The sequence below is a fragment of the Bufo bufo genome, chromosome 1, assembly GCF_905171765.1.
Source record: "Bufo bufo chromosome 1, aBufBuf1.1, whole genome shotgun sequence".
Classification (NCBI taxonomy): Eukaryota; Metazoa; Chordata; class Amphibia; order Anura; family Bufonidae; genus Bufo; species Bufo bufo.
This window is the reverse complement of record NC_053389.1, coordinates 426,166,408-426,238,496: the sequence shown is the minus strand read 5'-3', so window position 1 is coordinate 426,238,496 and position 72,089 is coordinate 426,166,408. Positions and strand designations below refer to the sequence as shown.

At 43.7% G+C, this 72,089-nt stretch overlaps 1 protein-coding gene across 1 annotated transcript; it reads right to left on the bottom strand.

Moving 5' to 3' along the window:
* Window positions 1-27,813: 27,813 nt before the first annotated feature.
* LOC120987054 (sulfate transporter-like) lies at window positions 27,814-64,140 on the bottom strand. Its single transcript, XM_040415695.1, has 3 exons — window positions 64,091-64,140; window positions 37,080-37,673; window positions 27,814-29,973 (listed from the first exon to the last, which is right to left on the bottom strand). The coding sequence occupies exons 1-3, from the start codon at window positions 64,097-64,099 to the stop codon at window positions 28,378-28,380; spliced, it is 2,199 nt and encodes a 732-aa protein (XP_040271629.1). The 5' UTR covers window positions 64,100-64,140; the 3' UTR covers window positions 27,814-28,377.
* Window positions 64,141-72,089: the final 7,949 nt, after the last annotated feature.

Below are 72,089 nucleotides of genomic sequence, written 5' to 3'. Positions count from 1 at the left end.
GTGTGAGGATAAGGAGGAATGCACTAATACTGCTCCATGCACTCCGGAACCACCATAGAATCCAGAGCTTCTCTGAAAGACCAAGGGTCTATCCTTTATTGCTGTCCTGTGAACATGTCACCTACCAGGAAAAGGCCAAGGCTTACAGAGGATTTTCCAGAGAAAGGTGATCCTGCAATTCCAAGTTATGCCACAGAAAGCCACCAGGAGATTGCACATGAAGTTTCTGCTGGAGTTACAGCTGCTGAGAGCACACAGTTCAGTTCAGACCTGCGGTTTGCAGCTTTTTATGGTGCGGCGGCGGCGGGTGGTGATGTTATCGGGTCCCCGTGGGGCTGTAAGGGGGACCCGATGGCATGGAAGGCAGCGCAATTCCAAGTTATGCCACAGAAAGCCACCAGGAGATTGCAGATGAAGTTTCTGCTGGAATTACAGCTGCTAAGAGCACACAGTTTAACCTGTTTAGGACATAGGGCGTACCGGTATGCCCTAATGTCCCGATCCTTAGGGACACAGGACGTACCGGTACTTCCTATGTTTTTCCGATCACCGGCGGGCGGTGATCGGAACAAGGTGCCTGCTCAAATCATTGAGCAGGCACCTTGGCTAAATGCGCGAGGGGGTCCCGTGACCCCCCCATGTCGGCGATCGCAATTCAGAGCTGCGGTTTGCGGCTTTTTATGGTGCGGCGGCGGCGGCGGGCGGTGATGCCATCGAGTCCCCGTGGGGCTGTAGGGGGGACCCAATGGCATGGAAGGCAGCGCAATACCTTCCTGAGGCATCGGCACTGCCTTCCTGTGACGAGCCTGTGAGATCCAGCCCCCTGGATCTCACAGGCCGGAAGCTGTAGAAGTAATACTCACTGTATTACTCATACAGCCAATGCATTCCAATACAGAAGTATTGGAATGCATTGTAAAGGATTAGACCCCCAAAAGTTGAAGTCGCAAAGTGGGACAAAAAATAAAGTGAAAATAAAGTTGAAAAAATAAAGTTTTCCCCCCAAAAATTAAAAGTTTCAAGTAAAAATAAACAAAAACGTATCACATGACCTAACCCCTGAGATGAACACCGTAAAAAATAAAAACTGTGCTAAATAAACAATTTTTTTGTCACCTTACATCATAAAAAGTACAACAGCAAGCGAACAAAAAGGCGTATGCCCACCAAAATAGTACCAATTTAACCGTCACCTCATCCAGCAAAAAATGAGCCCCTACCTGTGACAATCGCCCAAAAAAATAAATAAAAAATGGCTCAGAATATGGAGACACTAAAACATAATTTTTTTTGTTTTAAAAAAGCTGTTATTGTGTAAAACCTACATAAATAAAAAAAAGTATACATATTAGGTATCGCCGCGTCCGTATCGACCGGCTCTATAAAAATATCCCATGACCTAACCCCTCAGATGAACACCATAAAAAATAAAAAATAAAATCTGTGCTAAATAAACCATTTTTTGACACCTTACATCACAAAAAGTATAATAGCAAGCGATAAAAAAGTCATATGTACCCCAAAATAGTGCCAATCAAACCGTCATCTCATCCCACAAAAAGTGAGACCATACCTAAGATAATCACCCAAAAAGTGAAAAAACTATGGCTCTCAGAATATGGAGACACTTAAACATGATTTTATTTTTTGCTTCAAAAATGATATTATTGTGTAAAACTTACATAAATAAAAAAAAGTATACATATTAGGTATCGCCGCGTCCTTGACAACCTGGTCTATAAAAATACCACATGATCTAACCTGTCAGATGAATGTTGTAAATAACAAAAAATAAAAACGGTGCCAAAACAGCTATTTCTTGTTACCTTGCCTCACAAAAAGTGCAACCAAAAATCATATGTACCCTAAAATAGTACCAACAAAACTGCCACCCTATCCCATAGTTTCTAAAATGGGGTCACTTTTTTGGAGTTTCTACTCTAGGGGTGCATGAGGGGGGCTTCAAATGGGACATGGTGTCAAAAAAACAGTCCAGCAAAATCTGCCTTCCAAAAACCGTATGGCATTCCTTTCCTTCTGCGCCCTGCCGTGTGCCCGTACAGCGGTTTACGGCCACATATGGGGTGTTTCTGTAAACTACAGAATCAGAGCCATAAATATTGAGTTTGGCTTGGCTGTTAACCCTTGCTTTGTAACTGGAAAAAAATTATTAAAATGGAATATCTGCCAATAAAGTGAAATTTTGAAGTTAGTAACATAGTACATAAGGCCGAAAAAAGACATTTGTCCATCCAGTTCGGCCTGTTATCCTACAAATGAAACACAGAGAGGAAATGCACCAAACAGAAATGCTACTGACTATACTGGGAAGTCATACATGCAGGTATTAAAAGCTGAGACTTTCGCCAATATGTTCCAGTCAGGAAGATATCGGAGCCCATCAATGCACCACGTCACGGTCACTCAGCATGGCAAAGGGTCCTAGCCGCTACTCTAACTATGGTGTGAACATGGTCTGGGGGTGATATAATTCAGCACACAGCCAAGCCTCCACACAAAGGCCCAGCATGAATACTGTGGTAGTACAATGTGAATGAGGCCAGGCCGTGAGCCACACCTATGCCAGACCATGTGATGGAAGTTACCAGGTGCAACAGAGTGTCCAAACACACTCAAATCTAACAAGACAAAAACACAGAAATGAAGTGGCAATTCTGGAGGAGCTGCTCAGCCCCTGACACTGTGGCGTGTCTTTTATTGGGGGAGCAGCCCCACCGCATGTGGACCGCAATAATCGACTAACCCCAGCAAAATATGCATACAATGGAGGATGTCGACGCGGTCCACATGCACCACAAGAAGCAAACTACACAGAATGTAGCAAATAAACATATGAAACACAGAGAGGAAATGCACCAAACAGAAATGCTACTGACTATACTGGGAAGTCATACATGCAGGTATTAAAAGCTGAGACTTTCGCCAATATGTTCCAGTCAGGAAGATATCGGAGCCCATCAATGCACCACGTCACGGTCACTCAGCATGGCAAAGGGTCCTAGCCGCTACTCTAACTATGGTGTGAACATGGTCTGGGGGTGATATAATTCAGCACACAGCCAAGCCTCCACACAAAGGCCCAGCATGAATACTGTGGTAGTACAATGTGAATGAGGCCAGGCCGTGAGCCACACCTATGCCAGACCATGTGATGGAAGTTACCAGGTGCAACAGAGTGTCCAAACACACTCAAATCTAACAAGACAAAAACACAGAAATGAAGTGGCAATTCTGGAGGAGCTGCTCAGCCCCTGACACTGTGGCGTGTCTTTTATTGGGGGAGCAGCCCCACCGCATGTGGACCGCAATAATCGACTAACCCCAGCAAAATATGCATACAATGGAGGATGTCGGCGCGGTCCACATGCACCACAAGAAGCAAACTACACAGAATGTAGCAAATAAACATATGAAACACAGAGAGGAAATGCACCAAACAGAAATGCTACTGACTATACTGGGAAGTCATACATGCAGGTATTAAAAGCTGAGACTTTCGCCAATATGTTCCAGTCAGGAAGATATCGGAGCCCATCAATGCACCACGTCACGGTCACTCAGCATGGCAAAGGGTCCTAGCCGCTACTCTAACTATGGTGTGAACATGGTCTGGGGGTGATATAATTCAGCACACAGCCAAGCCTCCACACAAAGGCCCAGCATGAATACTGTGGTAGTACAATGTGAATGAGGCCAGGCCGTGAGCCACACCTATGCCAGACCATGTGATGGAAGTTACCAGGTGCAACAGAGTGTCCAAACACACCCAAATCTAACAAGACAAAAGCACAAAAATGAAGTGGCAATTCTGGAGGAGCTGCTCAGCCCCTGACACTGTGGCGTGTCTTTTATTGGGGGAGCAGCCCCACCGCATGTGGACCGCAATAATCGACTAACCCCAGCAAAATATGCATACAATGGAGGATGTCGGCGCGGTCCACATGCACCACAAGAGCAAACTACACAGAATGTAGCAAATAAACATATGAAACACAGAGAGGAAATGCACCAAACAGAAATGCTACTGACTATACTGGGAAGTCATACATGCAGGTATTAAAAGCTGAGACTTTCGCCAATATGCTCCCCCAATAAAAGACACGCCACAGTGTCAGGGGCTGAGCAGCTGCTCCAGAATTGCCACTTCATTTCTGTGTTTTTGTCTTGTTAGATTTGAGTGTGTTTGGACACTCTGTTGCACCTTCCATCACATGGTCTGGCATAGGTGTGGCTCACGGCCTGGCCTCATTCACATTGTACTACCACAGTATTCATGCTGGGCCTTTGTGTGGAGGCTTGGCTGTGTGCTGAATTATATCACCCCCAGACCATGTTCACACCATAGTTAGAGTAGCGGCTAGGACCCTTTGCCATGCTGAGTGACCGTGACGTGGTGCATTGATGGGCTCCGATATCTTCCTGACTGGAACATATTGGCGAAAGTCTCAGCTTTTAATACCTGCATGTATGACTTCCCAGTATAGTCAGTAGCATTTCTGTTTGGTGCATTTCCTCTCTGTGTTTCATATGTTTATTTGCTACATTCTGTGTAGTTTGCTTCTTGTGGTGCATGTGGACCGCGTCGACATCCTCCATTGTATGCATATTTTGCTGGGGTTAGTCGATTATTGCGGTCCACATGCGGTGGGGCTGCTCCCCCAATAAAAGACACGCCACAGTGTCAGGGGCTGAGCAGCTCCTCCAGAATTGCCACTTCATTTCTGTGTTTTTGTCCTGTTATCCTACAAGTTGATTCAGAGGAAGGCAAAAAAAACCTGTGAGGTAAAAGCCAATTTTCCTCACTTTAGGGGAATAAAAAATTCCTTCCCGACTCCAATCAGGCAATCAGAATAACTCCCTGGATCAACGACCCCTCTCTAGTAGCTATAGCCTGTAATATTATTGCGCTCTAGAAACACATCCAGGCCCCTCTTGAATTCCTTTATTGTACTCACCATCACCACCTCCTCAGGCAGAGAGTTCCATAGTCTCACTGCTCTTACCGTAAAGAATCCTCTTCTATGTTTGTGTACAAACCTTCTTTCCTCCAGACGCAGAGGATGTCCCCTCGTCATAGTCACAGTCCTGGGGATAAATAGATGATGGGATAGATCTCTGTACTGACCCCTGATATATTTATACATAGTAATTAGATCTCCCCTCAGTCGTCTTTTTTCTAACGTGAATAACCCTAATTTTGATAATCTTTCAGGGTACTGTAGTTGCCCCATTCCAGTTATTACTTTAGTTGCCCTCCTCTGGACCCTCTCCAGCTCTGCTATGTCTGCTTTGTTCACTGGAGCCCAGAACTGTACACAGTACTCCATGTGTGGTCTGACTAATGATTTGTAAAGTAGTAGGAATATGTTCTCATAACGGGCATCTATGCCCCTTTTGATGCAACCCATTATCTTATTGGCCTTGGCAGCAGCTGCCTGACACTGTTTTTTGCAGCTTAGTTTGCTGTTTATTAAAATTCCTAGATCCTTTTCCATGTCAGTGTTACCGAGTATTTTACCATTTAGTATGTACGGGTGACTTGCATTATTCCTTCCCATGTGCATAACCTTACATTTGTCAGTGTTAAACCTCATCTGCCACTTATCTGCCCAAGCCTCCAATCTATCCAGATCCCTCTGTAGTAGTATACTGTCCTCTTCAGTGTTAATTACTTTACACAGTTTAGTGTCATCTGCGAAAATTGATATTTTACTATGCAAGCCTTCTACAAGATCATGAATAAATATATTGAAGAGAATAGGGCCCAATACTGACCCCTGAGGTACTCCACTAGTGACAGTGACCCAATCTGAGTGTGTACCGTTAATAACCACCCTCTGTTTTCTATCATTGAGCCAGTTACTTACCCACTTACAGATGTTTTCTCCCAGTCCAAGCATTCTCATTTTCTATACTAATTTTTTATGTGGTACAGTGTCAAATGCTTTGGAGAAGTCCAGATATACGACATCCATTGATTCGCCGCTGTCAAGTCTAGAACTTACCTCCTCATAGAAACTGATTAAATTAGTTTGACATGACCGATCCCTCACAAAGTTGTATCTCTATTTTCCATTAATTCTTATGGAACACCTAAAAGGTTAATAAAGTTTGTAAAATCAGTTTTGAATACCTTGAGGGGTGTAGTTTCTAGAATGGGGTCACTTTTTTGGAGTTTCTACTCTAGGGGTGCATCAGGGGGGCTTCAAATGGGACATGGTGTCAAAAAACCAGTCCAGCAAAATCTGCCTTCCAAAAACCGCATGGCATTCCTTTCCTTCTGCGCCCTGCCGTGTATCCGTACAGCGGTTTACGACCACATATGGGGTGTTTCTGTAAACTACAGAATCAGAGCCATAAATGTTGAGTTTGGTTTGGCTGTTAACCCTTGCTTTGTAACTGGAAAGAAATTATTAAAATGGAAAATCTGCCATTCTCTATTTTCCATTAATTCTTGTGGAACACCTAAAGGGTTAACAAAGTTTGTAAAATCAGTTTTGAATACATTGAGGGGTGTAGTTTCTAGAATGTGGTCATTTTTGGGTGGTTTCTATTATGTAAGCTTCACAAAGTGACTTCAGATCTGAACTGGTCCTTGAAAAGTGGGTTTTTGAAAATGCCTGAAAAATTTCAAGATTTGCTTCTAAACTTCTAAGCCTTGTAACATCCCCAAAAAATAAAATGTCATTCCCAAAATGATCCAAACATGAAGTAGATATATGGGGAATGTAAAGTAATAACTATTTTTGTAGGTATTACTATGTATTATAGAAGTAGAGAAATGGAAACTTGGAAATTTGCAAATGTCTCCAAATTTTTGGCAAATTTGTTATTTTTTCATAAATAAAAATGAAATTTGTTTACTCCATTTTACCAGTGTCATGAAGTACAATATGTGCTAAAAAAAAATATCCCAGAATGGCCTGGATAAGTCAAAGCATTTTAAAGTTATCACCGCATAAAGTGACACTGGTCAGATTTGCAAAAAATGGCCTGGTCCTTAAGGTGAAATATGGCTGTGTCTTAAAGGGGTTAAGGAAGAACTTTTGCGTCCTCAAACATGGGATCCAGGAGGAAGATTTCCAGACTTTCCTGTGAGGAAAACTACCCACAGTGGAAATTACCCACTACCTTGTTTGGATTACAATTAACTTTACTATTCCTGTGGACTACAATTGACTTGTACCTGTTTCAAAGGAATACAAGTGACTTATGGACTTATTGTTTCTGTCCACAGTCAAGCACTTCAAGTAAAAGGACTCAAGCTATATTTGAGCTTACTATTATTGCACTAATTTTGCCTAATGTGTTCAAGTTATGCAACGTTTAAGTATTACATGCCCATTGTGTGTATTCTTTTCCAGGTGCCGCAATGTGACCTCATGCACTTATTGTGATAATTGCACTTAACTTTTGCACTTAACCAGATATGTAGCAACTTACTCTTGTGTGCCTTGCTTTACAGCTCCTGTTCTCTCCCCTCTTTATACAGACTGCCTATCTGGACGCTTAATACTAATGGCCTACATCTGTAATCATATATCCCCAGTACCCAGGTAGTACCAAGTGGTAAGTCCTGGCAGGTCTAGTAACTACACGGGTTACCCCACTGCTTCGGGAATGGTTAGAGGAGTTTTTGACCCCTCCTTCCCGCTTGTTATGTGTTCAGGATTGCTCCCATCCTAAGGTGTCTTCCAGGAGTTTCATGGAATTATTATACCCACCTCCTGTGACTGCCAGAAGTGAATGGAGACGCTAATACCTCACCTTCTGAGCCTTTGCCTAAGGTATGGTACCTCAAGCCTTAGTGCCATTTTGGCACCCATAGTCACCATAGTGATCGTGCTTTAAGCCTTATATTTTGACTTTGGTGCAGAGAAGGGAATACAGGATAAAGTCACCCTTTAATTTGCAAGTATTTCATTACACCATGGTGGGATTACGGAGTAACGACACCCCCATGCTTTTTTTGGTGTTTACCGAGCTCAGAACACTTCAAAGTCAGTCAGTAGTGATTGCTTAGTGCAGACCATTGGTTCACTGGTTATACCGAGAGGGAAACTGTTAGTTAGGACACCCTACCTCAGCGTAGCCGTTTCATGTTTGTCTTTGTATGTCATATGTGTAAATCATGCAGCACTTTGTACTTATTTGGGTACCCCAGTGCTGGTTCCTCTCCCTCCTAAGCATAAGCCGAGGGTGGCTTAACTCGAAGTAAGGGGGAATGTAACACCCCAGAGTTGTGTTACGAAACTCTTTTACCCCGCTACAACCTGTTAAGAGCATTTACATTGTCATCTAATGTAATTTTACATCATATCCTCAGAAATGTGCACTGAAAGCCTTGTTACATGTATATTGCTATAATTTCTTTGTTCACCAGCAGGTGGCAGCAATGTGTCAGCAAGGAGTTAATTCAGTTTAGTGTTTCTAGACTGGAATAGTTCATTCCAGTTAAGCTCCCCCCTCTGTGAGCAGAAGTGGGCTGTGCCCATATCCTGCCTCATGGGGAGGGAAGAAAGTTAAGTTAGAGTGTAACCCACCCACTGCTAGGGTTAGGATGTGCATGCTAGGAGCTTCCAGATATAGGGATTCAAGCCAGGATCTTGTCTCGGCTGAGACATTGATCATCATCCCCAGCCTGAGCCCTTCAGCCTCAGCTGGAAGAAAGCAAGCAGACACCTCCAGTTCCAGGAAGAACCATACCCTGTGAAGCTAACTGTGAGTAAAGACCAGAGACCCAGGAGAAGCCATATTCCTCCTCAGCTAGTCAGTCCCCAGACAGCAGAAGATAGAAAGTGCAGAAGCCAAATTCCTGCCCCAGTTTAGAGCTAACAAGCAGACGTCCTTTTCCTGCAAGCTCCAGGTGCATGATAGAGCAGAAGATATATTCCTGCCACACATTGCCAATACCTGATGGGACCTAAGACAAAGCTGTATCTTGCTTGGATAAAAGTTACCATCAGTAAAGACAAGTTTGAACTTTACCAAGGGTCTGGATCTCAATTACTGCTGCAAATTCCTCTATTACTCCTACTAGCACTACACTCAATTTATTGCAAGTGAGCCAGGATCTAGGAGTCAAGCCGTACCCAAGTAGGAGATACCGTTGACACAATTACTACTACCATACAGAGACATTACACCACTCTGGCATTCCTAACCTTGTACGTGAGTTACAAAATCCTTAAAGGGCCCTGTGTTAGTACCCTGCGCATGCTGCAATTGGCGTCACAAACAAACTATAGACTATTAAACCCATATCCTGACCCACTGCATAATTTGGCGTCCGTGTAACCGTACCACGGTCCGGCTCCATTGCATCTGCTGCTGAGCTTACCATCTAAAACATTATGGGCGAGGGCCTGCTGGTGACCCTCTAAAACATTAGGGGTCAGGGTCTGCTGCTGAGCTGACCCTATTAAAACATTAGGGGTGAGTGAATGCTGCTGATCTGACTATCTAAAACATTAGTGGCGAGGGTCTGCCGCTGAGCTGACCATCTAAAACATTATGGGCGAGGGCCTTCTGGTGACCCTCTAAAACATTAGGGGTGAGGGTCTTCTGCTGAGCTGACCCTCTAAAACATTAGGGGAGAGGGCCTGCTGTTGATCTGACCATCTAAAACATTAGGGGTGAGGGTCTGCTGCTGATCTGACCCTCTAAAACATTAGGGGCGAGGGCCTGCTGCTGTTCTAACCATCTAAAACATTAGGGGTGAGGGTCTTCTGCTGAGCTGACTCTCTAAAACATTATGGGCGAGGGCCTTCTGGTGACCCTCTAAAACATTAGGGGTGAGGGTCTGCTGCTGAGCTGACCCTCTAAAACATTAGGGGTGAGGGCCTGCTGTTAATCTGACCATCCAAAACATTAGGGGTGAGGGTGTGCTGCTGAGCTGACCCTCTAAAACATTAGGGGAGAGGGCCTGCTGCTGTTCTAACCATCTAAAACATTAGGGGTGAGGGTCTTCTGCTGAGCTGACCCTCTAAAACATTAGGGGCGAGGGCCAGCTGCTGATCTGACCCTCTATAACATTATGGATGAGGGCCTGCTGCTCATCTGACCATCTAAAACATTAGGGGTGAGGGTCTGCTGCTGAGCTTACCATCTAAAACATTATGGGTGATTGCCTGCTGGTGACCCTCTAAAACATTAGGGGTGAGGGTCTGCTGCTGAGCTGACCCTCTAAAACCTTAGGGGCGAGGGCCTGCTGCTGATCTGACCATCTAAAACATTAGGGGTGAGGGTCTGCTGCTGAGCTGACCCTCTAAAACATTAGTGGCGAGGTCCTGCTGCTGATCTTACCATCTAAAACATTATGGGCGAGGGCTTGCTGGTGACCCTCTAAAACATTAGGGGTGATGGTCTGCTGCTGAGCTGATCCTCTGAAACATTACGAGCGAGGACTGCCTAATAAGTATGTTGATATGATGGAGGAGGAGAAGGAGGACGAGAAAAGGAAGACTGAACCATATACCCTTTTTTGTGGGGGAAGGGGTGCATGGGAATACAGTGTATTCAATACACTATAAAAGTCACATTTAAAGTGCCTTTATGTTCAGCCGCTTTCCTCTGGTGGAGTAGAGAAGTCAGGGGCAATCTAGGCCTGGTTCATTTTGATAAGAGTCAACCTGTCAGCATTTTCAGTTGACAGGCGGATGCGCTCATCAGTTATTATGCCCCCAGCAGCACTAAATACCCTCTCTGACAAAACGCTGGCAGCAGGGCAGGCCAGCACCTCCAAGTTGTAGAGCGCTAGTTCGTGCCACGTGTCCAGCTTGGACACCCAATAGTTGTAAGGCTATCACTGAGGACGCTGACACGGTCTGCTACTTACTCCTTCACCATCTTCCAAAACTTTTCCCTCTTTGTGACACTAGGCTGCGCATCAGGGTGATGGTGCTGGCGGGGTGTCATAAAATTGTCCCAGGCCTTGGAGAGTGTTGCCCTGCCTCTGTTGGAACTGCTGTGTGTTCCCCTCGTCTTCCTTCCTCAGTTGCCCAAGGAGCTATGTACTCTGCCGCCAGCGTTGTCAGCTGGAAATTTTAGGAGCAATTTTTCCACAATGACCTTCTGGTATTGCTCCATTTTGCTAGTCCTCTCCACTACAGGCATGAGAGATGAGAGTTCTCTTTGTAGCGGAGGTCGAGAAGGGTAAACAACCAGTAATCAATGTTGGCCAAAATACGTATAACGCGAGGGTCACAGGAAAGGCAGCTTAAGATAAAGTCAGCCATGTGTGCCAGAGTCCCAACAGACAAGACTTTGCTGTCTTTATCAGGAGGATGACTCTCAATCTCCTCATTCTCTTCCTCCTCTTTGGACCATCCACGCTGAACAGATGGAATAAACCTGCTATGGGTACTACCCTCTGTAGCGGAGGCAACCGTCTCCTCCTCATCGTCATCATCATCATCCAATTCACACTGAGAAGACGAACGGAGGGTAGTCTGGCTATCACCCTGTGTACTGTCTTCCCTCATTTCCACCTCTTCCACATGCAAAGCGTCAACCTTCATTGTGAGCAGCGAGCGTTTAAGTAGACACAGAAGTGGGATGGTTATGCTGATAATAGCAGAATCGCCGCTCACTATCTGTGTTGATTCCTAAAAGTTGCGTAAAACTTCACAGAAGTCAGACATCCATGCCCACTCGTTGCTTGTGAAGAGCGAAAGCTGACTGGAAAGGCGATGACCATGTTGAAGCTGGTGTTCCACTACTGCCCTCTTCTGCTCACAAAGCCTGGCCAACATGTGGAACGTGGAGTTTCAGTGCGTGCTCACATCACACAACAGTCGGTGAGTTGGCAATTGCAAGCGCTGCTGCAGCGTTGCCAGAACGGCGGCAGCTGTAGATGACTTTCGGAAATGGACACACATGCGGCGCACCTTCACCAGTAGCTCAGGCAAATTGGGGTAGGTTTTGAGAAAGCGTTGAACCACTAAGTTCAACACGTGTGCTAGGCATGGTATGTGTGTGAGCTTGCCGAGCTCCAAAGCCGCCAGCAAGTTACAGCCATTATCAGACACAACCATGCCTGGTTGTAGGTTGAGTGGCGAGAGCCACAGCTCAGTATGGTCCCTTATACCCTGCCACAGCTATACGGCGGTGTGCTGTTTGTCACTTACTTTATGCAAATTAGTTTTAGCATGGCCTGTTGCCGCTTCCCCACTGCAGTGCTACACTGCTTCCAGCTACTGAGTGATGGCTGGCTGGTGCTGCAAAATGAGAATTCAGAGGTGGAAGTGGAGGAGGAGGAGGAGAAGGGGGGGGGGGGGGTTGCAGCCACTAATGTAGGTGGTGGCGGAAATCCTGATGGAAGTAGGGCCGCAATCCTTGGCGTCGGTAGCACCTGTGCCATCCCAGGGTACGACTCGTTCCCGGCCTCCACAACATTCACCCAGTGTGCCGTCAGGGAAATGTAGCGTCCCTGGCCAAAAGCACTTGTCCATGTGTCAGTCGTTAAGTGGACCTTTTCCAATAACTGCTTTGATCAGGGCACGGGTGATGTTACGGGACACATGCTGGTGTAAGGCGGGGACGGCACACCGGGAAAAATAGTGGCGGCTGGGGACTGAGTAACCAGGGCCAGCAATTTGGAAAGGTGCGCATTTAGTGCTTTGGCCTGTGGGTGGGTGGCTGGGTATTTGCGCTTTCATTCAAAGACCTAGGGCAGGCATGGCCAACCCGCGGCTCTCCAGCTGTTGTAAAACTACAACTCCCACCATGCCTTGCTGTAGGCTGATAGATGTAGACTGTCCGGGCATGATGGGAGTTGTAGTTTTGCAACAGCTGGAGAGCCTCAGGTTGGCCATCCCTGACCTAGGTTATGGATATCTGTACGCTGTGCTGGGACACAGAAGTGGATGTGCTAGCTGATGGTGCTTGCGAAGGTCCAGATGCAGGGTGGGAGGCATCTGGGCCTGCATCTTGGACAGGGGATTGTCCAGCACGTAACACAGGGGAAGAGGAGGCAGTGGTGTGACCCACATACACTGATTGCAGACCCAGGCATTTGGCCCATCTATTAGGGTGCTTTTATGCAATGTGGTGGATCATGCTGGTGGTGAGGTTGCTAGTGTTCACGCCACTGCTCATTTTGGTACGGCATAGGTTGCAAATGGCAATTCTTTTATCATCCGCACCTACCTCAAAAGAGCCGAACACTGACTGTGGAACACCTACCCCTTGGCAAGGGAGATTGCAAGGGAGATTGCTGCTACGGGGAACAGTTACGGGCCTGTTTGGTGTGGCCCACCTTCTCCCTTTTGCCACCCCACTGGATCTACCAGCGGTGCTGCGGATCCCTCCCCCTCTGTACTGCTGTACTCGCTCAGCTTGCCACCTTCCCAGGTTGGGTCGGTGATTTCATCGTCCACCACATCCTCTTCCACTTCCTTACTCTGGTCATCCTCCTGACTTGTTGATCTAACAAGAACCTCACTTATTGAGTGTCTCATCATCAGGGCTTTTTTTCTGGCGTTCCGCACCGGAACGGCATTCCGCCACCTTTTGACATCGCAGCCTGCCATGCTCCAGCATCGCAAGCTGCGATGTATCAGTGGGGAGGGACTGGGAGGAGGAGCTGGGGACCGGTGCGTTCACTGTGCTCCGGCCCCGCCGCTCCAGTACAGTTATAAAATGTGTAATTCAATTAATAATGATTCATGCTGCCCCCTCTGTAGTATAACATTCAATATATCCTACTCACAGGGCTACTGTTATATCGTAATGCAGGCAAATAATTTTTATTTTAGAAAACATAATATTAATACATGATCCAATATTAGTCACATCGGTGTACATAGTATAACAATCATAAACATCATTATATACAAATTCTACACATTATCCTAAGTTCACTCCTAAGATAATAGGGAATCTAAGAATCTCTCTCTCCCCCCCCCCCCCCCCATTGGCTGTCGTCCACTCCATTCAATCAAGTGTGACATAATATCAATATTAAATATCTTAAATATAGCTACGTAGTTCTGCGTGCAACTCTCCGTTTCCTTTCAATGTCCTCATATATTTTAATTTGTTGAAGGTATGAACCCCACTCCCTTGTCGAGGGCGGGGAGACAGAACCCCAATACTTGATCAATATAGCTTTCGCCACCATCAATCCCCTCATCCAAACCCGTCTGACCTGGGGCGGGACTTCCATTTCTGACCCATAATCTCCAAAGATCACTATCAAGATCCCCGAAGTTATAGTTCATTGAAGACTCCTTTTGTAGGGTAGAGAAGACCTCATCCCAATATTTTCTTATTTTACTGCAGCTCCAAAGCAAATGGACATAGTTTGCATTAACATATCCACATTTAGGGCAGCAACAATCCCGGTCTTTATTTTGGGGAAATTTTCCTTGGGTTTTAGGCGTATAGTACAATCGATGGAGGATCTTAAATTGGATTAATCTATGAGCACTGGAAACTGTTGCCTTTCTCACATTCCTATAGATAGTGGACCACTGTAGTGGGGAGCAATTCAACTCTTGCTCCCACTTACTTGGGCTTTTAAAAGGTGTTACAGTTGCCAGTGCCATTCGGAGTTTAGCATATAATCTAGATATCTTCACCTTCTCATACTTCTGAGCGTCGCAGTAATCAAAAAATATATTCTCTCGTGGAAAAATACGACCCCTATTCCTAGAGGCAGCATGAATCATTATTAATTGAATTACACATTTTATAACTGTACTGGAGCGGCAATGGGGGGTCTGTGGATGACACTGTTAAGGGGAGGGGGGTCTGTGGATGGCACTGTTATGGGGTGGGGGGGTCTGTGGATGGCACTGTTATGGGGTGGGGGGGTCTGTGGATGGCACTAGTAAGGGGGGTCTGTGGATGGCACTGTTATGGGGTGGGGGGGGTCTGTGGATGGCACTGTTATGGGGTGGGGGGGTCTATGGATGGCACTGTTATGGGGTGGGGGGGTCTATGGATGGCACTGTTATGGGGTGGGGGGGTCTGTGGATGGCACTGTTATGGGGTGGGGGGTCTGTGGATGGCACTGTTAAGGGGGGGTCTGTGGATGGCACTGTTATGGGGAGGGGGGGGGGTGGATGGTACTGTTATAGGATGGGGGGGGGGCTGTGGATGGCACTGTTATAGGATGGGGGATCTGTGAATGACATCCACAGATCCCCCATAACAGTTCCATCCACAGATCCTCCACCCCATAACAGTGCCATCCCCAGACCCCCCATTAACAGTGCCATCCCCATCTGGGGGGGTTTCTTTGCTGGGCTGGACTTTTATAGCCCCCCCAAATTTTACTTGCATCCCTGTTCTCTAAAGGGGCGGTTTTAGGGGGCGGTCCTAGGGGTGGGTAGGGGTGTGGCCAGGGGAGGGGGGGTGAGTTCCACCACCTTTTCTCTGAGAAAAAAAGCCCTGCTCATCATCATCATCCACCTCATGAAACACTTATTGCCATACCCCACCGTCATCTTTTTCTGACTGTGGATGCTCAAGATTTTAGGAATCAGTGCACAAGATCTCCTCATGTCCCTTTCAAGTGGGCTTGGTGAGAGGCCCAAATCAAGGAATGGTGCTGAAAAGAGCTCCTTGGAATATCCGAGTGTGAGATCACTTGTTTGTCAAGACTCTCCATGGTGGGAGAAAGGAGGATCAGGGTAAGGATTCTGTTGACCAGACTCTTGGCTACTGAGACTGGACTTTGTGGTAGACAGGGTGGTGCTTAACCGACTGGAAGCATTATCTGCTGCAATTCAACCGACCACCTGGTCGCACTGGTGTGACTTCAAGAGTGGTGTCCTGCGCCGACCTGCAAACTGGGACATGAAGCTAGGTATCGTGGATGAGTGTGTTTTAGCAGCACGGCCACTTCCCCGTCCCTTCCTGCTCGCCTTCAGCATATTAAATGGTATATATGCTTACAAGTTTGTCACACATACAGTAGCGCAGGTTTTGTAAGTGTATGCGCAAATAAATTAGACTGAATGTCACAGATATTTAGGATGCTTAAACGTTATACAGATGAAGTAGCGCAGATAATGTCGATGTCACCAGCAGCGAAAAAATTTGACTGAATGTCACAGATATTTAGGATGCGCAAACGTTATACAGGAGATATAGCGCAGGTAATGTCGCTGTCACCAGCAGCGAAAAAATTGTGCTGAATGTCACAGATATTTAGGATGTGCTAATGTAACACAACAGATGTAGCAGAGGTTGTGTCACTGTCAGCAGCGGCCAAACAATTGCACGCAATTTAGCGCAGGTTGCACTAATAATATATATTGCAGCCAGATAAAACAATAGTTTTAAAAGGACTTTTGGGTCTCTAACACCTTTCAACACTAAACCCTGCCTAAAAAAAAACTATTCCTGTCCCACACTATCTGTCCCTTCTGCTGCAGCTCTCCCTGACTAAGACTGAGCTAAACCACGTGTCATCGGGTACTATATAGCACCCGATGTAGCGTTCCGGCCAGCCAATTACTGTAATGCCAGTAACCAACATGATTACGGCATTACAGTGAGGGCCAGTACTTCCCCGCACGTTTATTAGCTGCGTAGCAGCCAACAAACGTGTAGGGGGAAGACTCAAGCATCGCACTTGAGCACACGCGGTGTTCGGCCAAACACCACGATGTGCCGAACATTGCAATGCTTGAGTGAAAATGGTGTTCGGCCGAGCATACTCGCCCAACACTACTGCTCATCACTAATCACTGTCTCATCCTATGACAGGTCAATTGTAGAAAGTCTTCTAATTACCATGCTACAATGGTTGGAAGCATCACATAACATGGGTTCCACTTAGATTCAACTGTTGATTTCCATAGAGGGATCATGTGTAATACCCCAGAGTGGTATTACCATTTTTGCACTCCGCTACTGTCTCTAATGGTTAACATGAATGTCATTGTTGTATTTATTTCCAGGTCCTTTGCCATTGTTGCTATTATTGTTATGCAACTATTTTGCACATGTAATATGCCTGGTTCGACAGCAGGTGGCAGCGTATATGACAGAGAGAGAGCTCTCTAGATAGAATGGAACTCACCATTCCATTCTACCTCCTTTGGGCAGAAGTGGGCCTGTCGTGGAGGGATGGCAGTTCTAGTTAATTCCAGTTTAGACTCGATAGTGGAGCTGAGAAGACATGAAAGACATAGCTGCAAGTGTAATGCCCTAGAGTGGCATTACCCCTTCTGCACCCCGCTACTTTCTTTACTGGTTAACCTCATGTCATCATGTGTATTTATTTCAGGTCCAAACACTGTGCATTTCCTATTTTGCAACTGTTATGTTCATGTGTAATGTGCCTGGTTCACCAGGTGGTGGCAAACATGGCAGCGCTACAGTTAGATAGAACAGAACTTTTCATTCCATTCTAACCCCCCCCCCCTCCTTGCAGGAAGGGTGGGACCAGTTTCTAGAGCAGTCTAGCTTACCCCCTGCTAGGGAAAGGAAGCAAGAGCTGGGCACATCGCTTGGACGTGCCCCAGCTAAGCAAAGCAAGCCAGCTAGAGCACCTTTAGCTCTGCTGGACATGGAGGCCACAGTTTAAAGCCTCAGAAGCCAGGATGAGTTTTCCCTGGACAAATCTAGAGACAGACCAGACTACAAAGTGAAGTAGAGCATAAAGAATAAAGAAGAAGCTAAGTTCTATAGTCAGCCTGTCAGTACAGCAGAGCCAGAAAGCAACAGATGTAGCAGAGAGGAGTTTGCCTGCCACAGTTTTAATGCTAAAGCCTGCTGGAACCAAGTTAAAGTCTGTAAATCATTTGGAGAAACGTTTATGCAAAGTAAAGCTGTTATTGAACTTCATCACAAGGTCTGGACTCAATTTATTCTTCATCCCCAAGTTAACTACCCCCCTTTTTTGCTGCTTTGGAAGACTACGCCTGGGGTCCAGCGTATCCAGGTAGGAGCACCGTGACACATACAAAACAGTAAGGGGCCGCCATATACCACTCGGCCATTCCTACACCTGGGTACCACTACCAACACCATTTCTTAAAGGGACTCTGTCCTGTTGTTGCTTCACTGCAACTGGCATCACAAATATTTCTTAAAGGGACCCTTTGCCGCTGTCGGACGTTGCACAAGGGAAAAAAGTTATCTGGCCATAGCAGGAGTCTTTCCAAAAGGATGTAGCTCATAGAGCCCCATGACTCCTTGCTAATTTACTTACTGAGTGTCTGGAGGGGGTCAACAACCAAAGATGCACCCCAATCCAGGGATACCAGAACCGACCGAAAGTCTAGTAACCAGACCCAAGCCGAGTTTAGCACAGCAGAGAGAGAAAACAGGGTTATCAAGTTTGCCTGCCAGTTTATGCCAAAGCCTGCTGGACCAAAGAAAAAGCCTGAATATTGTCTGGTTACAAGTTTATGCAAGTAAAGCTGTTGAACTTTATCAAGGTCTGGACTCGATTTCTTCTCCATCTCCACCATTACTATTCCCCTTTATTGCTTTGGTGCCTAACACTGGGGATCGGCTGTATCCAGGTAGGAGCACCGTGACACACATAGAGACTGTTAAGGGCCGCACCACACCGCTAAGCATTCTTATACACCTGGGACGCAATCGGCCCTGGGGGGGCAGCCCGTTGCACATGGAGCAAGAGAAAACCCTGCTGATTTTTCCTCTCCTTCTATGCTGAAATATGGAGCCTTTTAGCTATAGGTAGCAAAGCTATAAGTAAATATAAATACTGTACAAAAAAGACTCATTTAAAAGGAATAATAAACATTTATTTCCAGGTTTGTAAGCCAATCAAGCATTTTTACATATAATTCATACAAGTGTAATTTAAAATAGCATAAAACAGAAATGTTCACATGTAAACTATAGAACCAAAATAAAATTAATATGATCTCTGTGTCAAAATTATTTCTTAACATTAAAGAAATAAAGGGTAAATGAATGAAACTAAAATCTATATGCATATAATTATAATTTTTATTGTTGTATTTGCATCATTCGGTAAATATGGAAATCATATAATAAAACACTTGTGCCAGCATGCAGTCTTGATGTTAGAGCAATCACTGAAAGTGTACCTCCAAATACAAACAACCTTCCATAAATCAATTGTACATGCTAAATTAAAGGGCATCTGTCAGCAGATTTGTACCTATAAACTGGCTGACCTGGTACTGTACATGTGCACTTGGCAGCTGAAGGCATCTGTGTTAGTCCCATGGTCATACTGTATGTGCCCGCATTGCTGAGAAAAATTAGGTTTTAATATATGCAAATGAGTTCCTAGGAGCAATGGGGGAGATGTCGTTACTCCTAGAGACTCAGCTCTCTCTGCAACTGCTGCGCTCTTACTTGTATAGGAAGGAGCAGAGTTGTAATTACTCCTGCTCACTGCTGCAACTGAGACAGCGAGCAGGTAAACAGTGAAGAGAAGGCAGCACTTTCTCTTCAAACAGCTGATCGGCGGGGGTGCTGGCAGTTGGTCACTCTCTGATCTGATATTAATGACCTATCCTGAGGATAGGTCATCAATATAAAAAAGCAGACAACCCCTTTAAGCTCCTCTCCCCCTTCCTTGCTCTGTTCGACTGGTAAGATAGAAAATCTCAAATATAGGAACATTACCATCACTAGCGCTGCTAACATATACAATATGTCTTAATATAATACAAAAGAGCTTTTCTTCTCATAAAAATAATAAACTTAAGGGCTCATTCAGAGGGCCGTATACTGTCCGCAAAAATACTGAATGCTATCCGTTTTTTTGCGGATCCGCAAAAAAAAGGATAGCATTCAGTATTTTTGCGGGACCCATAGACTTCAATAGGGCCATGTCCTGATTTTTACGGAGAAGTATAAGACATGTTTCATTTGTTTTGCGGAACCGTGGAATAGAAAAGGGCCCCATAGAAGTGAATGGGTCAGAATCTTATCCGCAAAAAAACGGATCCGCATTTTTGCGGATGGCATACGGCCATCTGAATGAGCCCTTATTATGATTTAAAGGCAGTGGAGCAACAACAACTCACTGGGCTCCCCCAGCAACTTCTTCGCAACCCCCAACTGACGTGCAACACCCACTCTTGTTGCTAGATTGAGCTCTCGGACAACGCCCAGTGTCTCGGACACGTCCATTTCCCACAGTGTCACTGTACAGTATATAATATCATTGTATAATACTGTTGAGGAGGCCCTGACAATAAAATCTTTTTTTTCTTCCTCCTAAGGGGGCCCCTTGTGGGTCTGAACCCCAAAGAAGCTGCTTCCCCTGCTTTCCTTATAGCTACACCCCTGTTTGAAGGGGTTGTCTGCTATAATTTAAACTCAGGTTGTAGTCAGATCTGTGTTAATATAAAAAAAAACTAAAAATCCACTAACCTTTTAAAACAGGCATCTCAGCCGCGAGTTTGAGATGCCTGTTTTAAAACATCCTCTGTTCCAGCACTATGGTTGCCAGAAGTCCCGGCAGGACTGGAAGTGATGGAGACCCATTCTTGGTCATCAGTCCGCTGCAGTCATGCACTAATCCCAGCAGTATTATATACAAGAGCAGCATTATCACTGCTGAGGCACAGCAGGGACATACCGTTCTTGCACACGTGCCCCTGAGGTCATTGATTGGCTGCCACAGACAACTAATATTTACAAGTAAGGAGAAAGTGGATATTTAAACTGTTTTGGGTAGTAGTAGCATCATACCAAATGCCAGGGCATTCTTGTTACTTAATTATCTGGGCGAGTTTCATTTTCTTTGGTATCATGTTACTACTCATCCAAACAGTTTAGGGGTCTGCTTACGCCTTAGACAGTTGGCTGTACATTAGGTAAATACTTTGTGGGGAACTACCTGCATTATTTGAATATATACATGCCCTGTTGTAATATTCATTGTAGATCTATGTAATTGAATTTGTTTTGAATTTTAATCCTTTCTGAACCTCCACCATACATGTTCAGTCTTTAACAATGGTACCCAATGTACCAGTAACAAGCAGACATACGGGACTAATGTCTGCACTCAGCGATAGCACCAATACCAGGCATTTAGCTCCTCAGATCCTGTGGTGAAATGTGACCACGGCATCTGAGAGCTGTTCATTTCTTGCGAAAGGCAGGCCTGCTGGAGGATGCAAAGCCTTTCACAGCTATATTCCAATAAAGGCCTGCAGGTGGCAGCAATACATTGGAATATACTGAATCAATAGATTTTATGCTATTGATAAATAAATGAAAAAGTAAAAAAAAAATTTAAAACAAGTTTGAAAAATTTAAAAATAAATCTAAACTTCAAATCAACCCCCCCTTTTTCCCCAAATTTCAAATAAAAATAAACAAAAAAATAAATATCATAGGCATCACCACTTTTGAAAATGCTTTTACTATTAAAATCTAAAACTATTTATCCCATATGGCAAATAGCATAACTGAAAAAAAAAATCTAAGTGGTTGATTTGCTATTTACCGTATTTTTCGCTTTATAAGACGCACCTGATGATAAGACGCACCTAGATTTTTGAGGAGGAAAATAAGAAAAAAAAAATTTGAACCAAAAGGTGTGCTTTTGGAGGGGTTTTGAACTAATGGTGGTCTGTGGATGGCGCACTGTTATGGGGGGACCTGTGGGTGACGCACTGTTATGGGGGGACCTGTGGGTGACGCACTGTTATGGGGGGACCTGTGGGTGACGCACTGTTATGGGGGGACCTGTGGGTGACGCACTGTTATGGGGGGACCTGTCGGTGATGCACTGTTATGGGGGGACCTGTGGGTGACGCACTGTTATGGGGGGACCTGTGGGTGACGCACTGTTATGGGGGACCTTTGGGTGACGCACTGTTATGGGGGACCTTTGGGTGACGCACTACTACGGGGGATGTAGCATCATATATAGCATCTTATGTAATGGGGGTCACTATTCACACAGGGACAATATACTGTGACACATATGATACTGTGACCAGCATAAGATGATCTTATGCTGGTCACAGTATCATGTGTCACAGTATATTGTCCCTGTGTGAATAGTGACCCCCATTACACCACAGGGCACACAGTAGACTTTATATGTAAAATCTTTTAATGGCTCTGCTTTCTTCTATACCAGTACTCACTATAAAAGCAGCAGTCCGGCCAGCATGTGACGTCACTCACTCAGTCAGTCCCGCTCCTGCCAGCTTCATTAATGAAGTGGGAGGAGCATGACCGAGTGAGTGACGTCACGCGCCGGCAGGACCGCTGCTTTCATAGTGAGTACTGGTATAGAAGAAAGCAGAGTGTAATGAAGCAGTTTTCATATGTAAAGTCTATAATCTTCAAGCAGTGTCTCTGCTTTAAACTAGGGCAATCCTCTGTAGTGCAACTCACTATGAAAGCGGCAGGCAGAGCGGCAGCGTAACCTCGCGATTCTCACTCATTAATGCTCCTCCCACTTCCTTCCCATGAATGAGTGAGAATCGCGAGGTTACGCTGCCGCCCTGCCTGCCGCTTTCATAGTGAGTTGCACTACAGAGGATTGCCCTAGTTTAAAGCAGAGACACTGCTTGAAGATTATAGACTTTACATGTGATAATTACCGTGAGCGGGGCCCGATGTATTACAGTACAGTGACTGCATCGGGCCCCGCCGCGAGTGTTGCCAGCCTCCGTCCCCTCCTCCCACCCCTCTGATACATTGCGGCTTGCGATGTATCAGCGTCAGCAAAGTAAACATGGCAGTGTTCGCTTTATAAGACGCACTGCCATTTTCCCCCCACTATTGGGGGGGAAAAAGTGCGTCTTATAAAGCGAAAAATACGGTATTTGTTCACTTCCCAAAAAATTTAATAAAAAGTGATCAAAAAGTCATATGCACTCCAAAAACTAAAGATGTTCCACACAGCTCCATTGACATAACTATAAAACGTTATGGGGGTTAGAATACAGAGATAAAAAGAAAAAAATAATAATTTTTTCCCAAAGTTTGTCATTTTTTTTTGTACTAAAACACAAGGAAAACTATATAAATGTGGTATCTTTGTAATTGTACTGACCCAAAAAATGATGGGAATGGCATCAGTTTTACTGCATAGGGAATGCTTTCAAAACAAAACCCATAAAATTGTGGTGGAATTGCGTTTTTTTTTAATTCCGCTCCCACTACATTGTATGTAATAGGCTTGTCCCGCAAAAAACAACCTCCATACAACTCTGTGAACTGAAAAATAAAAAAGTTATGGCTCTTGCAGTGATGAGCGGCAGGGGCAATATTCGAATTCACGATATTTTGCAAATATTTTGGCGAATATTCGTTATATATTCGTGAATTTAAGACTTCGTGATCTCCAGTGATTATTTTCTTGGTTGCGAAAACCGGCAATCGGAAAATTTGAAATAAAAATTTGCGATACGAAAATTTGCGATCAACACTACTCCTAAAGTCAAAGATATTGCAGCCTTCTCATTGGCCCACAAGCAAGAAGCAGTGAGGGATCATGGGTACTGATGAAAAAAATCTAGAATATTCGCGATTACGAAGATATAACACTGTATTCTAGATATTCGCGAATTCTCGAAGTGCCAATATTCGCGATAAACACTAGGCTCTTGGAAGGGAGGGAGTAAAAAACTAAAAGGCAAAAACAGAAAATCACTAGGTCCTGAAGGGGTTAAGGCTACTTTCACACTTGCGGCAGAGAGATCCGGCAAGCAGTTCTGTCGTCGGATCCGATCCGGCAAAACGTATGCCAACTGATGGCATTAGTAAGACTGATCAGGATCATGATCAGTCTTAAAAATGCCTGATCAGTCAAAAAAAATGCATTGAAATGCCGGATCCGTCTTTCTGGTGTTATCGGGAAAAACGGATCCGGCATTTACTTTTTTAACCTTTTTTTTCGGTATGCGCATGCACAGACCAGAAGGACGGATCTGGCATTCCAGTATTTTGAATGTCGGATTCGACACTAATACATTCCTATGGAAAAAAATGCCGGATCCAGCATTCAGACAAGTCTTCAGTTTTTTTCGCTGGAGATAAAACGTAGCATGCTACGTTTTTCTCTTTTGCCTGATCAGTCAAAATGACTGAACTGAAGACATCCTGATGCATCCTGAACGGATTAGGCTGCGTTCACACGGGCGAGATTTCCGCGCGGGTGCAATGCGGTAGGTGAACGTGTTGCACCCGCACTGAATCCCGACCCATTCATTTCAATGGGGCTGTTCAGATGAGCGGTGATTTTCACGCATCACTTGTGCGTTGCGTGAAAATCGCAGCATGCTCTATATTCTGCGTTTTTCACGCAACGCAGGCCCCATAGAAGTGAATGGGGTTGCGTGAAAATCGCAAGCATCTGCAAGCAAGTGCAGATGTGGTGCGATTTTCACTCACGGTTGCAAGGAGATGATCGGGATGGAGACCCGATCATTATTATTTTCCTTTATAATATGGTTATAAGGGGAAATAATAGCATTCTGAATACAGAATGCATAGTAAACTAGCGCTGGAGGGGTTAAAAATAAATAAAAAATAATTTAACTCACCCTAGTCCACTTGATCGCGTAGCCCGGCATCTCCTTCTGTCTCCTTTGCTGAACAGGACCTGTGGTGACGTCACTCCGGTCATCACATGATCCATCACATGATCTTTTACCATGGTGATGGATCATGTGATGACCTGAGTGACGTCACCAAAGGTCCTTTACCTGTAATTAATGCTCACCACAGGTCCTGTTCAGCAAAGGAGACAGAAGGAGATGCCGACATTGCGATCAAGTGGACTAAGGTGAGTTAAATTATTTTTTTATTTATTTTTAACCCCTCCAGCGCTAGTTTACTATGCATTCTGTATTCAGAATGCTATTATTTTCCCTTATAACTATGTTATAAGGGAAAATAATACAATCTACAGAACACCGATCCCAAGCCCGAACTTCTGTGAAGAAGTTCGGGTTTGGGTACCAAACATGCGAGATTTTTCTCACGCGAGTGCAAAACGCATTACAATGTTTTGCACTCGCGCGGAAAAATCGCGGGTGTTCCCGCAACGCACCCACACATTTTCCCGCAACGCCCGTGTAAACCCAGCCTTACTCTCCATTCAGAATGCATGGGGATATGCCTGATCAGTTCTTTTCCGGTATAGAGCCCCTGTGACGGAACTCTATGCCGGAAAAGAAAAACGCTAGTGTGAAAGTACCCTAAACCAGAATGCGGTTTATTTTTAAACTTTATTCTGGTTTAGGACAGCATACAACCTGATCTGTCAGTGAGAATATAAGGCCATGTACCATCTGGAGAGGTTTTGGATCAGTAATTTTAGTGTGAATAAATAATTTAGGAGGCGGAGGGAGGAGCAAGGGGATTTTTTTTCTAATAAGAGTTTCTTATTATCACTTATACTATTAATTTATGTAAAGTTGTTTAGTGGGCTTTTCCATAATGAGTATTTATGAAATGTCCACACTTGCACAGTCAAATTTTTTTGTAGGACTGCCTATGAACCAGACCGCATTTGCAGTTAAAACTGGAATGGGATTTACAAGTGTATCCCAATTTGGCAAATATGCTTATCAATCAGACTTAGGAAGAATTGATAGTGGTGAAGGTCTAGCGGTAATTTATTTCCTTTTTTTTACCCATAAAGAAATTGTACAGGTGAATATCGGAAACTTTATATTCATTGCCCAGATCTATTTTCAGTTGAGAAAGCCTGCCTGCAGGATCAGACTACATAGAAGTTTATGGAAAGGAGAAAGTTGCAGATGGAGGAAATCATAGAAATAAGATAATAATGCACTTAGTAAAGTAGATGCAAGCATTATATATGGACAAAGTCCTCACTCTGATATGATAATATCTGAGACACTTAGCCAATATATTTTGATCAAAACACATCTGAGCCCGCCTACCAAGCGCCAAGGTGGTCTCAGGTCAGACGGGTCCTACGCTAAACCTACCTAAGCCATTGGGCTTCTATGTTCAGGAGCGCAGACGCCGCACATACTGTATGGTGTGCTGCTCCTAGTCACCTCCATGTGCATCAAGCAACCAATGGGAGGAGGAGCAAGCACATCTATATGTACCACCTAATCAAGGCGCTCTATTTAATTAGGTGGTACTTATAGGTGTGCTTGCTCCTCCTCCCATTGATTGCTTGATGCACATGGAGGTGACTAGGAGCAGCACACCATATGTGCGGCGTCTGCGCTCCTGAACATAGAAGCCCAATGGCTTAGGTAGGTTTAGCGTAGGACCTGTCTGACCTGAGACCACCTTGGCGCTTGGTAGGCGGGCTCAGATGTGTTTTGATCAAAATATATTGACTAAGTGTCTCAGATATTATCATATCAGAGTGAGGACTTTGTCCATATATAATGCTTGCATCTACTTTACTAAGTGCATTATTATCTTATTTCTGTGATTTTCTTTAATAATATGGCCAGTGACATCCGAAGATTTGTATATCATACCGTGCAGGATGTTTTTATCTTAGCTTTTTCTGTGATTTTTTGGTCAAAGTTGCAGATGGACATAGACTTGGAGGCTGACAAAGAGACTGCTATTGTTGAATACACAACTAAACAGCTTAGTTTTGGTGTGTATGACCTCCATTTCCAGTCGTTCTATAAAGAGTTAGGCAGGAGTATCTCCTGTTCATCCATGTCCTGTGTATCTGCAGACACGAAACCAGTTAGACTCTACTGAAAATGAGTGCACATTTGCAACAGAGGCATGGTCCGCAAGGGGTCCCTTTAAGATGAGATAAGTGTTTCGGTATGCCAGTTGCAATGAAGCAACAATGGGACGGAGTCCCTTTAAGAAATGGTGTTGGTGGTACCCCAGGTGTAGGAATGGCTGAGTGGCCTAAAATGGCCTAAAATGTCCCTTAAATGTTTTGTGCACGTGTGACGGTGCTCCCACCTGGATATGCTGGAACACCAGGCGTTGGCTCTGAAGCAGACAAAGGGGGTAGTTGAATTGTGGGCTGAAGAATAAATTGAGTCCAGACCTTGTGATGAAGTTGAAAAGAAGCTTTACTTTCAATAAACGTTTCTCCAAACGATTTACAGACTTTGTCTTGGTTCCCAGCAGGCTTTAGCATTAACTGTGGTAGGCAAACAAACTCAACTCTGCTACATCGGTTGCTCTCTGACTCTGCTGTACTGACAGGCTTAAATAGAGTCTCTGCTTCTGCAGGATGCTGCAACTTCTCTTCTCTAGTTTGACTAGATTTGTCCAGGGAACTTTTCCTCCTGGCTCTTGAGGCTCCAAGCTATGGCCTCTATATCCAGCAGAGTTGAAGGTGCTCTAGCTGGTTTGCTTTGATTGGCTGGGCACGTCCTGAAGAGATATGGCCCTGCACACCTTCACCTAGATTGGGGTAAGCTAGGACTGACTTCTAACTAACTAGTCTCCACCCTTCCTTAGAGAGAGGGGTAGAATGGAAAGAAGGGTTGCATTCTCTCTGTAGCTCTGCCATGCTTGCTGCCACCTACTGGTGAACCAGGTACATTACATGAACATATACAGTTTCATAGAAATAGGAAATGCACAATGTGGAGGACTTTGAATAAATGCATAGATGAAATGATATTAGCATACACAGATAGAAGCAGGGCATAGGAGTGGAAATGCCACTCTGGGGCGTTACACATTCACACAGCCGTATGCGTAACGAGTGCGGACCTATTCATTTTAATGGGGCTGCAAAAGATCGGGACAGCACACCATGTGCGGTCCACATCTGTTCTTCTGTTCCGCGGCTCCACAAAAAAAGATACAGCATTCGTATCGCAGTTCTGGCCATGTGCAGTCCGCTAATTGCGTAACGCACACGGGCCGGTATCCATGTTTTGCGGATCCGCAATGTAACCACACATTTTGCGGAACGCGTGCGAACACATTCATTTTAATGGGACAGTAAAAGATGCGGACAGCCCAAGGTGTGATCTTTTCTGTAGTGGCCTCGCAAAAAAGATAGATCATTTCTATAGCAGTTCCAGTCATGTGTGGTCCGCAAATTGCAGAATGCACATGGGTTGATATATGTGTTTAGTGGAACTGCAATTTGCGGACCTCTAAACACTACGGTTGTGTAAATGTGCCCTTACAGTCTACTGAGTGAAAAGACTGCCAAAAAGTTCCAGAATTAAGTCATGTATTGGTCAGAAATAGTACTATTCCTCATGTAACCACACATGGCAGCTTATTCTAAAAAAACAAAACAAAACCTGAAACTGAGTCAGTTCTGATTAAAACTTGTGTATGTTTAAATATTAAAATATAAAAGTGATCTTCTCATGTCATAGAGGTTTGTAAGTTCTCTTTATATCAGTTCAGAAAATAAGCAAAAATATTAACGCTTGCTACAAGATAAGCAATTATTATTAAATACTCGCTTGCAGTAAAAGTATTTCATTGTTTTGTACCTTCATTGCCTCCTTCAGTAGTAGCTGAGAAGGAACCTTCATTATGTTTTAACCTTGTTTCCTTTTGGAACTGCCTCTCAGCGAATGTGACTGCGTCATGAACACTGTGAAATGCATGTTCACCAATACAGTTATTGGCTCCGCTAAAAAAGTCACCTCTGCGAAGTAGCTGGCGGACTGAAGGATTGCAGTTTGCTAGAAACACCCGAATACCAATCTCCCCATAGTCATTGCGGATCTCTTTGAGCACAGAGAGCCCTACACTATCAACAAACTGCATAGCACTACAGTCAATTATAAGCGAATGCATATTAATTTCTGGGATGGGTGTATCAGTAGATTTGTGGGGTTTACATTCTATTTTAATTATATTCAGCTTTGAAAAAAAACTACATTTCGCTTGTGTATTGGTGTTATCCTCTTCCTTTTTGGCTTTTCTTTGTAAAGTTAACAGTAATGATGGGTTAACACCAGTTTTGCTATACAAGGTTGATTTAAAATAATCCTTGTTGGCATAGTACAGAGAACCGTCAAATCTATATATTTTGATATTTGGCACATTGTCCAGCTGTTTGTATTTAAGCTGATCTTCGTAAATCTCTGTTCCACTGACTTGGCCTAAAAGAGTAGCCCTTGGCCTCTGTGTACGAAATATCACACACAGCATTGAAAAGCAGACACTGACCAACAGTCCAATCTCAGAAGAAATCACAGTAGAAGCTAACATGCTGACCCACCATACGATTGTGTCCATTTTGCTAATCCTCCACATTTTTGGAGTGTCTCCAAATTTCATAATTGCACTCTTAAAATTAATAGCTGTGATAATTCCTAAAATACAGGTTTGCAGTGAGTAGAAGAGTGGCGCAAAATATAGAAGTACTAGTACCAATACTATGGCAGACACAATCCCATTGAGCTGAGTGCTGGAACCAGTAGATTCTTTAAGTAAGGTTTTGCCTAGAGCAGCACAACTTGCAAAAGAGTGAAAGAAAGATGGGATCAGATTGCACATGCCTATAGCTATCATTTCCTGGCTAGTACTGACAGTATACCCATGTTTTTTAGCGAATATTTCAGCCAGGGATACTGTCATTGCAAACCCAATTACAGCAATGGGGATTGCATCAGTTGCTACTCTTTGAATCAAACCCCACTGTGGTGCTTTTGGGGGCAGAAATCCAGTAGGAATTGTTCCACAAATTGATGTGTTATACTTGCCATTGAAATTAAAAAAATGGGAAACCAAAGTGGCCACAATGATAACAAACAGCTCAACTGGAAATGGAAATTTCATCTTAGACTTATATAGATCATTAAGGAACTTGATTGGTAGCATAACAACTGTTGCAACAGCACTTGTCACTAAGTCACAAATGTTGACGCTTTTTAAGTTTGAGAAAACATCAATCCATGTCATAATCACTGCCCCAGCACCGTCACGACGAGGAATCTTTAAGCCTAAAATATATTTCATCTGGGAGGTTATGATGGTGAGTGAAGACCCAGTAACAAAGCCGCTTAGTAAGGGTTCAGATAAATACATTGAGATAAAACCTAGGCGAAAGAATCCCAAAAGCACCTGAAAAGAAGAGAAATCAAGGATTCAGAAAAGATATTTACAATACATGTTATCTTACTTCAAGAGAAGGAAAAAAATTAAATATTTTCTCAACATTGTTTTATGTTGCATAGATAAAAATACTTTATCACGTCGAAATATAGAGATAGTTGAGTCACATTCTTATGATCACTAACTACTTTTGACATCCACAGCACATAGCTCATGAAGGAAATCATGTGAGCTGGCTTGGTGAGTATATATGGTGTACGATAGGCTGTGTGCACACATATCCCTCCTTACTTTCATGGGTAAAAAGAGTGATTTAGGAGTACAAAAAGGAAATGAACCAGGGGGCTACCAGAAATGTGTCTAAGGCTCCATTCACACATCCGCAATTCCATTCCGCATTTTGCGAAAGGGAATTGCGGACCCATTCATTTCTATGGGGCCCCGCGATGTGCGGCCCGGATCCGGAATTGCGGACCCGCACTTCCGGGCCAGCAATTCCGATCCCGAAAAAAATAGAACATGTCCTATTCTTGTCCGCAATAGCGGACAAGAATAGGCATATTCTATTAGTGCCGGCGATGTGCGGTCTGCAAAATGCGGAACGCACGTTGCCGGTTTCCGTGTTTTGCGGATTCGCAGATCCGTGGATCCGCAAAACACACACGGATGTGTGAATGGACCCTAAAACTACAGTTCAGTGCAACCTACTGTGTATGAGGCTCCGAAGCAGACGAATGATCCCTGCACCTCAAGCAAAGTTGCAGCAGCAGAAAAAGCTTACATTTTCACGGCAGTATCGGAATATGACCTCTGCTTCTTGGCAAAGGGTTGCTTTCTCTGATGAGTCATGTTTTCTACTTTATCGAATGGATGGATATAGGCATGTCATGTGAGAAAAATCAGAGAACAAACACCTTGCAACTATTGTTGGAAGAACACCATGGTATGGCCGTGACTCCTGAACCGCATGCAGTTGCCTGTGGTCTGGAGTTGTTGTCAATCACAGGTGAGGGCTGAAGTAGTTTGCCTCACCTGTGGTTGCCGCCTGGCAACCTGTCTATTAGGTGTGCCTTGTGTTTGTTTCTTGTGCACAAGGTTTTTGTATGTGTGCATGTCCCCTTTAAGTGGCTGTCTTCCCTTCCCTTGTGTGGGAAGGGTTAATTCCCTTCCTAGTGTGTGTGCACTGGGTGTGTCTGTGTGGGTGTGGCTACATGGGCTATTTAGCCTCAGTTGAGAGCAGAAGTCTGAGGGGTACTTCAGCCATGGTCTGCTGGAGTCATCCTCCTGGTTTATATTCCATCTGCCAGTGAGGGCCACCCTTGTGGTCATATGTTATGTTTCATGGTGTTACGAAGGTGTGTGTTTGGTCTTTCTGTTATTGCAGCTTATGGTCCTGGGTTTCTGAGTGAGGTGTGGTGTGTGCTGTGTCCGTTTGAGTTCTTGTGGACAGCAGCACTTATACATAGGTTCCAGGCTCTGTGTCTGTGGCAGGTAGGTGTTGTCTTGTTGCATTTACCTGCCATTGCCATAAGCTGTTCTTGTTCCCCTTTCTTTGTAGTTTGGCCAGTGAGACTCCTGTTCCTCCACATCTAGCAGGAAAAGGACGTCTTACCCTGCTCCTTGTTCCAGGGCAATCCTGAGGGCTAGCAGGAATTATTAGGTTCCGGTGTATGAGCCCTCCCACCATCAGGGTTGGCTCATATGGTTAGGAGTCAGGGTCAGATTAGGGATGCGTTAGGAGGTGACCTGCTCCCTAATTCTGTCGTCCTGGCCGAGCACCCACTACATCTTCTGACATCACACGGCTGAGGGTTTCCCCCATCCTCAGCCGTGACAGTATGACCACAAAGGCTCCTCACGTGGCGTTTACCTTCGGAAGAGGGTGCAGCATGCTTCGCCATACGTTTTCGGCGTACATGCGCGTTCTCCGGAGGGAGAGCGTTTTGGGGGTTTCGCCGCTGATGGCACGGTGAGTGGCTTTTCCCCGCCATTCCTTCACCGTTGTCTGTCTTGGTGTCCCCTTATTTTTATTCTTTTACCCTTGTTTGTGTGGTGTGCTGTGGCACGCCTTCGGAAGAGGGTGCAGCATGCATTCGCCATATCTTGTGGGGTGCATGTGCGTTCTCCGGAGTGAGAGCGTTTTGGGGATCACCGTAAATGGCGCGGTTGGTGGCTTATTCCCCGCCACCTTACCTTCCGTGTCGGTGATCCCTCGTCCCTCTCTATGTTCCTATCTCTGGTCGTCTGCTGTCAGCATTCCGTTAGTGCTCCGGCTGTGTGCTGGGTAGGAGTGTCTGTTGGCAGTGACTGGAGTGGGGACGCTAATAGAGAGTGGACGCAGTGTCAGTGCGGTCTCCCCGGGCTGTTTCTTTGCTGGCCTCCGGTTCCTGTGTGTTGCTCCGGAGCCTGGCAGTCGGCTCCTGGTTCCTGTGTGTTGCTCCAGGGGCCGACAGCAGTCCTGGGGAGACTCGCATGTTTTGATGCTGTTTCCCCTTCTCCCATCCCCTTGTTTGGTCCCTCACTAGTTTTCCCTTTTTTTTTGGTAGGGAGGCTTTGAGGGGTGGGAGTGTCACGACCATGGTATGGCCGTGACTCCTGAACCGCATGCAGTTGCCTGTGGTCTGGAGTTGTTGTCAATCACAGGTGAGGGCTGAAGTAGTTTGCCTCACCTGTGGTTGCCACTGGCAACATTAGGTTTGTGGCAGTAGAGCAGCTGGAGCTGGTTGCTAGGCTGCTCGCTGTCATTGCATGCAGTTGCACCTGGCAACCTGTCTATTAGGTGTGCCTTGTGTTTGTTTCTTGTACACAAGGTTTTTGTATGTGTGCACGTCCCCTTTAAGTGGCTGTCTTCCCTTCCCTGGTGTGGGAAGGGTTAATTCCCTTCCTAGTGTGTGTGCTCTGGGTGTGTCTATGTGGGTGTGGCTACATGGGCTTTTTAGCCTCAGTTGAGAGCAGAAGTCTGAGGGGTACTTCAGCCATGGTTAGCTGGAGTCTTCCTCCTGGTTTATATTCCATCTGCCAGTGAGGGCCACCCTTGTGGTCATATGTTATGTTTCATGGTGTTACGAAGGTGTGTGTTTGGTCTTTCTGTTATTGCAGTTTATGGTCCTGGGTCCCTGAGTGAGGTGTGGTGTGTGCTGTGTCAGTTTGAGTTCTTGTGGACAGCAGCACTTATACATAGGTTCCAGGCTCTGTGTCTGTGGCAGGTAGGCGTTGTCTTGTTGCATTTACCTGCCATTGCCATAAGCTGTTCATGTTCCCCTTTCTTTGTAGTTTGGCCAGTGAGACTCATGTTCCTCCACATCTAGCAGGAACAGGTCATCTTACCCTGCTCCTTGTTCCAGGGCAATCCTGAGGGCTAGTAGGGATTATTAGGTTCCGGTGTATGAGCCCTCCCACCATCAGGGTTGGCTCATATGGTTAGGAGTCAGGGTCAGATTAGGGATGCGTTAGTAGGTGACCTGCTCCCTAATTCTGTTGTCCTGGCTGAGCACCCACTACATCTTCTGACATCACACGGCTGAGGGTTTCCCCCATCCTCAGCCGTGACAAACACAAGCTGGTGGTCACAGCAATATGGTCTGGGGAAACTTTTCTTGGTATTCTCTGTGCCCACTCATCCATGTGGAAGGCACTCTAAACTGATTTGGGTATGAATCTATCCTTGCAGATCACGTACACCTATACATGACTTTAAAACCATTTTAAAACAGGTTTCTGAATTACTATTACTATTATATAATAAATTATTATTAAAATTTAAAACCATTTTAAAACAGGTATCTGAAGTCGGCATCAGTACCAATTGGCATCTCGTTACCAAAGCCAACTTTGGAACCAAGTTTTAAAATGGTTTCCAAGTTCAAAAATCAAAACCCAAGTTATTCACGAAGTCCCGCAAGACTTTGGTGAAACTCACTTCGCCTCGCCGAAACATTTACATATTAATACTGTACGTAGATGGATCTCCATACAGCATTAAAACGAAGTTTGGAGCGAAGCTTATCCCTACCCATCAGCTTGTTTGAGTGATTGTGCACTAGCCACTTTATCTCTTCACTAGAATGATCTTCTAAGCTAATTTATAATCAAATCAAAGATCAACATTGCTGTGATCATAAATCAGCTTAGAAGATTGTTTGGGAGAGGAGAGTGTGAAGAGAGAGATTTCAGAGATCTCGACCTGTGACCACAAAATGCAGGGCAATTTGCAGGCAGCATGTTGTAGAGCAGGAGGAGCTGAGCAGATGGATATATAGCTTTATGGTAAAATATTAAGTTAAATGTGTACTCTATACATTTAAATCTATACCATTTCTGATTTCATTTTTCATGTGGGAAGAGTTATCAGTGATAGCTGTCACTCACTGATGGCTGTACATGGGGGTGGGTTATCAATAATTGATAGCATTCTCTGTGTAAGTGTGTATACATAGATAGCTGTCAGGCACTGATAGTTGTACACAGGGGCGGTGTTATCAGTGATTGATAGCATTCTCTGTGTAAGTGTGTATACATAGATAGCTGTCACTGATAGTTGTACATGGGGAGGTGTTATCAGTGATTGATAGCATTCTCTGTGTAAGTGTATATACAGAGAGAGGTGTCAGTCACTGATAGCTGTTCACATGGGAGGTGTTATCAGTGATTGATAGCATTATCTGTGTAAGCGTGTATACATAGATAGCTGTCAATCACTGATAGCTATACATGGGGATGATGTTATCAGTGATTGATAGCATTCTCTGTGTAAGTGTGTATACATAGATAGCTGTCAGTCACTGATAACTGCACACATAGGAGCTTTTATCAGTGATAGATAACATTCTGTGTGTAAATGTGTATACGGAGATAGCTATCAGTCACTGATAGTTGTACATGGGGAGGTGTAGTGTTATCAGTGATTGATAGCATTCTCTGTGTAAGTGTATATACAGAGAGAGGTGTCAGCCACTGATAGCTGTTCACATGGAAGGTGTTATCAGTGATTGATAACATTATCTGTGTAAGCGTGTATACATAGATAGCTGTCAATCACTGATAGCTATACATGGGGGTGATGTTATCAGTGATTGATAGCATTCTCTGTGTAAGTGTGTATACATAGATAGCTGTCAGGCACTGATAGTTGTACACAGGGGCGGTGTTATCAGTGATTGATAGCATTCTCTGTGTAAGTGTGTATACATAAATAGCTGTCACTGATAGTTGTACATGGGGAGGTGTTATCAGTGATAGCATTCTCTGTGTAAGTGTATATACAGAGATAGGTGTCAGTCACTGATAGCTGTTCAAATGGGAGGTGTTATCAGTGATTGATAGTATTATCTGTGTAAGCGTGTATACATAGATAGCTGTCAATCACTGATAGCTATACATGGGGGTGATGTTATCAGTGATTGATAGCATTCTCTGTGTAAGTGTGTATACATAGAGAGCTGTCAGTCACTGATAACTGCACACATAGGAGCTTTTATCAGTGATAGATAACATTCTGTGTGTAAATGTGTATACGGAGATAGCTATCAGTCACTGATAGTTGTACATGGGGAGGTGTAGTGTTATCAGTGATTGATAACATTCTCTGTGTAAGTGTGTATACATAGCTGTCAGTCACTGATAGTTGTACATGGGAGAGGTGTTATCAGTGATTGATAGCATTCTTTATGTAAGTGTGTATACAGAGATAGCTGTCAGTCATTGATAGTTGTACACAGGAGAGGTGTTATCAGTGATTTATAGCATTCTCTCTGTAAGTGTGTATACATAGATAGTTGTCAGTCACTGATAGCTGTACACAGGGGAGGTGTTATCAGTAATTGATAGCATTCTCTGTGTAAGTGTGTATACATAGATGTTAGTCACTGATAGTTGTACACAGGAGAGGTATTATCAGTGATTGATAACATTCTCTGTGTATGTGTGTATGCAGAGATAGCTGTCAGTCACTGATAGTTGTACATGGGGGAGGTGTTATCAGTGATTTAAAGCATTCTCTGTGTACGTGTGTATACAGAGATAGACACACAGTTGGGCCCTTGCTGGGACCCTCGGGATAATTACTCACAAAATAACTAGTGGTCAAATGACAAAAAAAAAAATCCATTTAGGGGTCCTAACTTCATCTACATCTTTTATTATATTCTATTTAAAACATATAACATAGAAAAGAAAAAAGTGTGTGACGTAACAGGGGACATTTTTTGTTTTACTAATAATGGCAGCAATCGTATCAGTGCTTTGTATTGTAGCACTGTGTTGTTAATAAATGCTGTTTTTTTTAAATGAGCTGTGTGTTGTTATTGTATTATATCATCGCTTCCATGTATTGACACCTTTTTGTAATATATTTGCATATTGCACACTAATTGATCTTACAATATGTAATATATGTATTGCTACTATCAGCAGCAATATACTATGGAGGTGTATACAGAGATAGCTGTCAGTCACTGATAAGTATACATTGGGGAGGTATTATCAGTGATTGATAGTTGTACATGGGGAAGGCATTATCAGTTTTTGATAGCATTCTCTGTGTAAGTGTGTATACAGAAACAACTGTCAGTCACAGATAATACTTCCTTTGTGTGTAACTGAGGTCAGAAAGTATTAATTACAAGTTTTACTGAACTGTATGTCTGCTCAGCTCCTCCTGTTCTATAGCATGCTGCCTGCAGACTGCATTGCATTTTGTGTTGACAGGCCTCTTTAACGTAATCTTATTTTCTATACTTTTAGCACAGGCTTGGAGATGTGCATAATTTCAAAGGTTACTTTTTGTCTTATTAGGCAGTCACCTACACCAAGTTTCTAGTATCTAGTCTGATAGTTTGAAATAGCTAAAAAGCAAGAAGGCATTATTAAAGACCGGCAAATAAAACTTATCATTTACATTCTCTGCTATTTATATCCAGGTGTGAGGTATTATCAGTGATTGATAGCGTTCTCTGTATACATAATTACACATATAATTCCATCCATCACTGATAAGACCTCCCATCTGAATAATGAAGTCAGAAATATAATTTAATGTATTGCCATGTTGTATTCATTATTTTGTAGTCTATTCTGTTGAACCTAAACGTATGGCATATTGGGAATCTCCATCTTACCTGGTAAAGTCCAACCATAAAAGTTAAAGACGTGGCTACCATAATCGCATAGCAGCCTCGATCACATACAGTTCCATTGCTGACAAGTGTTGAATTTAATATCATGTCACCCTCTTCAGGGAAACCTGCTGCTTTTAGGTGCTTGTTTACTGACTCGCCTATCATCAGACACAGAACCCCATATGTACCAACACAATTATGGTGAGATGTAGCCATCAAAAAGTAGATAATACAGCAAAAAAAGTTAGAGTATAAGCCATAAATGGGATCTTGGCTTGCCAACAGTGAATACGCAATGGACTGAGGAATGGTAAGAATGCCAACTATGATTCCAGACACAATGTCACCTAGTAAGTATTCCTTAATCTTATAGCGAGGAAGCCAAGTAAGCACGGGGAAAAGATCAAATAAAAATCTGCCTAATTTTCCTGGGGTACTTCTACAACAGTGTTCAGTTTTCTTCAAAATTACTTCTTTAATATTGAGTGGTGGCTTGATATGCTCTTCAAGGTCCACTGAGTTGTAAGGTAGTGACATTGAGCGCTCACTCTTGTCAGGGAACTTATCGGTGAGAGGATAATCAGAATCCATATACTATAATGAAAAAGACACATCAAGTCAAAATGACATATAGTTAATTTTACAACAGACTATGGCAATAATAATGATACATTCCAGTTAGATTTGACAATACTTGAAAATGTCAATAAATAGAATATGGTGTAATATGCTGCATCATAGTAGTGATAAATTTGATTTTCTCTTTGACGTGAAGAGGCAATCATCAAATGTTTAAGTGCCTTTTTAATACCTGTGATTTGTGCCATTGCTAGTAAATATGTGGAAACTTATTAAGAGCTGAAGATCTATTTTTAGCACTAAAAACTAATTACTAGTGAGCGAATCAAAGCATCCGAAGTGGAATTCGATCTGAAGTTTTGGAAATATTTGATTCTCCACAAATACGAATTTCCTTGCGCTTCGTGGTAACAATTTTGATTTTAAATTGGCTGCTGCATGTGTTACAAAGTTAACGTAAGAAGCCTTGGAAAAAAATATGACTCATAATGCCATACAGCCAGCCAATCCAAAGATAGCCATCCCTTGTGATGTCACAGCCCTATAAAAGCCTCATCCTGCAAGAACTGAACCATTTCACTGTCAGCTGAGTTTAGGGAGAGATGTGACAAGTGCTTATGTGCTAGGGACAGTGTTGCAAAAAGCTATTAGGAGAATATTGGATAGGGAGAGTGCAGGGACAGTGCAGGGAGATCGTAGGGAGAGTTTTTTGAGACTGTAGGGAGAGCATAGGGAGACAGCAGGGACAGTGCAGGTTGAGTGTAATCTCTGTGTGCATCTTTTTGAACTGCTGCCACATTCCCAGTTAATCTATAAGTTTATACATAGACTTACTATGCCTCAATCGCTACATTTATCTTCAACTGCTGCCACATTCTTAGTTAATCCATTACATTACTAATACAGTTACTGTACACTATGGCCAACAGACAGTTGCCTGGGCCCTCCAAAGGAACAGGCAGTGGCACAAAAATGTTGTAGCCAGAACAAGTAGCAGCAGAAAAAGGGGGGTTGGTAGCAGCCGCAGCAAGAGACCAGAGCTGCCACTGTCATCCAGCAGTCGTGTTTTGACAATACGGCTGTACTAGAATGCTTGACTAGCTTTTCAACATCATCTCAAGTGATAACAGATAACATGAATCGGTGGGTTCCTCTGACACCAAGCTTAGTTGTCATGGCCGAGGAACTGCCTCTGTGCCCTCACCTGTCCTGAACCTGCCTCTTGATTTTGCTGCTTCTTCTGGTAGCCAAATAATGATAGTTGCTGGCTCTGCTTTGCTTTTCGGCAATGATGAGCTTTGTGGGAGCAAGGTAAAGAGGGGGCATCATCATCATCAGGGGGTAAGGGTGACACCTGAGACAGCAGGGTGTAAGTGTGCCATTGAGACAGCAGGGTGAAGGCAGTGGGAGAACTGCAGCCAAACGTGGGAGGGGGTACACTGTCTGCTACTTGGGAGACTCCCTGTGAAGAACACACTAGCAGTGCATGAGTTCATAAAAGCAGTGGCAGGCAGGCATTACACAGAGGTAGAGGGAAAATACCATACTTGCCAGTGTGGGAATTTTTCACCAAGTCACTGGGAGACGTTAGTGTGGTGGTATGCAGCATGTGTGGGAAAAAGGTGAGACGTGGCCAGGGTGCTAATGTTGGCACGACGGCCCTGCTACAACACATGGAGTGTCACCATACAGTGGTGTAGGAAAACCGCGCCATTCATTTAGTCTTACAGCCTGATGCAACAACTGCTTCATCTCCTACCGGCCCGCACCCCCTCTCCAACAGTTAGGGCTCAGCAAGGTCAGCAGAAAGAAGCTGTCATTCCTTCCCATCGACTTCAATGTCCTCTATTTCTCCTGATGCTCCTCCTACTCCGCGTCAGTCATTCGTTAGAAATCGATTACTGAGGCGATAACAAAAAGTATGCGTGCACTCTTCCAATGTCACAGAAGCATGTCACTTAGCGCATTTGGACGTACAGTCACGTCCAAACTCCTTACCGGGGCTATGACACTATAAAGTGTCACAACCCCGGAGTCTCTGCTCTCCCCAAGAGCTGGAGATCACAGCCTGAAACCAAGAACTGCCAAAGATCATACACTAATACCCCCTGTGCCGCCTGATGCCCCCTCATGCCACCTTTTGCCCCCTTTATGCGCTGCTGTCTTCCCCAGTATGTCGTTCCTGAGCCGCCGCCATCAGCAGAGTGTCAGCTGTAACATACAGCTGACACTCTGCTGTGATTGCCGAGATTGGTGCTAGCACCGATTTCGGCCCTGTAAACCCCTTAGATGCTGCAGCCAGTAGTCGGCCGCGGCATCCCTGAGGTTAATAGAGGGAGGGAGCTCCCACTCTCCCCATCGGGCCGCTGCGCTGCGATGGCAGCGGCTCGATGGTTACCATGGAAACCAGACGCCTTTGTAAAAACTGAAATGTGAACTTATCTATAGTTTCCTAACAGCTTATAAACACTGATTTAAACTAAATGCTTATTAAAATGAAACAGATTTCAGTGAGGCAGACAAGAAGCAGTCTGCAGAGGCAGTGAAAACTGAAGGTTGCAGAAGACAAACTGTTGACATTTTTAATAAACACGATAACCATCACATCATCTTCCACCCAGTCTTCACCCCTGCCCTCCTTGTTGGTCTGCACACTTTCGAAAGCCCCAGCAGTTGGCACCTATGTTTCGTTATCACCTGACACGTGCTGCGATGGTCCTCCCATGTACTCATCTTGAAACATAAGTGGTTGGGCATCGGTGCACTCAATCTCTTCCACTTCTGGGGCAGGGCTAGGTGGATGGCCCTGCGAAACCCTGCTAACAGAGTCATCAAAAAAAAGAAGAGACTGATGCATGACTTGGGGCTCAGACTGCTTGGCTGATTTGCAAGGGGGTGAGGTGAAAGACTGATGGACATCGGCTGCAGGTGCCAACTCTGATCTTTCAGCAGGAGACTGGGTGGGAAACAATGTGAAGGAACTGGAGGCACTGTCAGCAACCCAATCTACTATCGCCTGTACTTGTTCTGGCCTCACCATTCATAGAGCCGCATTTTTATTGTTGAAATTGTTTTGAGCAAGTCTCTGAATAAATGTCAAAATAGTTTAAGAGTAGCAGAATTTGACTTAATTTATTATGACCTTCCTTAGAATTCATTGTAAAATAAATTTAAAGTTCCAGAAACAGACAATGCTTGCAACCTTGTCCGCCTTGAGGACCATAGGGACACATTTGTCCCGTGTCATAACTCCTCCCCCAAAAATGACACAAGTGTGGAAATAGTTTTATTTATTGTTCGAATACATTCTTAAAGGGAAAAATATATAATTATTTTTATATTGATGACGGTAATATTATGGTCCTCAAAGGGTTAATTTGTAGCCCTAATGCCTCTTGCACATGGCCGTTGTGCTCCCGTGGTCGTATTTTTGGCCGCATACTGCGGTTCCGCAATACACGGAGCACCGGCCATGTGCATTCCGCATCACGGATGCAGACCCATTCACTTGAATGGATCCGCAAATCCAGAGATGCGGTACGGAACTGAAGCACGAAACCTCACGGAAGCACTACGGAGTGCTTCCATGGGGTTCCGATCCGTGCTTCCGTTCCACCAAAAAATAGAACTTGTTCTATCTTTTTGCGGAACGGACGGATCATAGACCCATTCACTGGCCGTGTGCATTACGCATCACAGATGCAGACCCATTTATTTGAAAGGAACGGAGGTCAGATTCGGATCACAAACCCTATTCAAGTGAATAGGTTCGCTTCCGCATGGGCCCAGACGGCACACATACATGTGCATGTAGCCTTATTGTGAGCCAGAACCAGGTGCGGTTTAAAAACACAGAACACATCTTTCCATTATACCTTATCTCTTAGTAGGCTTTACTGGCTCACAATAACTGATGGAAATAACTGATCAAAAAACTGAAATGTGAACTTCTCTATAGTTATCTATGGTTTCCTAACAGCTTATAAACATTGAAATAAACTAAATGCTTATTAAAATGAAACTGATTTCCGTGAGGCAGACAAGAAGCACTGCTGGAAAGTGAGTCAGAAATCCCAGCACCGTACAGCTATGGCGCTGTGTACACCCGGTCCCTGAGCGAAATCGCTCGATGACCGAGGTACGATGGCTACTCCGCACAGCAAGCAGTCTTCTTTCCTATGGGCACAGGGAGGTTTTTCCGCCCCGCTGCAGCTCCATTCGCCGCCATTGTCCGGTTTCTGCAGACCGGCCAATCGCAGCTCAGGATGTTTTTTTAACCATTCATGGAGCTGAAGGGGGTTGTACAGGGGTGACTGGTGCTGAACTAGTCAGCACCTGTCTCCCCCGAGGTCAGGCAGGGGACACAGGTGTTTGGCTCCAGCCAATAGCAGCGCTATAGCAGCACAGGAAAGGGCTGAACCTGTCTGCAGGCAGCCATTCTAGCTGGTGACTTCGTGCAGAGAGGTTCTGTCCTTTTCTGTGCTGCTTGTTGGCTTGCTAAAACATGTAGTGCACCACCATTGCGATTTGACCTTTTGCTGTAGAAAGAAAAAAGAAGAAAAGAAGAACATCTGGAATTACTGCTCTGATTTCTTTTTTCAGTTGCAGCAGTTCCAGATCCCTAAACCACCCTCCATCCTTGTCCCTGAGGCCCATCCATGACCACTTCAACGCAAAGTTTTCAGAAGTGTACACCCCAGAACAAAATTTCTGCATAGACGAATCCCTATTACTTTTCAAAGGGAGGGTAAGATTCCACCAGTACCTTCCCAGCAAGCGAGCAAGGTATGGCATAAAACTGTATAAAATCTGTGAGAGTAGCTCTGGGTACACTCACAAGTTCTGGGTTTATGAAGGGAGGGACACCCGGATTGAACCCCCAGAATGCCCCCCCCCCCCCCATCTTAGGAGTTAATGGGAAGATAGTGTGGGACTTACTGTACCCATTGCTGGATAAGGGTTACCATCTATACGTGGATAATTACTGCACGAGTCTACCACTGTTATGGTCACTAAGTTCCAGAGGTACTGTAGCGTGCGGCACAGTATGCAGAAATCAGGGAGGCCTCCCTAGATCCCTGGTAGGGCAACCACTAAGAAAAGGAGACAGCCATGCTCTCTTCAATGAGAACATGTTGGTGGTTAAGTACAAGGACCAGAGGGATGTCCTTTTGCTGACCACCATTCACAGTAACACCAGCTCCCCTGCCCCTGTATGTGTTACCACTACCACTGTCCCCAAACCAGACTGCATTCTGGACTACAACAAGCACATGGGCGGGGTTGATCTTTCAGATCAAGTTCTGAAGCCCTACAGTGCCACACGAAAAACAAAAGTGTTGTACAAAAAGCTGTCCATGCACATTGTACAGATGGCGCTGTACAATGCATACGTGCTATTTAGATCTAGAGGCCAGACAAGAACATTCCTACAATTTCAAGAGGTGGTGATAAAGGCCCTAATTCTTCCAAACCAAGCAATGGAGGGCCCCAGTACTTCTGCAAGTTACGATGCCCGAGTTATACCAGGGCAACATTTCCCTGGTGAAGTCCCTCAAACAGCGAGGAAGAGAAGGACCCAAAAAAGATGCAGGGTGTGTTCCAAAAGGGGGATAAGGAAAGACATTTACCATTGCAAAACCTGCCCTGAAAAACCTGACCTGTGCATCAAGGATTGTTTCAGAATCTACCACTCATCCATGGAGTATTAATTTAATTTCATCCTTGATGTACCCTGTAGTTTTACCACCTTATATCTCTGATTTAGTTTGCATAGCTTACATATCCACTTTTCACCAACCACTACGTATTCATTTCTGTGAAACACCTGTTAAGTCAAAAGTGCCCTTTACACCACTTAAAATCTTCATACGGGGGTGCTCTTTCCAAAATGGGGTCACTTCTTGGGGTTTTTAATTTCTGGGGAACTCAGGAATTTTTAGCATGCGACATGGCACCTAAAATCCATGTCTGTTTAATCAAGCCTACAAAAACCATATCTTGCACTTTGCCTCTAGAGCCCTGATGTGCGCACCATACAGCAAGCTACAAGCACATATGGGGTGTTTTCTGAATGGGGAGAAAATGGGGAACACATACTGGAGTGCATTTTCTCCTTAAACCCCTTGTGAAAGTGAAAAATTGGGGTCTGCTAGTAATTTTTCATTTTTACAAAAGTGTGCTTTGAAATCCTTTAAGAGTTTCCACCTTCTTTGAGACACCTGTTTGCTAAAAAGTACTCTATCCACCACCTAAAATGTTCGTACGAGGGTGCTCTTTCCAAAATGGGGTCACTTCTTGGGATTTTTAATTTCTGGGGACCTCAAGAATTTTTTAACATGCGACATGGCACCTAAAATCCATGTCTGTTTATTCAAGCCTGCAAAAAACATATTTTGCACTTTGCCTCTAGAGCCCTGCTGTGCGCCCATACAGCAGGCTACAAGCACATGTTGCCATTTTAAGGGGAACATGGGTAACAAAATGTGGGGTGCATTTTGTCCTGTTACCCCTTGTGAAAGTGAAAAATGTGGGTGTAAGGCCTCATGCACACGACCGTGGTGTGTTTTGCAGTCCTCAAATCGTGGATCCGCAAAACACGGATGGCGTCCGTGCGCGTTCCACAATTTGCAGAACGGCACTGACAACCTTTAATATAAATGCCTATTCTTGTCCACAAAGCACGGACAAGAATAGGACATGTTATATTTTTTTCAGCGGGGCCACGGAACGGAGAAACGGGTGCGGATTGAAGTGAATGGGTCCGCATCCGAGCTCGGATGGCTCGGATGCGGACCAAAACAACGGCCGTGTGCATGAGGCCTAAAGCAACTTTTTCTGAAAAAATAGTAATTTTTTTTTTCACAGCCAAGTGTTTCCTAAGGCCTCCTGCACACACCCTTATGGCTTTTTCAGTGTTTTGCAGTTTTCCATTGTTCCATTTTTTGTTTCCGTTGTGTTTCCATTTCCGTTCCATTTTTCCGTTCTGTTTTTCCATATGGCATATACGGTATACAATAATTACATAGAAGAATTTGGGCTGGGCATAACATTTTCAATAAATGGTTCCGCAAAAATGGAACGGATACAGAAGAAATACGGAGTACATTCCGTATGTGTTCTGTTTTTTTTGCGGACCCATTGACTTGAATGGAGTCACGGAACGTGATTTGCGGGCAATAATAGGACATGTTCTATCTTTCAACGGAACGGAAAAACGGAAATACGGAAATGGAATGCATACGGAGTACATTCAGTTTTTTTCCAGAACCATTGAAATTAATGGTTCCGTATATGGACCGTATACGGAACTCAAAAAACGGGCCGTAAACGAAAAGAAAACGACACACCTTCAAATACTCCTTGAGAGGTCTAGACTCCGGAATGGGGTTTACTTTTTGGGGTTGTCTTTATATGCGACATAGCTCCCAAAAGCCAATCCTGCAAAATCTGTCCTCCAAAAGCCCTATGACACTCCTTCCCTTTTCAACCCTGCCATGTGCTTATGCATCCTTTTTGAGCACATGTGGGGTGTTGTCCTTTTTAGGGGGAAATGGTAACAAAATGTGGGGTGCATTTTGTCTTGTTAGGCTACTTTCACACTAGCGTTTTTGCGGTGCCATCATGGATCTGCAAAAATGCTTCCGTTACAATAATACAACCGCATGCATCCATCATGAACGGATCTGATTGTATTATGTCTTCTATAGCCATTAAAAGTCAATGGGGGACGGATCCGTTTTCTATTGTGCCAGATTGTGTCAGAGAAAACTGATCCGTCCCCATTGACTTACATTGTGTGCCAGGATGGACCCATTTGGCTCCGCTTCATCAGACGGACAGCAAAACGCTGCAGGCAGCGTTTTGGTGTCCGCCTCCAGAGCGGAATGGTGACTGAAAGGAGGCAAACTGATGCATTCTAAGCGGATCCTTTTCCATTCAGAATGCATTAGGGCAAAACTGATCCGTTTTTTACCACTTTTCAGAGCCCTCACTTTTCAGAGGATCTCACAAATGGAAAGCCAAAACGCTAGTGAGAAAGTAGCCTTACCCCTTGTGAAAGTGAAAAATGTGGGTGTAAAGCAACTTTTTCTGAAAAGAAATTTAATATTTCATTTTCACAGCCAAGTGTTTCCTAATTCTGTGAAACGCCTCATGGGTCAAAGTGTTCAGTACACACCTTGAAATACTCCTTGAGGGGTCTAGTTTTCGGAATGGGGTCACTTTTTGAGGGTTTCCACTGTAGGGCCACCTCAGGTTGTCTTCATATGCGACATAGCTCCCAAAAGCCAATCCTGCAAAATCTGTCCTCCAAAAGCCCTATGGCGCTACTTCCATTTTAAACCCTGCCATGTGCTCATACGACCATTTTTGAGCATATTTTTGGGGGGTTGTAAACTGAAGAATCAGGGTAATAAATAATGAGGTTTATTTTCCTTTCAACCCTTGCTATGTTACAGCAAAAATGGAAGAAAATGGAAAATCAGAAAGAAATAATTAAAATTTAGAAATTTTACCTCAATTTCCTATTAACTCTTGGGGAACACCACAAGGGTTAACAAAGTTTGTAACATCAGTTTTTAATAATTTGAGGGATGTAGTTTCTAAAGTGAGGTCATTTATGGGTGGTTTCCATTACATACGCCCCTGAAAATCACTTTATAACTGAACTGGTGTTAAAAAAAAATGGTTTTGAAAATTTTGTTGAAATTTTGAAAAATTGCATCTAAAACTGTAAGCCTTCTAATGTCCTAAATAAATGAAATGGCATTTAAAAAATGAAGCCAACATAAAGTAGACATAGAGAAAATGTAAAGTAATAACTATTTAGAAAATAGTGAATTTTTCCCAAATGTCTGTCATTTTTGGGCTTTTTAATAAAAAAAGGTAAAATATTTCAACTGAAATTTACCACTGTCATGAAGTACAATGTGTTACGAGAAAAAAATCTCAGAATGGCTCGTATAAGTAAAAGTGTTCCAGAGTTGTTACCACATAAAGTGACACATGTCAGATTTGCAAAAAACGGCCTGGGATTTAAGGTGAAAAGCGGCTCGGTAGTGAAGGGATTAACCCAAAATAAGTAGAATGCAATAAGCTAAAAAAATGCCCAAAAAGATGAGCTTTACATTGAGCATACAGTAACTACTTATTGATTAAAAGAAATGAGACCTTATTACATAGTTGCAAAGTTGCTTAGGTTGAAGAAAGACACGCGTGCATTAAGTGAGTGAATCAGTTTGCAATGAACCGGGTTCGTTGCACATTTCCCAAAAATCTGTACACCGAATGAACAACAAGCTTTTCAGGCTCCCTTCAGATGAATCCAGTAAAACGGCATGCAGCACCATTTCACTGCACATGTGGATGAGCAAAATCAGGAGGGAAGAACTAGAATGATGCTCACATGACCCTGGGAGGAGGTGGGGGCCTGCTCTGTTTGTCTCTCAGGCTGACAGACAGCTTGGATCAGCCCACTCTGTGTTGAGTGGTTGTGCTGTCCATAGACACAGGGTGCCATCTAGTGGCAATTGTTTGTAATTGCCTATTATTTAATTCCTTTAGTTCTCCACCCAGAGGAAGTGAAAGTGCATAGAAAGAAGACCTGTGCTGTCTAGTTCATCCCTTTGTTGGAGCATTACCAGTAAGCTGCTGGATATGTTATATTTCTGGCTATAAGTAGCCATAAGAGCACTGTTTAGGGCAATTCTGACCCTGTTACTTGGAGTTATAATGTATAACTGTTTAAGTGTGCAGCTAGGCCTAACCACATGGTCAGCCATTATGGTTCTATACTGTGTTTTTACTGCCATATGCTGTTCATATTACATTAGAAGTTGTTATCTTTCCTGTTTCTCTACAGCGTGGCTTAGAACATGTTAGCATACTGTATGTTATTCATGATTGCACATATGTAATGCTGTAGTGTAATGGCATTAGTAGTCTAATTTAATATTTGTTCCTCAGTTTCTCTCTAACCCTACATCCAGTTAATAAAGCAACTGTCTTCCACCAAGTCTATTTTATTGGCTAGAAGGAAGGTGTTTAGTGGGCTGTCGAGCTCCACATAGACCCCAGGGGTATGTAAAGTGGGGGCAGAACAACGGTTAATGAGGGTAGATGGATGTATTCAGCGTCTAAAAGAAAACAATCTTACACATTATACAAAGGCACAAGCAAACATCTCTTCTAGTGTAAAAGGGACAGTGTAGGGACAAAATAGAAATACATAATTGAGGGTATTTGATCAGGGACAACAGTTTGAGGGAGTAAAGGGCTGAGAGTCACATTGCTTAAAAATACAGCTGCTGAAAGACTTCATTTTTGCTGTTCTGCACTACGAAACTAGCCAACTGCAAGAAGAAAAAAATTCTGATTTGAACAGAGAGCTGTTTTTTCCTGAAAAACTCAGATTTCTTCATATTAATATTGCCAGCACAGCATGCAAATAGCATTCTGCTGCTGAGTAATTGCACATTTTTTCCCCAGTGCATTTAAATCTGTTTGGTGTTACTAAACGCATTGCATTATAGCAAAAGCATTTTACTGCAATTTTGAAACCAGTGAAATTAAATGCAAATACACCTTAGACAGAAATATTATCGCCTTTCCTGCATCGATAAATTGTTGGTGTGGGGGGAGAATAATTGCATTACAAGTTTTACAATAGAGAACGTGTTTTCTGAAAGTACATTTTTCAAGGCAAATAGTACTCAAACAGACAGTAGTCAAACCTTACACTGGCCTTTTTCTGCATTGTTAAATTGGTGTTGTGGGGAGTGGAGAATAATCGCACAGTACAGAAAGGTCTTTTCAGAAACTGTGTTTTTGAATGCAAATAAAACAGTAGGCAGAAATGTTACCAGCTCCAATACTGCAATATTTCAAAAGTAAATTGTCAATAGCAGTGTGTGTGTTTTTAGAAGGGGAAGGGAATTTAATTGTTCTTTAAGTTACAGCAAACACACTTGCTATTTTACTATACCTGTTCCATAATTTGTGTGACTGTGTATCAAAGCCATGACTTTTCATTTAGGAAAATTATGAGTTTACATTAGGCTTCATAATTAACTGGAATATGGAAGAGTTTAAAATAAAATACTCAGGCCTTGTCCTCCCAGAGCCAGAATATGGGTAGTATCAGCACACCTATCCGGCAAGAAGTAGAAGCAGAAGTAGTAGTTGGCCACAGTTCTCCATGGCTTCGGAAAGGCGCATCAATATCATTGAGGGGAAGAAGGATGAGATTGTACATTGGATTGCTAATTCCTCTTCTCAGTCACAGCAGGATGATGTGGAGGTTACCTCTGAGTCTGACACCATGCTTTGGAGCCAAGAGTCACAGCATTCCTCCTGCTCCTCCTCCTTGCAGCCCCAGAGAAGCCTTTCAGTGATGTCCTCTCTGTCTTCACTGCCCCCTCCTATTGGGGCACCTTCTTTTTTCCTAAGAAGAGGCGACAAACCCACTACACCCTAAAGCACATAGCCAAGATAGCCTTTCCTCTGGTACATTGATGACCTGCTAATAATATGGACAAGCTCTGAAGATGAGCTACTGGCCTTCCACAAAAACTTTTTTCATCTAATCATTAGTGATGGCCCGAATAGTTCGCCGGCGAACATAGCTTGTTCGCGTTCGCCGCGGCGGGCGAACATATGCGATGTTCGGTCCGCCCCCTATACATCATCATTGAGTAAACTTTGACACTGTACATCACAGTCAGCAGACACATTCCAGCCAATCAGCAGCAGACCCTCCCAGACCCTCCCACCTCCTGGACAGCATCCATTTTAGATTCATTCGGAATCTGCATTCTCAGTGAGAGGAGGGACAGTGCTGCTGCTGATTCAATAGGGAAAGCGTTAGCTAGGGCATTGTTCTGTGTCCACAGACTCATCTGCTGTAAGGACAGCGTCCTGACAGCACCCCAAAAAGCCCTTTTTTTATTTTTATTTATATATATTGCAGTTGCCTGCCCATGTGTGAGAGGCTGCAGGCTCAGTCACAGACAGTACTGTGTGCACACCATTCATACAGGGTGTGACAGAAAATACCTCGCAGATAAAAAAAATTCTATTTAATATTTTTCTGTGATCTAATCACAGTTGCAAGCCAGTGTGTGTCAGGCCCACACAGACTGTATTGTGGCCACTGGCTAGGCCTCCACTTATACCGTTACAGGGTGTCACTCACTCACAAATACCTCGCAGATAAAAAAAAATCTATTTAATATTTTTCTGTGATATAATCACAGTTGCAAGCCCGTGTGTGTCAGGCCCACACAGACTGTATTGTGGCCACTGGCTAGTGGCAAGGCCTCCACTTATACCGTTACAGGGTGTCACTCACTCACAAATACCTCGCAGATAAAATAAATTCTATTTAATATTTTTCTGTGATATAATCACAGTTGCAAGCCTGTGTGTGTCAGGCCCACACAGACTGTATTGTGGCCACTGGCTAGTGGCTAGGCCTCCACTTATACCGTTACAGGGTGTCACTCACTCACAAATACCTCGCAGATAAAAAAAAAATTCTATTTAATATTTTTCTGTGATCTAATCACAGTTGCAAGCCAGTGTGTGTCAGGCCCACACAGACTGTATTGTGGCCACTGGCTAGGCCTCCACTTATACCGTTACAGGGTGTCACTCACTCACAAATACCTTGCAGATAAATAAAAATTCTATTTAATATTTTTCTGTGATATAATCACAGTTGCAAGCCAGTGTGTGTCAGGCCCACACAGACTGTACTGTGCCCACTGCCCACCACTTATATAGGGTGGCACAGTACCTTGCACGCATAGTAACACTTATCTAATAAAAAATGACAGGCAGAGGCAGGCCACGCCGCAGGGGCCGTCGTGTTTGCGGTGCTGTGATTTCCACTGGCCCTGGAATAATGCCCAGTGTTCAGAGGCCACGTACCCTGAACCCAAAAAATTCAGAGAAAATAGTTGACTGGCTTACACAGGACACCCAATCTTCAACAGCTTCCGCTAAGAACCTTGACGCACCATCCGCCTCCAGCTCAGCTTTGGTCACCTGCTCTCAAGTTACCACTCTCCCGCCCGCCGCCACCACCACCACTACCACCACAGCCACCACAGCCGCTTCACTTGATCCCTCAGAGGAGTTATTTACACATCAGTTGGATGAAATTAGTGATGCGCAACCATTATTGCCAGAGGATGGAGATAACAGGGATATGTCTCAGTCAGGCAGCATTACACACATGGACGTACAGTGTGATGATTATGATGATGTTGTACCCGCTGCTGCTTCCTTTGCTGAGGTGTCAGATACAAGTGAAGTTGTTGATGATGACGATGTGTCCGTGGATGCCACGTGGGTGCCTGCTCGAAGAGAAGAAGAAGAGGGGGAAAGTTCAGAAGGGGAGACAGAGAGAAGGAGGAGACGAGTTGGAAGCAGGGGGAGGTCGTAGCAAGGAGCTAGTGGCACAGTCAGACAGCATGTATCGGCACCCGGGGTCAGCCAGACAGCACGCCAATCAACACATGCTGTTGCCACCACCAGAATGCCGTCATTGCAAAGCTCAGTGTGGCATTTTTTTTTGTGTGTCTGCCTCTGACAACAGCGATGCCATTTGCAACCTGTGCCAAAAGAAACGGAGTCGTGGGAAATCCAACACCCACCTAGGTACAACTGCTTTGTAAAGGCACATGATCGCACATCACAAACGCCTATGGGATCAACACATGATGACGAGTAGAAGCAGCACACAAGCTCAAAGCCACCATCCTCCTCCTGGTCCAGCATCTTCAGCCACGTCAACCACTGTCCTCCTTGCCCCCTCTCAACCACCCGCCACTCCGCCTCTCACCTTCAGCAGTTCCATCTCATCTGCCCACAGTCAGGTGTCTGTAAAGGAAATGTTTGAGCGTAGAAAGCCAATGTCACAGAGTCACCCCCTTGCCCGGCGTCTGACAGCTGGCTTGACGGAACTCTTCGCCCGCCAGCTTTTACCATACCAGCTGGTGGAGTCTGAGGCCTTCAAAAAATTTGTCGCTATTGGGACACCACAGTGGAAGGTACCCGGATGAATTTTTTTTTCAAAAAAGGCAATCCCAAACCTCTACTCAGTGATTGAAAAGGAAGTCATGGCATCTCTGGCATACAGTGTTGGGGCAAGGGTCCATCTGACCACTGATACCTGGTCTGTAAAGCATGGTCAGGGCAGGTATATCACCTACACTGCGCATTGGGTCAACCTGCTGACGGCTGACAAGCATGGAATGCGTGGCTCTGCAGCGGAGATGGTGACACTGCCACGACTTGCAGGCAGGCCTACTGCCACCTCCTCTACTCCTCCTACTCCATCCTCTTCCATAACCTCCTCGGCTGAGTCCTCTTCTGCTGCGGCGTCTGGCTGCACATCAACTGAATCCCCCCAGCTCCCCAGGGGCTATTCCACATCCTGGATACGGCAGTGTCACGCTGTCTTGGGGTTGACTTGCCTGAAAGCAGAGAGCCATACCTGACCAGCACTCCTGTCCACCCTGAACACACAGGTGGATCAGTGGCTGACCCCGCACCAACTGGAGATCGGCAAAGTGGTGTGTGACAATGGAAGCAATTTGTTGGCGGCATTGAATTTGGGCAAGTTGTCACATGGGCCGTGCATGGCACATGTGTTGAATCTCATCGTACAACACTTTGTGTCTAAGTACCCAGGCTTACAGGACATCCTCAAGCAGGCCAGGAAGGTGTGTGGCCATTTCAGGCGTTCCTACACGGCCATGGCGCACTTTTCAGACATTCAGCGCCGAAACAACATGCCAGTGAGGCGCTTGATTTGCGACAGCCCGACACGTTGGAATTCAACACTCCTAATGTTCGACCACCTGCTCCAACAAGAAAAAGCCGCCAACGAGTATTTGTATGACCGGGGTGCTAGGACAGCCTCTGCGGAGCTGGGAATTTTTTTGCCACGTTACTGGACGCTCATGCGCAATGCCTGTAGGCTCATGCGTCCTTTTGAGGAGGTGACAAACCTAGTCAGTCGCACCTAAGGCACCATCAGCGATCTCATCCCATTTGTTTTCTTCCTGGAGCATGCCCTGCGAAGAGTGCTGGATCAGGCTGTAGATGAGCGTGAAGAGGAAGAGTTGTGGTAACCATCACCACCAGAAACAGCCTTGTCATCATCGCTTGCCGGACCTGCGGCAACGCTGCAAGAGGAGTATGAGGAAGAGGAGTCAGAGGAGGAATGTGGCTTTGAGGAGGAGGAAGACCAACCACAACAGGCATCCCAGGGTGCTCATTGTTGTCACCTATCTGGGACCCGTGGTGTTGTACGTGGCTGGAGAGAAACGGGAAATGAGTAGCTCGGCATCCAACCTTGTGCAAATGGGGTCTTTCATGCTGTCATGTCTGTTGAGGGACCCTCGTATAAAAAGGATGAAGGAGAACGACCTGTACTGGGTGGCCACGCTACTAGACCCCAGGTATAAGCAGAACGTGGCGGAAATGTTACCAACTTACCGAAAGCCAGAAAGGATGCAGCAGTTCAAAACAAAACAAAAAAATATGCTTTACACAGCTTATAAGGGGGATGTCACAGCACAACGGGAATCTAACAGGGGAAGAGGTGAAAGTAATCCTCCTCCTACCACGACCACGGCTGCAAGGACAGGACGCTTTACAGATGTGTTGTTGATGGAGGACATGCAGAGCTTTTTCAGTCCTACACATCGCCACAGCCCTTCGGGATCCAGCCTTAGAGAACGACTCGACCAAAAGGTAGCAGACTACCTCGCCTTAACTGCAGATATCGACACTCTGAGGAGCGATGAACCCCTTGACTACTGGGTGTGCAGGCTTGACCTGTGGCCTGAGCTATCCCAGTTTGCGATAGAACTTCTGGCCTGCCCCGCTTCAAGTGTCCTGTCAGAAAGGACCTTCAGTGCAGCAGGAGGCATTGTCACTGACAAAAGAAGTCGCCTAGGTCATGAAAGTGTTGATTACCTCACCTTCATTAAGATGAATGAGGCATGGATCCCGAAGGGACTGACAGTGGGGGATACGTTTGACTAACAAAAGGCCTGATGACATGCCTTGGCCTCAAAATGGTCCCCACGCTGCTGTATTTAATGTCTGCATACCGGATGACTTTCGTGAATTCTCCGCAACCAACTAGGGTTCAAGCCGCAATGTTTTAGTCACCTTTCTGCCTTGAAAACATACATTTTTCCGGCCGCTGCTACAACAGTGGCTGCAACAATACCATTATTTTTCAGGCATGTGAACATGCCTAATTTTTCTGGCCTCTGGTGCTGCACTGTGGCTGCAAAAACAAAACAAAAAAAAAAGGCACATACAAGTGTCAATTCCCCTTCGTGATCGTTACCTTGTTGTGGTGAAGGGGCTTGCGTATCACAATGAAGCAATCATCACCTCTGAGTGTGTTGGTAATGTTGCCACACCCCAGATGATAAGGCTGTTGCTTCATTATGATCAGACCAAAAGCGATCGGCTGGATAATTTTTCATAGAAAAAACTAAAAAAAAAATTATTTATTTTTTTAAGTTGTATGGGTGGGTTTTTAATACATAAAATAAAAAAATCATAATAAAGTCTCTTAATAGTTTATTAGAAATAATGCAGACAATTTAAAAAATCCCCATCAATTCCAATACAAAGCAAGTACAAAGCTAAGAACTAAATTATTCCAGGATGTCGTAATGGTTTGTTAATTCGACAATGGTTAATCAATTCGACACACGTCTCCGGATAGGGGACGTAACAGGGATTAAACTGATAGGAATAGTACTAGTTAAGACACCACTCATATAGGGTGTCACAGCACATTGCTCCGTGCACGCGCAGTGCCCCCCCCAACTTGGGAGTAAGAGGACCGACCAAGCTGCTTTTTCCATCTCCCGGTTCCTAAAATCAATTCAGTTTGGTGTATCAGAGTTTGGTCTGTCACTGTGAAGGCAGTCGAAGGTACCCGGCCTAAATTTTTTTTCACAAAAGGCAATCCCACCCCGATATGGGACGTAACAGGGATTAAACTGATGAGAATAGTACTACAGAAAATAGCACTCATATCGGGTGTGACAGTCAATTGCACGGTGCAGACGCAGTGACCGTGGCGTGAATTCAAACAAAGGGGAGGGAGCCAGCGTTTTTTTAACCATCTCCCCGTTCGAAAAATCTATTTAATAAATGGACCCCAGATTGGGGACGTAACAGGGATTAAACTGATGAGAAGAGAGAACTACAGAAAATACCACTCATATCGGGTGTGACAGTAAATTGCATGGCGCTGACGCAGTGACCGTGGCGTGGATTCAAACAAAAGGGAGGGAGACAGCGTTTTTTTAACCATCTCCCCGTTCGAAAAATCAATTTTATAAATTGACCCCAGAATGGGGACGTAACAGGGATTAAACTGATGAGAAGAGAGAACTACAGAAAATAGCACTCATATCGGATGGGACAGTAAATTGCACGGTGCAGACGCAGTGACCGTGGCGTGGATTCAAACAAAGGGGAGGGAGACAGCGTTTTTTTAACCATCTCCCCGTTCGAAAAATCAATTCAATTAACCTTTCCAGGACCCTTGGTGTTGTACGTGGCTGGGTGGAGGAAGAAACCTTCAATGACATCAACAGGACATGGTTAGCTTGGTATCCAACCTTGTACAAATGGGGAGTTTGCGGTTGGGCAACTGTTTGCAGTTGTTTGCGGTGCATTAAAAGGGGAATTTGGTCTGTCAATGTCTGTGAAGCGGGCGTAACCCTTACACTACCTGATCGATACAACATCATACCTGATCGTATACACACACATTGTTAAAAAAATAATTGGATTGTTAGGTGATTTATGCCCTTTATGGATTAAAATCCAACTCTGCGTCAACTATGTAATTTTCCATGGGAGTTTTGCCATGGATCCCCCTCTGGCATGCCACAGTCCAGGTGTTAGTCCCCTTGAAACAATTTTTCCATCACTACTGTGGCTAGAAAGAGTCCCTGTGGGTTTTAAAATTCGCCTGCCTATTGAAGTCTATGGCGATTCGCCCGGTTCGCCCGTTCGCGAACATTTGCAGAAATTCGAGTTCGCCGTTCGCGAACGGAAAATTTTATGTTCGCGGTATCTCTACTAATCATCAGACTCACTCTTAGCTACTCACAATCTCAGATACACTTCCTGGATATAACTCTATCAATATGAAAGCCATATAAACCTCAGTCTACCATAAATCTACAGTCCATCCAGCATACCTAAGATGGAACAGCTTCCATCCAGAACACACAAGTGTATCATTTATAGCCAAGCTCTGCAATATATCTGGATCTGCCCAGACACTGAAGAGAGAAAACATCTACAAACACTGAGGACTACATTTTACACAAGGATACCAACCCCTGATTACAGAGGAAAAATCCACAGAGCCACAAAGATTCCAAGAAGCAGTCTCTTGAATTACGGTACAAACAAAAAGAGAACAAAAGCAGGTTACCCCTTGTAGTCACCTACAACCCCAGAGTAAACACCTTGAGAAGAATTGCTGCCGATCTCCAACAATATTTCAGAAAGATAATAGACTGAAACATGTTTTCCAATATCGACCTCTGGTCTCCTTCAATCACCAAACATAAGGAATCTACTGGCAAGAAGAGCCCTCTCATCACCATCAGAGATTGGCACATTCCCCTGTAACAGGCTGGGGTGACATGTGATTAGTGGCGTATTTGCCGATTTTCTTGTGGAAAATCAGCCGCTTTGTACAGTACCAGCAAAATCGATGAGAATTTTTGAATTCTCAACCACATGCTGCGGAAAAAACAAGCCAGCAGAAAAGGTGTGACATTGCAGATTTGGAATCCAAAGCATGTACATTAATACTGTGGAACCAATGGAGAGAGTGAAATTTGCTGGCTTTTCTGCAGCAAAAACGCATGCAATACATGTGGTTTTGTTGCGGTTGTTTAATCCATTTTTTTCTGTGGAAATGCAACAAAAACCACAGTGGATTTTTCAGCTGGATTTTCAGTCACTTGTAAACCCAGCCTAAGAAATGCAAAACTTATAACTAGGAATGAGCAAATCGACTTCGGCTGCTTCAGCAGAAGTCAGTTTGCATAAAACTTAATACTGTAATACTGTACCACTTGGAACCGAACCTGAGTTCAGTATCAAGATTTTTTACAGTAATAATTAATTCATAAAGTTATTACACGAAGTCTCGCGAGACTTCGTGAAGCAATAATTTCGGCTCATCGGAGCCAATACATTCTAATACTGTACGGAGCTCCCCCTGATGAAGGAGCCTCTGTTCTCCTAAAGCAGAGGTGGGCAAACTTTTTGACTCGTTGGCCACAATGGGTTCATATATTGGACCCGGGGGCCAGACCAAGAGTAGATGGATGGGGCGTTTGTGTGAATTAATATAAATTTAATAAAAATTTTGTAACATTAAAGGTTTAGTTTAATTCAAGGTAGAAAAGCATAAAAAGAGTTATTGTACAAAACTTTTATGCAATGTATTTCTTTCATAACATAGTATGTATAACTCACCTTCAATTTAATGGGAACAGTGTTGTTGGTCTCCCTTTTTTGCTAAGGAGGTAGCTTTGTTGTTGCAATTTGCAGAATAGATGCTGTGCCAGTATATAGGGCCCCCATAGTGCCCCCCATAATAGTGCCAGTATATAGGGCCTCCGTAGTGCTTCCCCTCTTCTCCATAGTGCCTCCCCATATTGTGCCAGTATATAGGGCCCCCATAGTGCTTCCCCTCTTCTCCATAGTGGCCCCCATAGTGCTTCCCCCTGTTCTCCATAGTGCCCCCCCCCCATAATTTGGCAGTATATAGGGTCCCCATAGGGCTTCCCCTCTTCTCCATAGTGCCCCCCCCATATCTTGGCAATATATAGGGCCCCCATAGTGCTTTCCCTCTTCCCCATAGTGCCCCCATAGTGCTTCCCCTCTTCTCCATAGTACCCCTCCACATTGTGCCAGTATATAGGGCCCACACCCCCCCTTCTTGCCACAGTATACTATAAATAATAAAGACAATAAACACATATACTTACCTTATTCTGCTGTCAGTGATGCGATGCAGGCCTCTTCCGGCCTGTGTCCCGCTCTGTACGGCTCAGGCGGCGCGATTATGTCATTGCGCCGCCTGCACCAGCCTGTGATAGGCTACAGACACTAGACGCCTCTCCCCTGCTCCTCCGCACCGTTCATCTGTATCGCTGTCCTGAGGATGGCGATACAGATGAGTATGGAGATGAGCGCTTCCACAATGGTAGCGCTCATCTCCACTCCTGCTGCCTCTGGACAGCTCTGCGGGCCGGATAAAAAGGTCCGCCGGTCCGTATACGGCCCGCAGTTTGCCCATCACTGTCCTAAAGCATGCAAACTAAATAAATACATTTATAAAGGTATCACTGCTGTAATACTGTCATCTTTTTTAGGGTACTTTCACACTTGTCACAAAAAAATATAGTGGCACATATGGGGGAACTGCTCAAACCCCAAACACTGTAGCGTGTTTTTCATTGGGGGAGCAGTCCCACCGCATGGGGACCGCAGTAACCGACTATCCCCCGCAAAAAAAAATGCATACCATGGAGGATGACGGCGCGGTCCACAAGCACCACACAGGCATCCATACACAACGAGGCATTGTGCGGATGAAATTCTAATCATATGAATCACAGAAAAAATGCACCAAACGGATATGCCACTGACTATACTGGCTAGTCATACAAGTAGATATTAAAAGCTGAGACTTTTGCCAATATATTCCTGTCAGGAAAATATCGGAGCCCATCATGCACTGTATGCATTTTTTTTTGCTGGGGATAGTCGGTTACTGCGGTCCACATGCGGTGGGACTGCTCCCCCAATGAAAAACACGCTACAGTGTTTGGGGTTTGAGCAGTTCCCCCATATTTGCCACTATATATTTTTGTGATTTGTTTTATATGTAGTGTATGTGCCTTTACCAGGCATTCAAACACTCTTTTGCACCTGGTAACCTCCATCACATGGTCTGATATGGGTGTGGCTTACAGTCTTGCTTTGTTCACATTGCATTACAGGGAGTGCAGAATTATTAGGCAAGTTGTATTTTTGAGGATTAATTTTATTATTGAACAACAACCATGTTCTCAATGAACCCAAAAAACTCATTAATATCAAAGCTGAATATTTTTGGAAGTAGTTTTTAGTTTGTTTTTAGTTTTAGCTATTTTAGGGGGATATCTGTGTGTGCAGGTGACTATTACTGTGCATAATTATTAGGCAACTTAACAAAAAACAAATATTTACCCATTTCAATTATTTATTTTTACCAGTGAAACCAATATAACATCTCAACATTCACAAATATACATTTCTGACATTCAAAAACAAAACAAAAACAAATCAGTGACCAATATAGCCACCTTTCTTTGCAAGGACACTCAAAAGCCTGCCATCCATGGATTCTGTCAGTGTTTTGATCTGTTCACCATCAACATTGCGTGCAGCAGCAACCACAGCCTCCCAGACACTGCTCAGAGAGGTGTACTGTTTTCCCCCCTTGTAAATCTCACATTTGATGATGGACCACAGGTTCTCAATGGGGTTCAGATCAGGTGAACAAGGAGGCCATGTCATTAGATTTTCTTCTTTTATACCCTTTCTTGCCAGCCACACTGTGGAGTACTTGGACGCGTGTGATGGAGCATTGTCCTGCATGAAAATCATGTTTTTCTTGAAGGATGCAGACTTCTTCCTGTACCACTGCTTGAAGAAGGTGTCTTCCAGAAACTGGCAGTAGGACTGGGAGTTGAGCTTGACTCCATCCTCAAACCGAAAAGGCCCCACAAGCTCATCTTTGATGATACCAGCCCAAACCAGTACTCCACCTCCACCTTGCTGGCGTCTGAGTCGGACTGGAGCTCTCTGCCCTTTACCAATCCAGCCACGGGCCCATCCATCTGGCCCATCAAGACTCACTCTCATTTCATCAGTCCATAAAACCTTAGAAAAATCAGTCTTGAGATATTTCTTGGCTCAGTCTTGACGTTTCAGCTTGTGTGTCTTGTTCAGTGGTGATCGTCTTTCAGCCTTTCTTACCTTGGCCATGTCTCTGAGTATTGCACACCTTGTGCTTTTGGGCTTTCCAGTGATGTTGCAGCTCTGAAATATGGCCAAACTGGTGGCAAGTGGCATCTTGGCAGCTGCACGCTTGACTTTTCTCAGTTCATGGGCAGTTATTTTGCGCCTTGGTTTTTCCACACGCTTCTTGCGACCCTGTTGACTATTTTGAATGAAACGCTTGATTGTTCGATGATCACGCTTCAGAAGCTTTGCAATTTTAAGAGTGCTGCATCCCTCTGCAAGATATCTCACTATTTTTGACTTTTCTTAGCCTGTCAAGTCCTTCTTTTGACCCATTTTGCCAAAGGAAAGGAAGTTGCCTAATAATTATGCACACCTAATATAGGGTGTTGATGTCATTAGACCACACCCCTTCTCATTACAGAGATGCACATCACCTAATATGCTTAATTGGTAGTAGGCTTTCGAGCCTATACAGCTTGGAGTAAGACAACATGCATAAAGAGGATGATGTGGTCAAAATACTCATTTGCCTAATAATTCTGCACGCAGTGTAGTTGTCCTGCTATGCGGTTGTGTGGAAGCTTGGCTGTGAGCTGGATTTCATCACCTTCAGACCTTGTTCACACCATAGTTAGCGTAGTGGTAGGGCCCCTTGCCATGCTGAGTGACCGTGACGTGGTGCATGATGGGCTCCGATATTTTCCTGACAGGAATATATTGGCAAAAGTCTCAGCTTTTAATATCTACTTGTATGACTAGCCAGTATAGTCAGTGGCATATCCGTTTGGTGCATTTTTTCTGTGATTTATATGATTATAATTTCATCCGCACAATGCCTCGTTGTGTATAGGATGCCTTTGTGGTGCATGTGGACCGCGCCGTCATCCTCCATTGTATGCATTTTTATTTTGCTGGGGATAGTCGTTTGCTGCGGTCCACATGCGGTGGGACTGCTCCCCCAATGAAAAACACGCTACAGTGTTTGGGGTTTGAGCAGTTCCTCCATATTTGCCACTATATATTTTTGTGATTTGTTGTATATGTAGTGTATGTGCCTTTACCTGGCATTCAAACACTCTTTTGCACCTGGTAACCTCCATCACACGGTCTGATATGGGTGTGGCTTACAGTCTGGCTTTGTTCACATTGCACTAGTTGTCCTGCTAGGCGGTTGTGTGGAAGCTTGGCTGTGAGCTGGATTTCATCACCTTCAGACCTTGTTCACACCATAGTTAGCGTAGTGGTAGGACCCCTTGCCATGCTGAGTGACCGTGACGTGGTGCATGATGGGCTCCGATATTTTCCTGACAGGAATATATTGGCAAAAGTCTCAGCTTTTAATATCTACTTGTATGACTAGCCAGTATAGTCAGTGGCATATCTGTTTGGTGCATTTTTTCTGTGATTTATACTTTCACACTTGTGTCAAAGTTTTCCGGTATTGAGTTCCATCCTAGGGGCTCAATACCGGAAAAAAAATGATCAGTTTTATCTTAATGCATTCTGAATGGAAAGCAATCCGTTCAGGATGCATCAGGATGTCTTCAGTTCAGTCCTTTTACGGTATTTGGATGGAGAAAAAACGCAGTATGCAGCATTTTTCTCAACGGCAAAAAATCATGAACACTTGGCGGAATGCCGGATTTTTTTTCCATTGGACTGTATTAGTGCCGTATACGGCAATAAAATTGCCGCATTGACGGATCCTGTCTTCCAGTCTGCTCATGTGCAGATCTTTAAAATTGTAAAAAAAAAATATATACTGGATCCGTTTTTCCGGATAACACCGGAGAGACGGATCCAGTTTTGCAATGCATTTGTAAGACGGATCCGCATCTGGATCCGTCTACAAATGCTGCCCGTTTGCATACAGATTGCCGATCCGGCAGGCAGTTCCAGCGACGGAACTGCCTGCCGGAATCAAGCAACGCAAGTGTGAAAGTACCCTTAATGCAAAAGTCAATTCTTCTGGCTAACATTGTACCATGCTATTTTTTATATACACTCACCTAAAGAATTATTAGGAACACAATACCACCAGTGTTGGACCCCCTTTTGCCTTCAGAACTGCCTTAATTCTACGTGGCATTGATTCAACAAGGTGCTGATAGCATTCTTTAGAAATGTTGGCCCATATTGATAGAATAGCATCTTGCAGTTGATGGAGATTTGAGGGATGCACATCCAGGGCACGAAGCTCCCGTTCCACCACATCCCAAAGATGCTCTATTGGGTTGAGATCTGGTGACTGTGGGGGCCATTTTAGTACAGTGAACTCATTGTCATGTTCAAGAAACCAATTTGAAATGATTCGAGCTTTGTGACATGGTGCATTATCCTGCTGGAAGTAGCGATCAGAGGATGGATACATGTTCTCATTCTGTTTACGCCAAATTCGGACTCTACCATTTGAATGTCTCAACAGAAATCGAGACTCATCAGACCAGGCAACATTTTTCCCGTCTTCAACAGTCCAATTTTGGTGAGCTCGTGCAAATTGTAGCCTCTTTTTCCTATTTGTAGTGGAGATGAGTGGTACCCGGTGGGGTCTTCTGCTGTTGTAGCCCATCCGCCTCAAGGTTGTGCGTGTTGTGGCTGTTGTGGCTTCACAAATGCTTTGCTGCATACCTCGGTTGTAACGAGTGGTTATTTCAGTCAACGTTGCTCTTCTATCAGCTTGAATCAATCGGCCCATTCTCCTCTGACCTCTAGCATCCACAAGGCATTTTTGCCCACAGGACTGCCGCATACTGGATGTTTTTTCCCTTTTCACACCATTCTTTGTAAACCCTAGAAATGGTTGTGCGTGAAAATCCCAGTAACTGAGCAGATTGTGAAATACTCAGACCGGCCCGTCTGGCACCAACAACCATGCCACACTCAAAATTGCTTAAATCACCTTTCTTTCCCATTCTGGCATTCAGTTTGGAGTTCAGGAGATTGTCTTGACCAGGACCACACCCCTAAATGCATTGAAGCAACTGCCATGTGATTGGTTGACTAGATAATTGCATTAATGAGAAATAGAACAGGTGTTCCTAATAATTCTTTAGGTGAGTGTATATCTACTGTAAAGAAAAATGTTTCCTATATTGATATCCGAATCGCTTTTTATCAGCACCTCAAAAATGTCCCCTGGTACTGTGTGCAGTTCTTTATATTGGCCATATATATCTCCTACATCTTTTATACCAGGGATGAGCAACCTGCAGCACTCCAGATATTGTGAAATTATAACTCCCAGCATGCACACTTGCTCAGCCTTTCTCAGAGCTCCCATACAAGTGAATAGGGCATGATGTGAATTGTAGTTTCATAACTGCTGGAGTGCAACCAATTGCCTAACTCTGCTTTATACAGTGTGGAGCCCAAAACTGAATTCCATATTTGAGATGCACTCTTTTAATGGATTTATAGAGGGACTATACTAGATTTGTATCACAGGTTTTTCTATCTCATTTTTTATATGCTAAAATGATATTTGTTTTTATAGTTGCAAGGAATAGATAATATATTATTTCAATACCTGGAATACACCAGACTACTGCTGGGGTATTTGCTACAGGTAATGTATTTTGAGATATTAACCAATTATTAATCCGTCTGTAATACTCTACAGATTGGTGGAGGTCTGACGCCGATCAGCTTTTTGAGAAGCCACCGGTCCTCCGGTGAGCACCACGGTCTTCTCTGTGCTTAGCAAGCACAGTGCCGTATAGCAGCTGTGCTTCATATAGAAGCTTGAATGTGGCTGAGCTGCTCCTAGGCCACGTGACATATGAACGTGTCATCACAGCCTAGGAAAAGCAGAGAGAATGCCGCAGCGCTTACAGGAGAACCACTGCCTTTTCAAATAGCTGATTGGCTGGGGTCCCGGGTATCCCCCACCGATCAGATACTGATCACCTATCCAGAGGATAGGTCATCAGTTCAATCAGAATATCTATGAAAACCCATTTAAGTGACTGTCCTGGCATGCCTGGAGTCAAGATAATGCTGGCTACATCTGTATATCACCAGATATATCACTTAAAATATATTTTTTAATCACATTCACATAGTCAGCCCAGTATTTTCATTATAATCACATTCTGACATAACAATATATTATTACCCCCACAAGTTCACACAAGCACATTAATCTAAATTAAGTTCTCACATTTCAGATCATATAACTCAACAGAGTACTTGGTAACATGAATTTCCTAGCCAAAGCTAATGAACAATATGTTACAAAAAGATCAACAGAATGTTAGTGATATGAATATACCGTAGTACCTGCATGTAATAAATGTTATTCTACAGATTGAGTAGTCAAATTGCATAATAAAATTACAAACCTGAGCCATAGTTGCAGGTCATCAACTTAATGAAATATGCTCGTTCTCAGCTTATCTCCTACATATCAGTGAACATGCTTATTTATATATAAGGATGATCACTTTAGTGAAAACAAATAAAGCATTTGAGTTATTGATGTATAACATAACAAGTAATATAGAAGGAAGATGTTTTGACAAAATCATAACTGACCCAACTGTATAATTTCAAGTGTTTGATTAATGGTGTCAGAATGAGTTTCGAAACGTTTTGTTGTATTTGAACACATTGTAATTACTATGACGCTGTAACTGACATCACACTTGTGTGTACAGTACATAATGCTGCTTCAGGTTGTAAAAAGGCTATTGGTTAGGGTTACTATCTAACAAACATCAAAACAGAAAATCTGTCTAAAATTTTTAGGCCATACTCTTTCGGGTCAACCAACATGGCATAAAAAGCAAGATTTTTGCACAGTTTGTAAAGTTTTTAAATTTTTTATTTATTTATTTATTTATTTTTTGCATAAATTGCAATGGGGGGTTCAGTTTATGCCAAACTTGTACAGTGTACAGATTAGAAGTGTCAGTGTGAGAAGTGTTAAAATATCACCTAATGGTCTTTATAAATAGTGTTGATCGAGAATATTCTAATTGCAAATTTTTATCGCGAACATTGGCACATCGAGAATTCGCGAATATCTAGAATATAGTGCTATATCTTCGTGATCGCGAATATTCTATATTTTTTTCATTCGTACCCATGATCCCTCACTGCTTCTGGTTTGTGAGCCAATGAGAAGGCTGCAATATCTTTGACTTTAGGAGTAGTGTTGATCCAAATTTTTTTGTATCGCGAATTTTTATCGCAAATTTTCCAGTTGACGATTTTTACAATTAAGAAAATAATGACTGGAGATCACGAATTTTCTAATATATGACGAATATTCGCCCAAATATTCGCAAAATATTGCAAATTCGAATATTGCCTCTGCCGCTCATCACTGTTTATAAAGGCATTTTGGAGTTAGTGCATAATACAGTCCTGATCAAAAGTTTAAGACCACTTGAAAAATAGCAAAAAAATCATATTTTACATTGTTGGATCTTAACAAGGTTCTAAGTAGAGCTTCAACATGCAACAAGAAGAAATGAGAGTGAGACAAAACATTTTTTGAGCATTCAATTAATTGAAAATAACGATTAAACTGAAACAGGCTGTTTTTCAGCTGATCCAAATTTTAGGACCACATGCCTTTAACCACCTCAGCCCCCATAGCTTAAACACCCTTAATGACCAGGCCACTTTTTACACTTCTACACTACACTACTTTCACAGTTTATTGCTCGGTCATGCAACTTACCACCCAAATGAATTTTACCTCCTTTTCTTCTCACTAATAGAGCTTTCATTTGGTGGTATTTCATTGCTGCTGACATTTTTACTTTTTTTGTTATTAATCAAAATTTAACGATTTTTTTGCAAAAAATGACATTTTTCACTTTCAGTTGTAAAATTTTGCAAAAAAAAAACGACATCTATATATAAATTTTTCTCTAAATTTATTGTTCTACATGTCTTCGATAAAAAAAAATGTTTGGGTAAAAAAATAAAATTTTTGGGTAAAAGTTATAGCGTTTACAAACTATGGTACAAAAATGTGAATTTCCGCTTTTTGAAGCAGCTCTGACTTTCTGAGCACCTGTCATGTTTCCTGAGGTTCTACAATGCCCAGACAGTACAAACACCCCACAAATGACCCCATTTCGGAAAGTAGACACCCTAAGGTATTCGCTGATGGGCATAGTGAGTTCATAGAACTTTTTATTTTTTGTCACAAGTTAGCGGAAAATGATAATTTTTTTCTTTTTTTTTTTCTTACAAAGTCTCATATTCCACTAACTTGTGACAAAAAATAAAAACTTCCATGAACTCACTATGCCCATCACAAAATACCTTGGGGTGTCTTCTTTCCAAAATGGGGTCACTTGTGGGATAGTTATACTGCCCTGGCATTTTAGGGGCCCAAATGCGTGCGAAGTAGTTTGAAATCAAAATGTGTAAAAAATGGCCGGTGAAATCCGAAAGGTGCTCTTTGGAATGTGGGCCCCTTTGCCCACCTAGGCTGCAAAAAAGTGTCACACATGTGGTATCGCCGTACTCAGGAGAAGTTGGGCAATGTGTTTTGGGGGGTCTTTTTACATATACTCATGCTGGGTGAGAGAAATATCTCGGCAAAAGACAACTTTTCCCATTTTTTATACAAAGTTGGCATTTGACCAAGATATTTATCTCACCCAGCATGGGTATATGTAAAATGACACCCCAAAACACATTGCCCAACTTCTCCTGAGTACGGCGATACCAGATGTGTGACACCTTTTTGCAGCCTAGATGCGCAAAGGGGCCCACATTCCTTTTATGAGGGCATTTTTAGACATTTGGATCCCAGACTTCTTCTCACGCTTTAGGGCCCCTAAAATGCCAGGGCAGCATAAATACCCCACATGTGACCCCATTTTGGAAAAAGACACCCCAAGGTATTCAATGAGGGGCATGGCGAGTTCATCGAATTTTTTTTTTTTTGGCACAAGTTAGCGGAAATTGATTTTTTTTGTTTTTTCTCACAAAGTCTCCCTTTCCGCTAACTTGGGACAAAAATTTTAATCTTTCAAGGACTCAATATGCCCCTCACGGAATACCTTGGGGTATTTTACGCATTTGGATTTCGTGAGGGGTATGGTGAGTTCATGTGAGATTTTATTTTTTGACACAAGTTAGTGGAATATGAGACTTTGTAAGAAAAGAAATAAAATTTCCGCTAACTTGGGCCAAAAAAATGTCTGAATGGAGCCTTACAGGGGAGTGATCAATGACAGGGGGGTGATCAATGACAGGGGGGTGATCAGGGAGTCTATATGGGGTGATCACCCCCCTGTCATTGATCACCCCCCTGTAAGGCTCCATTCAGACGTCCGTATGTTTTTTACAGATCCACGGATACATGGATCGGATCCGCAAAACACATACGGACGTCTGAATGGAGCCTTACAGGGGGGTGATCAATGACAGGGGGGTGATCAGGGAGTCTATATGGGGTGATCACCCCCCTGTAAGGCTCCATTCTGACGTCTGAATGTGTTTTGCGGATCCGATCCATGTATCCGTGGATCCGTAAAAAACATACGGACGTCTGAATGGAGCCTTACAGGGGGGTGATCAATGACAGGGGGGTGATCAATGACAGGGGGGGTGATCAGGGAGTCTATATGCGGTGATCACCCCCCTGTCATTGTTCACCCCCCTGTAAGGCTCCATTCAGATGTCCGTATGTGTTTTGCGGATCCGATCCATGTATCCGTGGATCCGTAAAAAACATACGGACGTCTGAATGGAGCCTTACAGGGGGGTGATCAATGACAGGGGGGTGATCAGGGAGTCTATATGGGGTGATCACCCCCCTGTAAGGCTCCATTCAGATGTCCGTATGTGTTTTGCGGATCCGATCCATGTATCCGTGGATCCGTAAAAAACATACGGACGTCTGAATGGAGCCTTACAGGGGGGTGATCAATGACAGGGGGGTGATCAGGGAGTCTATATGGGGTGATCAGGGGTTAATAAGGGGTTAATAAGTGACAGGGGGGGTGTAGTGTAGTGGTGTTTGGTGCTACTTATTACTGAGCTGCCTGTGTCCTCTGGTGGTCGATCCAAACAAAAGGGACCACCAGAGAACCAGGTAGCAGGTATATTAGACGCTGTTATCAAAACAGCGTCTAATATACCTGTTAGGGGTTAAAAAAATTGCATCTCTAGCCTGCCAGCGAACGATCGCCGCTTGCAGGCTGGAGATCCACTCGCTTACCTTCCGATCCTGTGAACGCGCGCGTCTGTGTGCACGCGTTCACAGGAAATCTCGCGTCTCGCGAGATGACGCATATATGCGTGACTGTGCGCAGGGCTGCCGCCTCCGGATCTCGATCCTGCGTTAGGCGGTCCGGAGGCGGTTAAAAGGCCAAATCTGTGCAAAGATGTGGATTCATTGTCATTTTCTGTCAGGTAGTCACACGTTGTGATGGCAAAGGCAAAAAAACTCTCCCTTTTTGAATGTGGTCGGGTTGTTGAACTGCATAAGCAGGGTCTCTCACAGCGCGCCATCGCTGCTGAGGTGGGACGCAGTAAGACAGTCATTTGGAATTTCTTAATTGATCCTGAGGGTTATGGAACAAAAAAGTCAAGTGGAAGACCCCAAAAAATTTCATCAGCACTGAGCCGGAGGATCCAACTGACTGTCCGTCAAGACACTGGGCGATCCTTGACCCAAATTAAGGCCCTTACTGGTGCTGACTGCAGCCCCATAACCATCAGATGGCATCTGAGACTGAAGGGCATCAAAATCAAAAAACGTCTTCAAAAACCTCGTCTCCTTGAATGCCACAGAACTGCTCGTTTGGACTTTGCAAGAGAGCACCAAACATGGGACATTCAAAGGTGGAAGAAAGTTTTATTCTCTGATGAGAAAAAATGTAACCTTGATGGTCCTGATGGTTTCCAACGTTACTGGCATGACAAGCAGATCCCACCTGAGATGTTTTCTACGCGCCACAGTGGAGGGGGCGCCATAATGGTCTGGGGTGCTTTTTCCTTCAGTGGAACAATGGAGCTTCAGGAAGTGCAGGGGCGTCAAACGGGCCGCTTGCTATGTCCAGATGTTGCAGAGAGCATTCCTCATGACTGAGGGCCCTCGTCTGTGTGGTAACGACTGGGTTTTTCAACAGGACAACGCTACGTTACACAATGCCCGCAGGACAAGGGACTTCTTCCAGGAGAATAACATCACTCTTTTGGCCCATCCTGCGTATTCCCCTGATCTAAATCCAATTGAGAACCTTTGGGGATGGATGGCAAGGGAAGTTTACAAAAATGGACAACAGTTCCAGACAGTAGATGGCCTTCGTGCGGCCGTCTTCACCACTTGGAGAAATGTTCCCACTCACCTCATGGAAACGCTTGCATCAAGCATGCCGAAACTAATTTTGGCAGTGATAAACAATAACGGCGGAGCTACTCATTACTGAGTTCATGTTTGGAAGTTGGATTTCTGTTTTGGGGGGGTTTAGTTTTTTTTTGGAGGTGTGGTCCTAAACTTTTGATCAGCTGAAAAACAGCCTGTTTCAGTTTATTCGTTGTTTTCATTAAATTGAATGCTCAAAAAATGTTTTGTCTCACTCCCATTTCTTCTTGTTGCATGTTAAAGCTCTATTTAAAACCTCTTTAACCTCTTAGGGACCCATGACGTATCGGTACGGCATGGTTCCCGAGTCCTTAAGGACCCATGACGTACCGGTACGTCATGTGTTGTTCCGATAACCGCCGCCCTGGATCTCAGATGCCGGAAGTTGTATGAGTAATACACACAGTATTACTCATGCAGCCAATGCATTCCAATACAGAAGTATTGGAATGCATTGTAAAGGATCAGACCCCCAAAAGTTCAAGTCCCAAAGTGGAAAAAAAATAAAGTGAAAAAAAAAGTTGAAAAAATAACGTTTTCCCCCCCAAAAATTAAAAGTTTCAAATAAAAATAAACAAAAACGTCATACATATTAGGTATTGCCGCGTCCGTATCGACTGGCTCTATAAACATATCACATGACCTAACCCCTCAGATGAACACCGTAAAAAATAAAAAATTAAAACTGTGCTAAAAAAAACATTTTAGAACAGCAAGCGATCAAAAAGGCGTTTGCCCACCAAAATAGTACCAATCTAATCATCACCTCATGCCGCAAAAAATGAGCCCCTACCTGAGACAATTGCCCAAAACATAAAAAAACTATGGCTCAGAATATGGAGACACTAAAACATCATTTTTTTGGTTTTAAAAAAGCTGTTATTGTGTAAAACTTACATAAATAAATAAAAAGTATACATTTATGGTATCACCGCGTTCGTATCGACCGGCTCTATAAAAATATCACATGACCTAACCCCTCAGATGAACACCGTAAAAAATAAAAACTGTGCTAAATAAACCATTTTTTGTCACCTTACATCACAAAAAGTGTAATAGCAAGCGATCAAAAAGTCATATGCACCACAAAATAGTGCCAATCAAACAGTCATCTCATCCCGCAAAAAATTAGACTCTACCTAAGATAATCGCCCAAAAACTGAAAAAACTATGGGTCTCAGAATATGGAGACACTAAAACATGATTTTTTTTGTTTCAAAAATGATATTATTGTGTAAAACTTACATAAATAAAAAAAAAAGTATACATATTAAGTATCGCCGCATCCGTGACAACCTGGTCTATAAAAATATCACATGATCTAACCTATCAGATGAATGTTGTAAAAATAAAAACGGTGCTATTTCTTGTTACCTTGCCTCACAAAAAGTGTAATATAGAGCAACCAAAAATCATATGTACCCTAAACTAGTACCAACAAAACTGCCACCCTATTCTATAGTTTCTAAAATGGGGTCCCTTTTTTTGGAGTTTCTAATCTAGGGGTGCATCAGGGGTGCTTCAAATGGGACATGGTGTAAAAAAAAACAGTCCAGCAAAATTTGCCTTTCAAAAACAATATGGCATTCCTTTCCTTCTGCGCCCTGCCGTGTGCCCGTACAGCAGTTTACGACCACATATGGGGTGTTTCTGTAAACTACAGAATCAGGGACATAAATATTGAGTTTTGTTTGGCTGTTAACCCTTGCTTTGTTACTGGGAAAAATGGATTAAAATGGATTAAAATGGAAAATTTGCCCAAAAATTTTAATTCTGAAATTTCATCTCCATTTGCCAATAACTCTTGTGGAACACCTAAACTTAGAATCAGGGCCATAAATGTTGAGTTTGGTTTGGCTGTTAACCCTTGCTTTGTAACTGTAAAAAAATTATTAAAATGGAAAATCTGCCAAAAAAGTGAAATTTTAAAATTGTATATCTATTTTCCATTAATTCTTGTGGAACACCTAAAGGGTTAACGACGTTTGTAAAATCAGTTTTGAATACCTTGAGGGGTGTAGTTTCTTAGATGGGGTCACTTTTATGGAGTTTCTACTCTAGCGGTGCATCAGGGGGGCTTCAAATGGGACATGGTGTCAAAAAAACCAGTCCAGCAAAACCTGCCTTTCAAAAACTGTATGGCATTCCTTTCCTTCTGCGCCCTGCTGTGTGCCCGTACAGCGGTTTACGACCACATTTTGGCTGTTAACCCTTGCTTTGTAACTAGAAAAAAATTATTAAAATGGAAAATCTGCCAAAAAAGTGAAATTTTTAAATTGTATCTCTATTTTCCATTAATTCTTGTGGAACACCTAAAGGGTTAACAAAGTTTGTAAAATCAGTTTTGAATACCTTGAGGGGTGTAGTTTATAGAATGGGGTCATTTTTGGGTGGTTTCTATTATGTAAGCCTCGCAAAGTGACTTCAGACCTGAACTGGTCCCTAAAATTTGGGTTTTTGAAAATTTCTGAAAAATTTCAAGATTTGCTTCTAAACTTCTAAGCCTTGTAACATCCCCAAAAAATAAAATATCATTCCCAAAATGATCCAAACATGAAGTAGACATATGGGGAATGTAAAGTAATAACTATTTTTGTAGGTATTACTATGTATTATAGAAGTAGAGAAATTGAAACTTGGAAATTTGCAATAAAAAAATTTTTGGGGGTAAATTTGGTATTTTTTTATAAATAAAAATTATAATTTTTTTACTTCATTTTACCAGTGTCATGAAGTACAATATGTGACGAAAAAACAATCTCAGAATGGCCTGGATAAGTCAAAGCGTTTTAAAGTTATCAGCACTTAAAGTGACACTGGTCAGATTTGCAAAAAATGGCCAAGTCCTTAAGGTGAAATAGGGCTGAGTCCTTAAGGGGTTAAGATCCAGCCATGCTAAATATGATATTTCCATTTTTCAAGTGGTCTTAAACTTTTGATCAGGACTGTATATGGAAAGGAGACATGCAGAACTATTATGTAAGGTAAGTGGTAAACTGCCT

Excerpts from the sequence above, each read along its gene's own strand:
- LOC120987054 (XM_040415695.1), bottom strand. Across the intron at positions 29,974-37,079 it reads TTATGGTTGGACTTTACCAG|GTGCTTTTGGGATTCTTTCG; the intron begins GTAAGATGGAGA and ends TCTTCTTTTCAG.